Raw genomic sequence first — 72089 nt, 5'->3', positions numbered from 1 at the left:
AGTAAAAATTGTTAAAGTAAAAAATGAAAAAGGTAAACTTTTTTTGTAACAAGTAGTGAAGATATAAATAATTATCACAAACTATTATACATAATTATGTGCCAGTTAAAACAATTTAAAGAAAATGAGTAATTTAGGGGGGCGGAGCCAAGATGGCAGAGTAGAAGCACGACCTTCCCGCGGCTCCGGCTTCCACCCTCCCCAATCCATGTAAAAAGGGGACTCTAAACAAAGTTTGGAGCTGCAGAACCCACAAAATGACACAGAGACGCTAACCTCCCGCTGAGGACAGCACGGCAGGCCGGCAGGAATCAGCCAGCGCAGCGCTCTGGGAGCCGAGCCCAGCACCATGCGGAGGCTTTAGCCCCAAGGCGGGCCTGACCAGCCGCCAGCCAGAGGGACTCCAGATCAGCAGCAGCTGTGGCTATTTCCAGATTTATCAATACATAGATGCGAAGGACAAGGTGAGAGGCCAGTGCAGTCTGGACTTTGGGACCCAGGAAGTGGGAGTGTGTGGCTTTTACCCCCGGATCGAGAAACCGCTGAGACACCAGCACAGCCTGCCAGCACCACGTGGAGGCTTCAGCTCCTGGCCTGCAGAGTATAGGGGGACCAAGCGCCAGTCTGAGGGGTAATTGCTCTTGCTTTAACCTGCTTGGATCTGGATTGCAGTCTAGGGTGGAGGTCCTGGGGTGTGTGTACATCTTACCAGAGCATGTGGAGACCTCAGATAGGGGACCCATCTAATACCTCCGGCAGCTGAGAAAACCCCAGCATTTGGGATGAAAACTCCCCTGTCTGGTGGCAGAGTCCTACTGTGGCAAAAAGCCCAAAAGTCAAATCATTGAGTGGCAAAATGAGCAGGCAAAGGAAACAAAGCAGACAGAAGATTCCAACATTACAGTCCTATTTTGAGGATAAGAAGGAGCAAGGCATGGAACAGGAGGAAAACAGTGAAGTCAGAACTCCTGCACCAAAAGCTTCAAAGGAAAATACAAGCTGGTTACAGGCCATAGAGGACCTTAAGAAGCAGATAAGAGAAGTGGAGGAAAAATTGGGAAGAGAAATGAGAACAATGAAAGAAAATTATGAAATGAGAGTCAACAGCCTGACTGAAGAAAATAATACCTTAAAAACCAGACTGATTCAAATGGCAAAGGAGGCTCAAAAAGGCAATGAGGAGAAGAATGCCTTAAAAAGTCAAATTTGCCAGATGGAAAAAGAATCTCAAAAGCTCACTGAGGAGAATCATTGCTTCAGAATTAGATTGGAGCAAATGGAAGCTAATGACTTTATGAGAAATCAAGATGCTGTTAAACAGATCCAAACAAATGAAAGAATAGAAGGCAATGTGAAATATCTCATGGGAAAAACCACTGACCTGGAAAATAGATCCAGGAGAGATAATTTAAAAATTATTGGACTGCCTGAGAGCCATGACCAAAGTAAGAGCCTGGAAAGCATCCTCCAGGAAGTTCTCAAAGAAAACTGCCCTGATGTTTTAGAACCAGAGGGCAAAATAGAGGTTGAAAGAATCCACCGATCACCTCCTGAAAAAGATCCCAAAAAGAAAACTCCTAGGAATATTATAGCCAGTTTCCGGAATTCCCAGATTAAGGAGAGAATATTACAAGCAGCCAGGAAGAAACAATTTGAATATTGTGGAAACACAATCAGGATAACCCAGGATCTGGCAGCTTCTACACTGAGGGATCGAAGGGCCTGGAATGTGATATTCCGGAGGTCAAGGGAGCTGGGATTAAAACCAAGAATCACCTACCCAGCAAAACTGAGTATCATGTTTCAGGGGAAAATATGGTCATTCAGTGGAATACAGGACTTTCAAGCATCCTTGCTGAAAAAACCAGAGTTGAATAGAAAATTTGACATTCAGATACAAGAAGCAAGAGTAGCATGAAAAGGTAAACAGGGAAAAGAAATCATAAGGAACTTATCAAAGTTGAACTATTTTTTTTTTTAAGCAATCGGGGTTGAGTGGCTTGTTCGGGGTTGCATGGCCAGTTGTTGTTTCTGGGTGTGGTGCTGGGTGTCTGGGCCCGGATTTGATCCGGGTCGTCCCGGCACTGGAGCCGGTGCTCTTGCTCGCTGAGCCACCTGGCCAAAGTTGAACTATTAACATTCCTACATGGAAAAACAATAATTGTAACCTATGAAACTTTTCTCAATAGTTGAAGGGATTAGAAATATATATATATATATATATATATATGTCTTTATATGAGGGTATTCGGGCATATGAATACATATGTGAATGTGTGTATATACGTTTACAGGTATACATAGATAGAGGGCATGGGACCAATTTAACAGGAAGGGATGATACTTAAAAGGTGAAATTAAGAGGTGAGAGGAATATAATGAGAGGAGATGGGGAGAGACAGAGTGGGGCAAACTATCTCATACAGAAGAGGCAAGGGAAAATGTTTACAATGTAGGGGAAGAATAGGAAGGCAAAAGGGAATAGGTCAACCTTATTCCTATTGAATCTGGCTTGAGAAGGGAAGGAAATACACACTAAATAGGGGATCTCACCCTCCAGGAGGATAGGGGGGGAAGGGGATGTGAGGGGGGATGATGGAAGGGAGGGCAGGCGGGGGGGGAGGGAAGTTGGAAGCACCCACTTTTGAAAAGGGACAGGATCAAAGTAGAGAATAGAACAAGTGTGAGGTGGGATAGGAGGGAGGGAAATATAGTCAGTCTTTTACAATACATCTACTATGTTATTGTTTTGCATTAGCCACACATGTACAACCTATACTGAACTGTTTGTCCCCCCAGTGGGGGTGGGTGGCAGGGGGGGGAAGGGAGTGAATCTGGAATTGAAAGTTTAAATCAAATATTCAAATATATATATGTGAGTGTGTGTGTATATATATATATATATATACTATTATTAATACCATCTTACATGTAATTAAGAAAAAAGATATACAGGCACTGAGGCATAGAGATCCACTGGAAAAGTTGAAACGTGTATGGGAGAAAATATGGGAGAGAGCAGATTGGAGGTGGGGATATCCTGTGGGACTGCTGTTTTGGGGGATGGGTGGGGGGAAAACGGGGAGAAAATTTGTAACTCAAAATCTGGCGGAAATGAATGATATAAATCAGCAGTTAATAAAGCATTTAAATTTAAAAAAAAAGAAAATGAGTAATTTATCACAATATAAAACTTAAAAATGAAAATTATGTAATTTAGACAATCCAATCTTATAAGGAGAAATCCAGCAAGCCAATAAAGATTAGGGTCAGCTGAATATACAATTGTATTCTCTCAAATATTAATGCTAGAAAAATTGTTCTCAATAATAAAGATAAATTTGCTATGTCAAACAGGAAACCAAAGAAGTGATGCAAAATTTTTAAATTTAATTTTAGCAGAAACTACCACAACATCTCCAAAAAAATTATTCATCATGACCAAATTCAATTTATAATTTTAAAAAAATTATTTTTTGGGGGGGAGGGCAGGGCAATTGGGGTTAAGTGACTGGCCCAAGGTCACACGACTATTAAGTGTTAAGTGTCTGAGGTCACATTTGAATTCAGGTCCTCCTGACTGCAGGGCCGGTGCTCTATTCACTGTGTCACCTAGCTGCCCCTGGCTTTTTACATTTCTTTTAACTCCTGCCTATATATGAGTTTCCCATATGTATGCTTTTCTTTTTGAATTTTGAGTTCCAAATCCCTCCCCCAATGAGAAGGCAAGCAACATGATATCAATTATATATGTGAAATCATGCGAAACATTTCCATATTAGCCATAGCACACACACACAAAAATTTAAATAAAGTGAGAAAATTATATTTCAATTTGCACTCAACGTTCATTGTTCTCTCTCTGGAGGTAGATAGCATTTTTTCATCATGAGTCCTTTGGAATTGTCTTGGATCATTGTATTGATCAGAATAGCCAAGTCTTTCACAGTTGATCATCATTACAAAATTGCTGTTACTATTCACAATAACCTCCTGGTTCTTCTCACTTCACTTTTTATCAATTCACATAGCTCTTACCATGCTTTTCAGAAACAACCACCCCTTGTTATTTCTTACAGCACAATAGTACTCCATCACTAGGGGCAGCTAGGTGGCACAGTGTCTAGAGTGACTGACCTGAAAGTTTCATCTTTCTGAATTCAAATCTAGCCTCGGATACTTACTAGTTGTATGACCTTGGGCAGGTCACTTAACTCTGCCTCAGTTCCCCATCTGTAAAATGAGCTGGAGAAGGAAATGGCAAACTTCTTCAGTATCTTTGCCAAGAAAATCCCAAATGGAGTCACAAAGGGTTAGACATGACTGACACTATTGAACAACAACACTTTAACACAACCATATGCCACAACTTGTTCAGCCATTCCCCAATTGATGAGCATCCCCTTGATGTCCAGTTCTTTGCCACCACAAAAAACTGCTAGAAATATTATTGTATATATAGGTCCTTTTCCTTTTTCTTTGATCTCTTTGGGATACAGACTTAGTGGTGTTATTGTTGGTTCAAAAGGTTTTGACCTTATAAAAAACAGTTTTATAGCCCTTTGGGTATAGTCCCAAAATGTTCTACAGAATGGTTGAGCCAGTTCACTACTCTACCATCAGTCCATTGGTGTACCTGAGTTTTTTTAATTTGCATTTCTCTAATCAATAGTGATTATAAGAGCATTTCTTCATATGACCATAGATAGTTTTGATTTCTTCTTCTAAAAACTGCCTGTTTATATCCTTTGGCCATTTGTCAATTGGGGAATGGCTTTTATTTTTATAAATCTGATTCAGTTCTATACTGAGTATATATTTGAGAAGTGAAGCCTTTATCAGAGAAATTGGCTATAAAAATTTTTGATATTACTTCATTGTCTATGGTACCTTTTAGCATAATGTGGTTTCCCTGCTTATCTTTTTAAATTAGTTCTGTTTTTGTTTTGGCTTTGTCTGAGATTATGATCACTATCCCCCTGTCTTTTTTATTTCAACTGAAGCATATTATATTTTGCTCTAGCCCTTTATTTTAACTGTGTGTATGTGTGTCTTTCTGTTTCTGGTGTCTCTTATAAAACATTTTTTTAAATTCTGGTTTCACAATTATTGCTGTATATTTCTCCTTCTTCTTCTTCTTCTTCTTCTTCTTCTTCTTCTTCTTCTTCTTCTTCTTCTTCTTCTTCTTCTTCTTCTTCTTCTTCTCTCTCCTATTTCTCCTCAAAAATCTATTTTGTTTCTGATCACTGCCTCCCTTAATCCACAATCCATGCTCCTTTTTATCATCTCCCCTCTTTTTCTTATTCCCTTCCCCCATTTTCCTATTGAGTAAGTTACATTTCTATGCACAGCTGAGTGTGTCTATATAGTCTTCCCTCTTTGAACCAGTTCTAATGATAGTGAGTTTTAAGCATCGCCTTCCCCACACACCCCATTTCTCCTTCCATTGTAACTACTAGTTCAGTCAGCTGAGGGACTAATATCCTTATAAAGACATTAAAGAGTTTTTGCAAGGCCACAAATTAGTCATTTGACATTTCACCCATCCATGGGGCAATGTCTTATCAAATAGTCAAACTGTGATCTTTTTAGTGGTCTCTTTCTTCAATACTCATGTTTTATTCACCTTAAGCCTAATTCTGCTATTGCTGCTGCCACCATAGTTGCTCTGATAGTTGCTGTCATTCTTACTAGAATTAGCAGGCCTTTTAGGTCCTTTTCATATTCACAAAGCAAAGTGTTGAGGTGCTCCAGGTAAAAATCCAGCTAGTTGTGTCCACATTTTACATAAGGAACAGCAGCCCTTACCTCCTTCTTTCCCCTTCTCTGCCCATTCTGTCAAGGCATAAAAGACTCTCCTTACTCCCTACTGCTGTCTCATCTTGTCATCTAGAGAACTATCCAGAAACTGCCAAGTCTGTTTTCCAAGGACAAGTACAGCTACACAAAAATACAAAATGGCCCTCAGTCCTCTGTGGACTCCTCCTGGTTCTGCAGTAACTATGACGGTGGAAGAAGAGGCTGGTTCATATGCTATGAATCACACAAGTTTTAATCTGTCTATAAATTTCAACTTGGCCCTTGGTACTCTAAATGTGAAATCTTTGTCCATTGACCGTCAAGTGGACATACTATGGAGACAGCTCAGGACTCTGGTCCCAAGAACCCCAGGAATAGTGTCATCTCACGCCACCCATCACTTTTGTTTCCAGCTTGTTCCTTATAGCTATCATGGAGGGGATCAGACCTTCTAGAGAAGGGGCCCTTCATCTATAGCACTGTCACCATCAACCGCTGCCCAACCGCTGTTACTTACTGGGTAGAAAAGCCAAGAACCTCAGGAATAGCAGTGTTCCCTACTGCAGCCCAGCCCTTATACCCCTTGTACAGGGGAGTCACCTTATGAAGGTGAGACCTGGCAGTTGCTTCTCCAGGTGCTTTCCTCCCTGCCTACTCATTAGCCATAGGTCCTGAAGATCCAGAAAAGAAAATTCTCATCACCAAAGTCCTTGACACTGTCAGGAGGCTCAACATCAGAAATAAAAATGGTTTTATCAATGGAAATGATATTGTAAAATATGCATTATGATCTACTTTGCCACTGTACCCTAAAGACCACTGGTTTTTACTATCTAACTTGCAGTTAGATAGATAAGTGTGTATTATTTCCACCCATTAGAATGTGAACTCCTTGAAATCAGAGACTACCTGTTTTTTTCTATTTCTGTCTCCAGAGCTTAGCACAGTGCTTTGCATATTATTGTCGTTCAGTTGTTTCTGATTCTTCATGACCTCATATGGGGTTTTCTTGACAAAGGTACTGGAATGGTTTGCTATTTCCTTCTTCAGTAGATTAGGCAAACAGAGGTTAAGTAATGTGCTCAGGTCACACAGCTTGTGAGTGTCTGAGGATGGATTTGAACTCAGATCTTCCAGATTCCAGGCCCTGTGCTCTGTCCACTGAACTAGCTTTTTTATGTAGTAAATATTTAATAAATGCTTCATTCATTCCTGCTACTGTCAGAGCTGGATCATATAAACGACATGCTCAATATATATATGTATATATATATATATATATATATATATATATATATATATATATATATATATATATATAAAATTAGGAGAAAGAAGTTCCAGCAAAATGGAAGGGTTGCTCACAGGTATCCCTTAGACAGGCAAAGAAAGGATTATAGGATGCTTATTATTGATGATAGGAGTAACTGGAGGCTTTCTGATGTCTATCTGCGTAGAGCATAGGGAAGTCGCCTATTACGTAGGATGACAGATTTAAAGCTGGAAGGGACCTTCAGGGCCAACTTGTCCAATTCCTTTATTTTACAGATGGAGTTGGTGGAGTGGGTTTCATCATATGCTCCCAATGCAACAAGAAACATAATTTCATGGAACATTTGTTCATTTCTTTTTCATGATAAATATTTGCAAAAAGACCACATATGCAGCTTATGCTCCAACATGGATATCATAAAATAAAGAGGTAGAGAAAATTTATGAAGAACTGAATAAGACTCTTTGATACTTAATAACTTCAGTGAAAAGATTAGAATAAGTGAATATGGTAAGAAATAAATCAAAAAGCATGGATGCAAAAGCTTCATGTTTCCATATCGTGAACATTTTCTTCAAGATGGAGTTGCCAAGAAAGTTGTATAATATCATAGTATGTAGGGATATTTAATCAAAATAGCTAGCATTTCTATAACACTTCAAGGTTTTCAAAACACTTTAATTAGGTTATCTCACTTGATCCTTACAACTCTGTGAAATAGCTGCTACTCTTATCCCCACCTTACAAATTAGGAAACTGAGGCTGAGGGTAAATGACTTGAAAGCTAGGCTAAATGATTTACACAGGTTCACACATAATAAACATTAGAGGCAGGATTTAAACTCTTGTTTTGCTCAATTCAAGTCCAGCATTCTATTAACTGCACCATCTAGCTGTCTCTTAAAAGCAAAGAACTACTTCATGCCAGTCTGATGCAGCATGAGCTGTTTACTATGTGGTACAAGGTGGGGAATGTTGTTCTGCCTGTTAAGTAGACCTCTCTATTTTACTTCTAGGAATCCTTAGGTCAGAGCTGACAGTGTTCAAACTTCCATGAGGCTGCAACTGCCTGGATCTAGGAATTATATCAGAACACTAAAACAAGTGGCAAGAAAAGTGAGCTGGCAGCATGAATTTATCAGGATCCTGAGCCTGGCATCAGGATGACATCAGAGATATCAGTGGAAACTTCTGTGACTAGCAGTGGAATATTCAAACTCCAGGTTTCAACTGATGATCAATCAGGAAATGGCTGTTGCTATGAATTGGGGTGGAAGTGGAGGAGGAAAGAATCACCCCCCCCCACAACATGGTAGGATTGTTCCCTTTCCACGCTTTATGACTTTGATATTGGAAAAGTGTTTGATCGCCTCCCTGTACAAATGGAGTCAATACATCTATAACCTTGGTGAAAGTGAAGTCAACAACTTATGCCCTAATGGGAACAATTGCCACTGATGGAGAATGGAGATTTCAGACCTTTACTGGAGTGACTGTGGATTTTAGTATTATTATCTTTTAATTTCAATTCCATTCAGGAAATGTACTTTATTTTTTAATTATTAAATTATTTATTTTTAGTTTTCAACAATCACTTCCATAAGTTTAAAATTTTTCCCCCCTCCCTCCCCAAGATAGCTTGCAATCTGATATGGGCTCCAGACATACATTCCTATTAAACATATTTTCACATTAGTCATGTTGCATAAAAGAATTATAATGCATGGGAAAAACCACGAGAGAAAAAAAATGAAACAAAACAAAAATAGAAATAGTCTATTTTGTTCTGCATTCCGACTCCATAGTTCTTTCTCTGGATGTGACTGGCATTTTCCATCATGTGTTCTTTGGAATTGTTTTAGGTCCTTGCATTGTCAGAGAGGGGCTACGTCTATCAAAATCAGTCCTTGCACACTGTGGCTGTTACTGTGTACAATGTTCTCCTGGTTCTGCTCCCTTCACTTTCACTCAGCATCAGTTCATATAAGTCTTTCCAGGTTGCTCTGAAGTCTACCTGTTCATCATTTCTTATAGCAAAATAGTATTCCATTACATTCATATACCACAACTTGTTCAGCCATTCCCCAATTGATGGGCATCCCCTCAATTTCCACTTCTTGGTCGCCACAAAAAGAGCTGCTATAAATATTTTTGTACATGTGAGTCTTTTTTCCATTTTTGTTATCTCTTTGGAATACAACCCCTAGAAGTGGTGCTGCTGGATCAAAGGGTATGTACTCTAAGTTATAATGGGAATATGAAGTCCTTTAGTTCATTTGAAGTTGAGTGGGATGGATGTAAGTAATTATCTTAATAGGATGGGGACAGAGCCATTTTTTAAAAATAAAGTTATGAAATGTTATGATGATCTTTGTATTTTTTTTTTGTAAATTAGGTAAGCTAGAACCTAAGCCAAGGCACTAGGATACTGAGATCTGAAGGAAAATTCAGGCCAAGCTCTTCCTGCCACTACAGAGGGATAGTTGAAGTGGAAGCCCAAGGGTCTCAGGAGTCCATGCAGGTAGTCCATATCTGGGACATGTGTTAGAGGAGCCAAAAGGCACATGGGAACTGGAGCAGCTCAAGCTTAGAACACCACCTGGTACCTTATATAGGGATATAGTTATTCCTGCCTGCCTACCTGCTTTTCCATTAGTCCTCACATAAGGCTTTCACAGAGAGGAAAATACCTGGAGCATTATACATATTTCATAAATGACAGTTCTGAAACAAAACTCTTCCCAGTGTTAAAAGAAACTAAATCCAGAAAACTGTGCACCTTCAGACTGAAGTTCCCAAATCTAAACTTAGCAGATTGTGTAGGTCCCTACAGGTGTTTCTCCCACCCCTTTTGCACAGTAAATTAGGATTGTCTTTGAAAGATATAACTAAATGCTCTATAATAATCTTTGAACAGCAATCTAACTTATCTTTACTAAAGAAGTAACAGATGTTTACAAGACCAGGCAGACTGAAATAGAAAGAGCTATACTAAAACAAAGAACATTTCTATATCAATCCCTACCATGGGGATGTTGTAAGAGCTAACAATGGCATCTATATATTCTGTGGTTTGGAAAATCCATAGATGTGAATTTGAGCAGGCTTTAAACATTACCAGCTAAAATTTGTACATGTGATGGAGGTAGGAGGAGAGCAGCTTATTCATCCAAGAATCAAACACTGTTTGTTCTAAAGTTACAGCAATTAAAATTGTGCAACTGGGGAACCTTGAGATGATGTGCCATATTTTGTTCTCTAAATAACCAGAAGATCCCTTAAATATAACTACTGTAACTAATTATATTCTGTCTGTATCATTTCCTCATGCAACTACTTAACAGAAAGTAACCCAAAGAGTAATTTGACTTATAAGCTGTTTTATCTTTACTGCAACTCAGAGTTTTAAGAATGCCAAGGTTAACAAACAAAACCAATGCAACCAAGATTAGAAGGAAAATAGAAAGCTGGGAAACAATTTTTACAGAAAGTGTGGCTGATAAAGGTTTCATTTCTCAACTATATAGAGAATTCGTTCAAATTTATAAAAACACAAGTTATTCCCTAGTCGATAAGTGGTCAAAGGATGTGAACAGGCAGTTTTCAGATGAAGAAATAAAAGCTATCTACAATATCATGAAAAAATGTTCTAAATCACTATTTATTAGAGAGATGAGAATTAAAACACTCTCAAGTACTATCTCATTCTTATCAGACTGGCTATTATAATAGAAAAGGAAAATAATAAATGTTGGAGTGGAGGTGGAAAAATTGGGACACTAATACACTCACTGTTGGTACTGATCCAACCATTCTGGAGAACAATTTGGAACTATGCATAAAGGGCTATAAAACTGCATACTTTTGACCCAGCAACATCACTACTAGATCTGTATCCTAAAGAGGTCAAAAAAAGGTGGGGAAGACCTATTTGAACAAAAATATTTATATCAGCTCTTTTTGTAGTGGCAAAGAACTGGAAATTAAGGGGATGTCCTTCAATTGGTGAATGGCTGAACAAATTATATTATTATAATGAAATGTTACTGTGCTGTAAGAAATGATGAGCAGGCAGATTTCAGAAAAACCTAGAAAGACTTATATGAAATGATGCAAAGTGAAATGAACAGAACCAGGAGAACACTATACATAGTAATAGCAATACTGTATGATGAACAACTGTGAATGACTTAGCTCTTCTCAGTAATACAGTGATTCAAGACAATTCCAAAGGACTTGAATGAAAAATGCTATATATCTCCGAAGAAAGAACTGATGAAGTCTGGCCCATTCCTCTCTAAAGGAGACTTTGATTCTTTTCTAAAAGGGAGCAAGAGAAAGGTCCAAGAGATTGACTGTTCTGTTCTTTTCTAAGAAGCAACGCTAGACTCGAATTACATCTATCCGATTCCCTAAGTAATGCTGGTCTAAGGCTAAGTCACTTCCCTGGCCACAATCTCTTAAATGGGAAGAGTGTTCCCAAGCTTACACCCACAAAATGCTAGAATTCACAAATAGTAAATACTGAGTAAACACATTTATCAAAGCAGATAGCAAACAGAAACTGGAAATATTCTACAATCAAAAAGAGCTCTACATATGAAGGTGAGCTGAGATTTTATTCAACCAAGAAAAGTCTTGATAACTCCAAGGCAAAATTCACCACTATCTCTAGGAGGGCAAACTGCAAATCAGAGCTATATATTAACTTCATGACTGTCACTTTCCAAAGATTTTTCTCTTTCCCCTGGGTCTCTTCCCAGAAACTGGAACTACAAATATGCCTTGCTTGAAGAAGGAATCAAGAATGTCTCTCTTCTACAAAGCTCACCAACTCTGCCCCTCATGTGGGCATATAGAATTGAATCATCATCCTTCCCAGCAGTTAGGAGATACTTATGCAAAATATTCGAGGCTTGAACCTGAGTTAGATATAATACATAAATAAAAGTGGCTTTAAGAAATCTGATCCTAAATACAATGTGAGGCTTGTTTCTTCAACAATTTTGGTGCTATGTTCCTTATTAATTCTCAGCTGAGACTGGCAATGAGATTGCTCTCAAATCAATCCTAGTATACCACTTAATATGTAAGAGACCTTCTGAAACTTTATAGGAATGTCGGTGAAGAAACTGTCTACCTGCCATATGCTCACTCCAATTTACACAAAGTTGACCTTTTTGTTGGCAAATCTGCCAAATTTACATTGTTAGTGAATGAATATCCTTGAGCAAGATGAGATCTTATCTTATTGTAAAACCTGGAAATTATTGGAATGAATCCTTTCTTCCTTTAAAAAAAATAAACCAATCCTATGTGAATTGAATTTTGGAAGGAATAGTTTCAGGGTGTTTTTCTTCTGAGTGTGAATTGAGTTCTCCTTTTTAGTGTGTGTTGCCCAAATTGTCATGTCTATGTGAATCATAGGAGCTACCTTGCCCTTTTTACCATTCCATGTCCTTCCTATATAAAAATTGAGATAGAGCCAAAAGATCAAAAGTTTCACCAACCCCTAGGAAAGAGACACCTACATATTATATGTGTCTAGACTATGATTATAGACCTTACTTTCTTTTGGTATTCCAGAGATGACCCAATTAAACTATTTCCTAGGGACAGATCTTTTAATCTAGATAAAATTGTTATTGTTCAGTTGTTTTTCAATCATGCCTCATTCTTCATGTCTCCTTTTGGGGTTTTCTTGGCAAAGATACTGGAGTGGTTTGTCATTTTACAGATGAGGAACTAAGGCAAACATGGTTAAGTGACTTGCCCAGGGTCACACAGCTAGTTAGTGTTTAAGGCTAGGTTTGAACTCATGAAGATAAATCTTCCTGATTCCAAGCCCAGTTCTCTTATCAACTGTGCCAGATAAAATAGTGTATTCAAAATAGGACTACAAAAAAAAAAAAAGGGAAAGGGGTGGCTAGGTAGCACAGTGAATAGAGCACTGGCCCTGGAGTCAGGAGGACCTTAAAATCTGGCCTCAGACACTTAACACTTACTAGCTGTGTGACCTTGGGCAAGTCACTTAACCCCAATTGCCCTGCCTTCCCCCCTCCAAAAAGATTTTTTAGAAATACATGATGTAGGAGGTAGGCCTGACTTAGCATAGTTCAATACTAGAATGAAATGAGATACTTAATAAGTTATTCAATGGTTAACAATAGGTTTCCTTAGTTACAGCATAAGGATATTCAATAAGGGTACTGATGAAAAAAAAATTTCTGTAGTTGATCACTTTACTTCTTAGCCAATGAGCCAACAAGCATTAATTAAATGCTTGCCATGCACTAGTCATTGCACTAATTACTGGGCATAAAAAGAAGGTAAAAAACATGCCCTCAAAGAGTTTATATTCTAATAGGGGAGACAACATGCAAACAACTATGCACATAAAAGATATATACAGAGTAAATGGGAGGTAGTCTCAAAGAGAAGGCATCAGCCTGACCAGGAAAAGACCACTTGTAGGAAATGAGATTTGAGTTAAGCCTTAGAACAAGCCAGGAGACAGGGGTAAGGAGGGAGAACATACCAGGTTTGGGGGACAGCCCTCAACAAGGAACAGAGAAGGAAGATTGGCATGTGAGACAAGAAAGTCAGTATCAATGAGCATTGATGTTAATTGTTTTTTAAAAGTCTGATAGAATCCTCCTATAAATCAATCTGCATCTGGAGAGAGTTTTTCCTTTTGTAGTTTATTTATAGTTTATTTAATTGCCTTTTCTGAAGCTGGGCTATTTAATGTCTCTCTATGGCATTTTGCTAATTTGACTAGTTTATTCTTTTTAAATAATTCTCTATTTCTTTTGAATGTTCAGCTTTGTGGCATAGGCCTGTGTATAATGGATTCTTATCACTCTTTTAAAAAAAATTGTTCTGAGTTTGTTTTTACTTCATCTTTTCTTTTTTTATTTTGTTAGTTTGCTATGTGATTCTTTTTGTTTTGTTTGTTAAATTTTATTTTTTCCAATTGTCAGACATTTATTTGTTCTCCCTCCTCCTCCACCTTGTTAGAAAAATGAAAAAACTCTTATAATAAATATGAATAAACAAGCAAAACAAATGTTCATATTCTCCATCTAAAAATGTGTCTAATTCTGCGTATTTAGTCCATCTCCTCTCAGCATTTTTCATTACCAGTCCTCTGGAATCATAATTGATCACTGAATCATACTCCAAGTCTCTGTCCTGGACCCTCTTTTCTTCTTTCTCTGTTATTTCACTTGGTGATCTCAGCTCCCACTGATACAGTAATAATCTCTATGCTTATGATTCTCAGATCTACTATCCAGCCCTAACCTTTCTCCCAATCTCTATTTTTAGCAGTATAAATTGTTCTCCTGGTTCTGCTTATTTCACTCTGCATCTGTTCATACTAGTCCTTCCAGGTTTCTGTAACACTCTATATCTTCCATCATTTCACATAATAGTGTAGTTAAAAAACAATTGGTTTACTCCAAATTTTTCTGTGGCCCACCAATGTTTTCCAGCTGTTCCAGTTGCAAAGCTAAATATCAGAAAGCCAGCAAAAGGGAAGAAGCTAACTCAACCGTCGTGAGAACTTTAGAAATAATATAGGTTGGTTTTATTCAAATGTTGAAATGTTATTTTTAAAAAAATATCTACTATTTGTTGTGACATATATGTTTTCAGGATGGGTAGAATCCTATTTCTATAAACAGCAGACACAGTCTCAGGACTCTTATAAAAATTCATCTCTAAATTTGATATCCCTTTGATTATCAACTGTGATGGAGATGATACATACCCCAAGATAGATGCTAAAGGCACAATAGATTCAATGTTTTCACTGCCTCTATCACCTTAAGTCTATAAGAGCTGTAGGATGACAAAATGGAATTTATAAAATAGCTAAAATTTATGCTATTTTAAGTGGCCAGATGTTATGCCCATAACCTTCATTAGTGTGATTTCCCTTGCCTTCAGGAAACATTGGACTTTGTCTACCTTCAATTATCTGTAGCCAATTACCTGACCTACAACTGGTTTATAATATTTTCTTATGGCAAGAATGAAATGGATCAAAGTCTTCCATATGCAAGTTCATGCTGCCTTGGCTAAAGAATCAGAAGAATTGTTATTCTTTCCAATATGGTGAGTGGATCTAAGTAAAAACATATCAATAAAAATCCTCATTAAAATTTCATTGAAAGGACCCATGCCAAGTTCTTCTCACCACCAACACCAGTATAAAATTCGAAGGTCAATTAATTTAGCTGCATATAGTTCTCCAAAATAGGGTGGGAGCAGGGGGAGGAGGGGCAGGAATATTTGTACTTGGCTGTTGCTATATCTTTTAAAATAAACATAATTTATAAAAGCTAATTGATGTTAAGTGATCAGATGGAACTGGGGGCTGATCACTGGATGGTAGGGGCTAGAGACAGTGGCGATACAGAAGTTACACTAGTGAAGAGACACCTCAACCCTTCAGGGTAACCTGGAATCCCCAGGAAGAGCTATAGCCAACCTGGCTGTAGGAAAGACAGTCAGAACATACATACTGTCCATACTAAGGATGGTTCTAAGAGAAGAAATACAGCAATTGTAATGTTTCGTTATTGTTACTCATCTCAGTCATATGGGGTTTGTGACCCCATCTGGGGTTTCCTTGGCAAAGTTACTGGAATGATTTGCCAGTTCCTTCTTCAGCTCATTTTACCCATGAGGAAACTGAGAGAAACAGGGCGACGTGACTTGCACAGAATCACACACTTATTAGTGTCTGAGGTAAAATTTGCACTCAGGTCTTTATGATTCCAGGTCCAGTGCTATATCCATTTTGCTTTTAAGTATCCAATGCTACTTTAAGTCATAATGAAAACAATATAATATAATTTGTATAATAAAATTTATGCTATTTTAAGTGGCCAGATGTTATGCCCATAACCTTCATTATTGTGATGTCCCTTGCCTTCAGGAAAATAATATAAGTGTAATATAATATGGCAATTGTAATATATATAAGTCAACCTTTTAGATCTAATGGTAGCTTTAAGCTCCAAGAGGATAACCAGTGAGATTCAGTATCTTGACTTGGTTCCATTTTTGTGTCCATTAGTTCCACTAACACTTAATACTGATTGTTGAACCTCTTGCAATTTGCAGTTAATAACCATCGCGTGGTATCTGTGTTTAAGGTAGGATAGGAAGGAGGGCTGGGTCTAAGTAAGTGGGCCTGAGTGGTTTGTTCTCCCTTGAAAAGGAATAATAATAATAATAAGCTAATATTTATGTAGCATTCAAAGGTTTACTAAGCACTTTGTACATATTGTCATTTAATCTTTACAATAGACTACTATAGATGTTAATTGATCCAGATGGAAAAAGTGAACCTAAGAGAGGTAATAAGTCAGGGTCAAACAGATGTTAAGTGCCTAAGGTAGTGTTTGAACTCTGGTCTACCTGATTCAAAGTCCAGGCTCTATCTACTACATCACTAGGAAATAAAAAGTTAAACCACTGGGTAGCATATATAGGGGTTTCCTCACTTACTTATAATAGGCCAATCTATTTTGTTTGGCCCTAGATGCCATAATTTATTTGATTTTTGACTCAACTTTTTTTTATTTAGTATTTTATTTTCCCCCAGTTACATGTAAAAACAATTTTTAATGTTTGTTTTTAAAACTAGATGCCATAATTTCTAAAACCAATCCTTGCCACACCTCATCCCTGCCTCCAATTCTCCCTATATGGGTTCTCAGAGAGTTTATGAGACTTTTTGTCTCTGTCTGCTTTTTTGCAGAAGAGTTTCATTTTTCAGCAAGAACAGACGACAAAGATCAGAGATACGTGTTACATGGTCACAACATCACAGCATTAGAGAGCTGGAAGGTAAATATCAGAGATCATCTAGCCGCTAGATGATTAGGGTAGATTCTAGCCCAATTGCCACATTTTTCAGAGATGGGAACCAAGGGGGATAACAAAAGAAACATTTCTCCCAAATCTGGGGTGGGACATACCTCCTACAAAAGCCTCCCTCCAGAGGTTCTGTCATCCCAAGCTTTAAGGTATTTTGCTCTCTTTCCCATTCCTTGTGTGATATTCCCCCACTCCATAAACTAAGTTCCCTTCTCATCTACTGAACTAGTCAGTGGTAGACTTGAGAGCATCAATTGAGCCAGCGCTGCGCTTCCGACCAATTCGGAGAAGGGCATTCCTAATGGCCTCACAGACAGAGGGAGCAGCAGCAAGGTGGGCCTCAGCTTCAGGGACCGAACATCGAAAGAGGAGGATCAGTAGTGCTATGGGGATCACCTGTGGGGAAGATGAGCAAAAAGTCTGAGGTTTGAGAAGATACAGTTCAGGGGTTCACCAGGAGGATTCAAAAGAACAGAGGATAATGGTGGAATTGGGACCAGCAAGTTGGGAAGCAAGATAATACTGGTGGTAGCAACCAGATATGATAAATAATAAAAACCAACTTAATAGGAGTTTAATTAAAGGATCCATCGATCCATTTGATGAGTAGCTCCAAACAACTGGATGAGATTATAAGAATACCCTTCCATGGAAGTAAAAATGCACGAGTAGTCCCCATGCTGAGAATTCTTCTGATTAGTCCCTTGACAATGGGGCTGCCTCCAGAAAGCCTAGCAACTGAGAGTGGGAATTGGGTGGGTGAACTGTTTGCCTTTCCCTTATAGAAGAGCAAGCTATAAAATGGCTCTTTCCCCTTTTCTTTTCCTTTTGCATTCTCATTCCCTTGGATTGCCAACCAGACTGTACCTGGGGGAGTAAGTGGGGACACATGAGAGGTGATCTTTCTTTTTCCCTCCTGGAATGGAAAGTCCATTCTCGGGAACTATAGTCTCTAACCTGTCCTCCAAAAAGTAAACAGAAAGGCAGAAGGCAACCAGAGACTCTTAACAAATTTGTCTGGGCAAACACAGGCCAATTGCCATGTGCTTCTCCTGTGACATTTTCTACTGCTGAGAGAAGAAGAAAAAAATCCCCTTCTTCCCCTCTCCCTTGCTGCTCTTTGGTCTGGAAGTCCATGGGAAAGAACACAGAAGGAAAAGAAAAGGGGTGGGTGAGATTTTCTTTTCTTTTTTTGTGTGTGTGCTTTTTTTTTTTGGAGGGGGGAAGGCAGGGAAATTGGGGTTGTGACTTGCCCAGGGTCACAGGGCTAGTAAGTGTTAAGTGTCTGAGGCCGGATTTGAACTCAGGTCCTCCTGACTCCAGGGCCAGTGCTCTATTCACTGTACCACCTAGCCATCCCCAAGTCGGGGAGATATTTCACAACTCTCTCTTATAGATTTCAGAAAAAGACAAAAGTTTACACGTACATACACAGTCACCAGTCACCTTAAGGGCAACCCCAATTTTGGGGGAACCAATCAGTGGAGTTCCCTCTTATCAAGTGATTTCAGAGGTAGAGAACCTGTGGCCTCAGGGCCCCATGTGGTTCTCTAGGTCCTCAAGTGTGGCCCTTTGAATCCAAACTTAAAACCTAGACTCAGTCAAAAGACCAAACCCAAGGACCTAGAAGGCCACATATGGCCTCAAGATCACAGGTTTCCCACCCCTGGCAGGGCCATGTGTACTTCTAAAGGAGGTATCTATCTAACAAGAGTCAAGGCCTTGTAATCTTATCAAGGATTGGGGGATTGGATTGATTGGAGGATTCATCAAATTGACCAAGGACTCCATAATCCTTTTATACAGGAGATAAGGCAAATTAGGTACAAAGTCTACTAGAGAGAAATGGAAGAGTCTGATACCTGTTCCTTCTCATGTGCAATCTGAATGTGGCGGGATATAGGGGCTGCCAGGATCTCCTCGGACACTTCTTGAGGGAAATGGATGGTCTTAAGTAGGCTCTCAATGCATTGAGCTTTGGGCTGTCCTGAAAACCGCTGTAGGAGGAAGGGAGAAATATTAGAATTGGGAAGGAAGACCAAAGGAACCAAGAAGGGGAGTTTGGTAAGGAAAAGTGACTAAAGAAACAAGTTGAGGTTCCAGAATTCTCCATGATTTAAGCCCCTCTTTTAGAGTGAACTTAAGCATAACCCCATGCAAACAAAAGTAGCATTAAGCAATGGCTAGAAATAGTGAATTCAAACCAGCAAAACATTCACATGTGGTCTTTCCAATTGCAGAAATACCTAAGTGCCACGCTCTACCCCTGAGATCAAATAAGGTAATATGTGAAAAGTGCTAGGCCATCCTTAAAATTCTACATAAATGTTAGCGATTGCGATTATAATTAATAAGATTTTTTTTAATGTCTCTGTCCATTTACTTCTAATTCACCAACAGGTAGTCATTTGCTCACAAAGAGGTTACTGGTAGCTAGTCACCATGGTTGCTTTTGCTGGAATCTTCCCATCAATAAGTTTCTGAGTCTTGAGTCTTCTGAGCCCCTTTCATAATCAATACAGTGCATTTATATTCAGCATTACCATTTGGGTGCTTGTTACTCATGGGAGAGCACTAACCCATTCAGAAATGTTTCCTACTAACACAAATTCTAAAATCTCTCAAAGATGAAGTAAAAATATTTTGGTCATGGTCTAGGTCAGGAATAAGTAACCTTATAGCCCAAGTGCCCACGGGTAGGACCTGAGGCAACTTGTGATGAATTTCTACTACTCACCATCATATACACCACTTTTTTTCTTTTTCTTGCCTTTCAGCCCCTTCTCCCTATTTTTATCTTTCCTGTCCTTTTCCTCCTTTTCTCCTATCTGTCTTAGGTCTTCCAGGAACACATCAAGCAACTAGAGTAATTACTTAGCTCTACCAGGATATAAATTGTTGCTCTCTTGTCTAGATATTTCTTCCATCTTTACATTCCTGCCTTACTTGTGTCTAGGAAGATGATAATCATTATTTCCTCTATTTCTTGTCTGTGAGCATCCTTCAAGGGTCTGTCTCTATATTTTTCTTTCCTTATTCACTACCCACGAAATCCACTTAAGTTTTCAATTGTCACCTCTATATGGGTGACTCTAAAATTAAGTCTCCAGTCCTTTTCTTTCTGCATCATTACTTTATTTCTATTTGCCTACAGAACTTTCCACTGGGATGTCCTACCATTTCCTCAAACTTAACATGTACAAAACTGAATTCACCCTTGCCTCCACCATCTAAATTGATATCCCCTCCCAACTATACCACTTCCATTAGTTCTACATTTCTTCCAGGCCCCAGGTTAGAAACTGAGAGAAATAATTATTAATAATCAATAATCTGGGGAGATCCAGAGATCTCCCCTTCTTCTAAAGTCTTAATTTTAAAAAGTAAAAAGTACATGTCTCTTGAAGTCTCTGATAATGAGATTGAATTAACTCTCCTCAATCTCTGTCAAACTCCACCCAACCTTACAAGGAATTTAATCTAAGGTGGAGAAGCCCATTGTGTTCCAGGTTTGGGTAGGGATAAAGTCTTTGATTAGATTGCCAAGAGCTGGGAGTGGTCTAGGTACAGAGATAATATTTTCTGTCCAAGGGTGGCATGCTGTCACTCTCAGCCCCTCATTTTAATATAGTCCACCTCCCATTGTGTCACCCAATCTGAGTTGCTTGTCACTCTTCCAAAAGAACAGATAAGCCCGGAGCTCTCCTGCCATGATTGTCTTTAGTCTAAGAGAGACAGACAAATGACCATCCTTTTATTAATAACTTGCTGGCATTATTAATAAAATGATTAAATTGCCCAATTATCTCTTGAACTTTTTTAATTACCACAAAATTTTGAAGTCATATGATTCCTCTCCTTTATCAATCTATTAATGAGCATTTGTTTATTAAGTATCTACTGTGTGCCAAGTACTGTGTGAGGTGCTGAGGTTACAAAGATAACAGTGAAATAGTCCAGGCACTCCCTCGTAGAGTTTACACTCTATTATCCAAACCTGATCCATCACTAAGCTTTGTCATTCCTTTCAAAGAAATGCTTCTTGAATTCAGTCTTTTCCTGTCTATTCCCAATGCCACTATCTGAGGCCAGATCTTCATCACCTCACACTTCACCTTAGAAGCACCGAAGCTTCTTATTTCCTCCAATACCTCTTCTTTCCATCCTTCCTGAGCACTATTACCAGACTTCTCTGAAGGCACTGTTTCTGTCATTACTCTCTTACTCAACAAAGTACAGTGGCTTCCTATTTCTCACCAAATCAAATCCAAACTCCACTCATTTCCAAAACCTTCTCTAACATTTGTCCTTCACCACTCAACTTAGCAAACCTTATCCTCTCCTACCCCCTTATCTGCGCATAGGGAGAATGTTGTCTCTTTGTTGATATTTACACTTTTAATTTCACCCTTTTGTCTTTTAATTATAGCTAGCATTCCTAGGAGTATATAAAATAATCATGTTCTCCACTGCCCACACATACATGCCTTCTATTCCAGTTGCCTTTCCCTACACACATTGTAATCATTCCATCTTCTGTGCCTTTGTTCAGTGACCTTGACTTACGAATGCCTTCTTCTGATTCAAATTCAAATTATACCTCCTTTCTAACATGAGTTTGTCTTACCTTTCCCACGGTATCTTTAGTCTAGCCCAAGTTGATCCCTTTTTCTCTGAACTCCCACTGTACTTAGAGTCAATATTATACCAATAAACAACTTTGATTAATGTGTTTTAATTTTGTCTTAACATCTAGACTGTCAGATCTCTGAAGACAAGAAAATGTATCCTGTGCTTCCATTGTACCCCCACATGGTCTAGAATAAAGTCAGGAATTTGGTGAGTAGTTACAGAGTTGTAAGGGATTTTAGCAGTCATCCATTCTATCCTATGCCTGAAAAAAAAATTCTTCTACAAAACATCCCGCAAAGGGAAGCTAAATGGAACAGTGAATGCTGAACTTGGAATCTGGAGGACCTGAATTAAAATACAGTTTTAGATACTAACTATGTGACCCTGGGCAAGTTATTTAACTTCTATTTGGCTCAGTTTCCTCATTTGTAAAGTAGGGATAATAAAAGCACCTACCTCCCAGCATTGTTGTCAGAATAAAAAAGAGATATTTGTAAGGTGCTTTGCAAACCTTAAAGTGCTATATAAATCATAGTTATGATTAGCCAACACAGCACAGTAGCTGGCACATAGTAGGTGCTGAGAAGATTCAATTGACTCTTTATCATTTTTTATTGATTCTATATTTAATTAATTGATTTTGTCCTGTAACTGCCTAAATCATGGTTCTTTGTCTCTGAACTTAGTTAAGAAATTCAGTTGGATTATAAGGAGTTAAGTTTTGAAATCCAGTTCTCCTGCTAACTGCTATTCTATTCTTGCCTCAAAGAAATCTGCTATCCTAGAGGAATGCAGGTGGACACCACAGAGTCTGATCTGGTATCTTTATACCACCAAGCTGTCCTTCAAGGATGTCTGATTTGTTATCCAAAGAAGTCTGGGCCACTATCTTTGACCTTGTAGGTGGACTCAAACAATGAATGTTTCTTAACCACAGTAGGTAAGGAGGGGATTGAGGCTAGTCTCTCATTCCTAACTTCCAATCAATCATTTTGTCCCTCACGCCTCTGCTATGTAACCAATAGTGTTGTCCTTCAATCCCATGATATCACCTACCCTGTTCTGGTCTTTGTTCTAACCTTACAAAAATTAGTCATCTTAGGGTCCTTGCCTAACTGAGGCAAAGCCATTGGTCCATTCTATTGACAGCTAGTGCCCCTATTAATAAAATGTCATCTTGCTCAGAGAAAATGTGCCTCAGGCCACCTTTGTTGAATTTTACTAAGATGGTGCTTAATAAATACTTGTTACTATTCACCTCCAGAGAAAGAGCTAGGGAACTCTGGATGCAGACTGAAGCATTTTTTAAACTTCATTTTTCTTGCCTTTTTTCCCCAACATGGCTAATGTAGAAATGTTTCACATAATTTTATATGTATAATGGATATTGTCTTTTTTAGTTTCTCAATGGTTAGGGGAGAGGATGGAAGGAGGAAAGGACTTTAGAACTGAAAATTAAAATTGAAAAAAATTTAAATAAATGCTTGTCAGTCTGACTTGGTCATCTAGTCTTTACTTAGAGACATCCAATGAGGGGGAATCCACCATCTCCTAAGCATTTCATGTTGGATACTTCTAATTGCTAAGAAGTATTTCCTGACATCAAATTCGAATTTACCTCTTTGGAAATTCCATCCATTGCCCCTTGTTCTGCCCTTTGGGGCAAAAAAATTTTATCAGCAAACATTCTTTGAATGATTGATTTCTTTAACTTCCTCTTGAAAGATTGTTTCTCCTAATAAAGGTATACACATACTCTTGCACTTGTTAATAAGGTGAAGAAGGTGAAGGTCAGAAACAAGACAAGAATATGAAGTCAGGCCTACCCCTAAACATGTTTTATGTTGATGAAGAATACGTTCTGATGCCCACCCTCACAGTATATCTAGTCATTCCCTCACCTGCAGCATGGCCAAGCCCCGCCAAAAGAGCTTGGAGTTGCGCAATCGAAGGTCCAACATATGGTTATACAAGATCTTCCCACGAAGAACATGGGCCCCAGTGCTCACTGTGTTCAGCACCCACTTGGTACTCAATTCACGTTGGAACTTCTGAGCAAAGGAGACACAAAGGAGGAAGTTTATGTTAGCAGGAGCAGGTGAACCAAACCCTACAATCAAAAGAAGGTAGCAGCTTTCCTTGAGTCCTTTAGCAACAGAATTTAGCCAATTCAAGGTACCCTTATAAAAAATTAAATTTTTGTTCCCTCCACTTAACCTTTGTACTTTGACTTCTTGCTCAGCATCTGACTCCTGGTCTTTCTTAGGTAAGACAGAACCAATGCCACTGTCCCCTAGTGGGAAATACTAGTAATTCAATTCATTTCAATTCCCCAAACTGATTAAGCACTGAAGTTACAAAGGTGAAAAATTACATAGTACCAACCCTAAAGAAGCCTATGTTATAATGATACCACCAAATACTTATAAATAAAAATAGGTTGAAGCCTAGAGGGCTTAATTTATTTGCCCAATGCCATGAAGTAACTGACAGAGCTCAGCCCAGGTTTATTGACTCCAAATCTAGCATTCTTTCTATTGTATTACATTGTCCCTACAACCCCCACAAAACTGTATAGAGCTAAAGATCTAAGCACTAGTCATAAAAATCTAGAATAACCAGAGAACTCAAGTAGTCACTTAGATTTTGTTGTAATGGGATTTTATATGCATATGGGATAAATACAAAGACACTGAAATTTGGCATATCATCCTCAGTTTTCATGTTACATACAAGATTGAATGTTATAATCAAGTCCTTTTGATAGTAAATCTTGCCTTTTAAAAAAATCCTCATGATAGAGAATCATGGTATAGCAATACTCCAGTGAATTATTATTCTTTGGAATATTATTCTATAGCAATCAAATTTTTCAAAGTACTTGAACATATTTGATCAGCACTAATCAATCGACAATAGATATTTATAAAGGCACCTACTATGTGCCAGGCATTATGGCCAGAATTAGGGATACAAAAATAAAAATTCGAACAGCTCTTTGTCTTCAGTGAGCTAGTCCAGCCATGAGAGACAACATGTATATATGTTGTGTACAGCACTGAAAATAAAGTGGCTTGCCCAGTTATAAGGCCAGTAAGTGTCAGAAGAATAACTTAAACCCAGGTCTTCCTGGATCTGAGGCCCAGAATCTTGTTCTACTATGCCACATAAAATATAGTGAGACACAAGGTGATTTTGGAGGTGGAGAGAGTTATTAGCAGCTCATGAAGTAAGGTCAACTATTATTATCTTCTTTATACAGATACAGTAAAAGAGGGATGTTACATAATTTATCAAAGGAACACAGTGAACTAGAATTTGGTTCTGCTGACTCGTAGTCTTTTCCCTTTTAACATTTTTTCAAAAGAATACAAATATAGAGCTTGTAATCTAATCTTCACTAGTTGTATGAGTTGGAAATATATTGGTATAGAGAAGGAGTTTTGTCCTTTGAATTCATTGATAGTGAAACAAGAAGAGGAGGAAGCAATGCATTTGAAGCTGGGAGTAGCTACAGAATTGATACCACTATTATCTTAAAGAGATTTTTTTAAAAGAGGAAAAGTTACAAAAATTATATTAGCAGCTCTCTTTGTAGTGGCAAAGAACTGGAAACTAAGGGGATGTCCATCAATTGGTGAATGGCTGAACAAGTTATGGTATGTGAATATGATGGAATACTATAGTGCTGTAAGAAATGATGAATGAGGGGCAGCTAGGTGGTGCAGTGAATAGAAAATCAGCCCTGGAGTTAGGAGGACCTGAGTTCAAATTCAGCTTCAGACACTTAACACAAAAAATTAGCAAGTCACTTAACCTCAATTGCCCTACCTTCCCCCTCCAAAAAAAGCCCCCCAAAAAGTGATGAATGGATTGTTTCAAAAGAACCTGGGAAGAATTCGTATGAACTGATGGAGAATAAAAGTAAGAAGAACCAGAACAATTTATACAATAACAATTTGTAAAGACAGTCAACTTCAAAAGTCTTAGGAATTCTGATTACTATAATGACCAACCACAATTCCAGACAACTCATTTTGAAATAGGCTATCTACTTCCTGATAGGAGCAGCTAGGTGGCACAATGGATAAGAGTGCAGAACCTGAATTCAGGAAGACTCTTTCTTCATGAATTCAAATCTAGCCTCAGACACTTACTAGCTGTGTGACCTTGGGCAAGTAACTTAATGCTGTTTGTTTCACTTTCCTCATATGTGATGAGCTGGAGAAGGAAATGGCAAACTATTCCAATATCTTTCTCGAGAAAACCCGAAATGGGGTCATGAAGAATTGGACATGACTAAAAAATGACATAACACAAAAACATCAACAAAAAGAAACATACCTAGGTTCAAATCCTGGCTTTGCACTTACTGTCTATACACCTTTAAGCAAGTCACTTAACACATCTGGACCTCAATCTCCTCAACTATAAAATGATGATAATCTCAAGAATATTTTCAAGTTCTAAATCTTTGATTTAATGATGCTTGTTTTCCTACAAGATGTGGCTCAATCATTCCTAGTAGAGATGTGGTTCAAAAGATATAATCAGTTTTTGAAAAGTGTTCAAGGTTACTAATAAACAGAGAAATGCAAATTAGAACAATTCTGCAGTGTCATTTTGTTATTAAATTAGGAAAGATTAAAAAAATTACTTTTGGGGCAGCCAGGTAGCACAGCGAGTAAGGCTCCAGTGTTGGGATCACCTGGGGATTGAATCCGGGTTCAGACACTTAGCACCCACCCAGAAACACCTGGCCGTGTAACCTTGAGCAAGTTACTTAACCCCAATTGCTTAGGGGTGGCCAGGTGGCTCAGCAAGTAAGAGCACCAGCTCCAGTGTTGGGATGATCTGGGGATCAAATCCGGGCTCAGATACTTAGCACCACACCCAGAAATAACTGGCTGTGTAACCTTGAGCAAGTTACTTAACCCCGATTGCTTTTAAAAAAAAAAAATTACTTTTGGGATACAGAAAAACAGGAATGTTCACTGTTGGTGAAGACGTAATTTTGTCTAGCTACTTGGGATGGAATTATACATGTGGAATTACACAATAAAAATTTCAAAATTGTTCATAACCTTTCACCTGTTGATCCCACCACTAGGTTTATACGTCAAGGAAGCTATAATGAGAGGGAAAATCTTTACAAAAATATTTATAATAGTACTTTTTTTCAAGTTTTTCAATTGTTTTCAGTTATGTCTGACTCTTCATGACCCCATGTCAGATTCATTTGGGTTTTTTTTGCAAAGATCACTGAGTGGTTTGCCATTTCCTACCCCAACTCCTTTTACAGATGAGGAACTGAGGCAGAGTTAAATGACTTGCCCAGGGTCAAACAGCTAGTAAGTGTTTGAGGCTAGATTTGAATTCAGGGTCCTCCTGACTCCAGGGTCAGCACTCTATCCATTCTGCCACCTAGCTGTCCCTATAGTTATAGTATGTCCCTATATTAATAATAATACTATTTGTAAAAGTAAAAAGTTAGAAATAACTTGTGGTATATGAATGAAATTGAATATTACTGTTCTGTAAGGAATGACAAATATGAAGTATTCAAAAAAATATGAGACTTCCAAAGAGTGATGCAAACTGAAGAAATCAGTAGTAAAAGCATAGCACTGGTGCTACCTTTTAAAAGCTTCTTCTCTTTTACCAAATTGTAACTTACCAAAATGGGGGGTTGCATTTACTATTAGAGATATGCAGTGTTTTGTGGGGCTTTTTTTGGTTCTCAGGGCATAATGGTATTAAGATTTATCAGGGCGTGGCCACAGCAAGTAAGAGCACTGGCCCCACTGTCGGGATAACCTGGGGATCGAATCTGGGCTGATACTTAGCACCACACCCAGAAATAACTGGCCATGTAACCTTGAGCAAGTTACTTAACCCCAATTGCTTTAAAAAAAAAAAAGATTTATCACTATAATATAATAAAAAAAATCTTCTTGTCCCAAACTCCCCCACTTCAGGAGAACTAACTCCAAGATTACCTCACTGCTCTGATTAATCCTGTCTCTCCCAGATCACTCTCTTACAATTTTATCCTCTCGTATATTTGCAATACAACTAGCATCTGGAAGGTGTTTCCCCTTTGGGAATTTCCAGGAGCCTCTCTCTTCTTCTGCAGGAATGGAGCTGCTATCTCTTTGTACTTTTTTTTTTTAAGCAATATATATTTAAAGCAAAATAATGTAGGAATCAGAGACAGGTGCTATCTGGCAGCTCTGTCCCTCACTACCCAGTTCTAGGTCACTGATCCAAGATGGACTGAGAGTGAGATCTATGCCTAGAAAAGGAGTGGTCACATTTGGACCCTAGCTACGTACTGAGATAAGAACAAGTTCAGAAGGAAACAGTAGTTGTGTGACTCTGATCTCAGGAGCACAGCAGGGACTCAATTCTAGCTTCCAGATCAGGCTGAAGCCTGCAATAGAATAAGCAGAACCAGAATCCCAGACCCATGGGTTGGTTATTCTGAACCTACAAAGTTTCCCAGAAGCTAACAGTTGATAAGTCCAATAGCAGTCTATTGAAACTTTCAATCATAGACAAGCTGACAGAGATCTTGCTCAAATCAAAACTTGGTCCAGGAACTTGCAGAGTTCAAACAGAGCAATAAGCAAACTTTGCCCAGGTCACATCACTTTGTGAACACTGAAAGTTTATAGGTCTCCAGCCTGAGCTGTCTCTAAGATCCCAGAAGAACACTATGCTCAGTACCCCAAGAAAGCAGCAGAAGGACCCAAGAAGATGGAATCTATTTCCCTTGAAAAGTATGCAGGGCCCCAGCCTAACATAAAGTCCAAAGTCAAAAATCAGGTTAAAAAGTGAGCCAAAAAAAAAAAAAATCCCACCACAGAGAGTTATTACAGTGATAGGGAAGCTCAAGACAGAAACTCAGAAGAAAAGAATGATTCAAAAAGATCTACAAGCAAAGACTCAAAGGCTCAATGGTGGCTTGGACATAAGACTAATAAGAATTCCTGGAAAAGATAAAGTAAGAGTTGGGTTTGGTTTTTTTAAGACCTAAAAAAATTTTTTTTAAACCAAAAGAGAACAGTAGAGAGAAAAGTGGGAAAAGAAATGAGACCCACAGAAGAAAGATATGAAAAAAGAATCAACAGCTTGGAATAAGGGGTAAAAAACCTTACCCAAGAAAATAACTCCCTGAAAATTAGAATTGACCAAATAAAAGTTAATGATTCCATGAGAGATCAAGAAACATTGAAACAAAATCAAAAGTTTGAATAAATAGGAAAAAAAATGTGAGCTATCTTATAACAAAGACAATTGGCCTGGAAAAACAGATCAAGGAGAAAAAAAATTAAGAATTATTGTACTACCTGAAAGCCATGACCAAAAGCAAAATAAAAACAAAAATGAGCCTAGACATTTTAAGAAATTATAACAGAAAAAAATGCCCAGATCTCTTAGAATCAGAGGGAAAAATAAAAATTAAAAGAATCCGCTAGTCAACTCCTGAAAAACTCTCCAAATAAAATTCTCAAAAACATTATAACCAAAATCCAGAGCTCCAGGGTCAAAGAAAAAACACTGCAAGTAGCCATAAAGAAAGAATTGAGTACCAAGGAGCCAGTAGTAAGGATCCCATAAAATTTATCAGCCATCACCATAAAGAAGCAGAGAGTTTGGAATACAACATTCCAGAAGGCAAAAGATCTAGGCTGACAACCAAGGACAACTTACTCAGTAAAAATGAATATAACCCTATCTGAGGAAAATAGAATTTTAATGAAATAGAGGACTTTACAAGCACTACTTATGAAAAGACCAGAGTTGAGTAGAGAATTTGAAATACGAACAAAGGAGTCAGGAGAAGCATAAAAAGGTAAGTGTGAACAACTAAATGGTTAAATTGTTTACATTCTTATGTGATGAGATGATACATGCATCCCCTAAGAACTCAGTCATCAAGAGTAATTGAGGGAGCCCCTGACCAGTCATTGGCCAGAGCACACTTCAGGAGAGTAAATCACCAGCAGCTGTGGAGGCTTCCAGACTTCTCAACACCTAAATGCCAAAGACAAAGTAAAAGGTCGGTGTGGAACTTCGTTGGAACTGGGGGGAGGAAGGGGAACTAAGAGTGTGGTCTGGCTATGGACCCAGAGTGAGAAGCAGCAAAGGTGTGGCAGCTGTGCCTCAGGAGCTCCTGGCCTGCAGATTGCAGGGGGACCAAGCAACCATTCAGAGGGTAATCGCTCTTGCTTTAACCTGCTCGGATCTGGATCTCAGTCTTGGGTGGTGGTCCTGGAGTGTGTGACCAATGAGCTAGAGCTTATGGGGGCTGTAGAGATGGTCTTTCCAGCAGTTGCAAAAATCATGATGATTTGGGACAAAGCTCTCTCCATTCTGGAAGCAGAGTTCTACTGTGGCAAATCAGATGTTCAAGTAATTGGCTGACAATATGAGCAAGCACAGGAAGCACAAACAGATGACAGAATACTTTTTTGGGGACAAAAAGGATCAAGGCATGGAGTGGGAGGAAGACAGTGAACTCAGAACTCCTACATCAAAAGCCTCCAAGAAAAATATGAATTGGTTACAGGCCATGGAGGAGCTCAAGAAGGATTTTGAAAATCAAGTAAGAGAAATGGTAGAAAAATTGGGAAGAGAAATGAGAATGATGCAGGAAAATCATGAAAAGTGAGTCAATAGCCTGCTAAAGAAGAACCAAAAATATACTGAAGAAAATAACACCTTAAAAAATAGACTAACTCAAATGGCAAAAGAGGCCCAAAAAGCCAGTGAGGAGAAAAAAGCCTTAAAAAACCAAATTTGCCAGATGGAAAAGGAATTTCAAAAATTCACTGAAGAGAATAATTCCTTCAAAATTGGATTGGAGCAATTGGAAGCAAATGACTTTATGAGAAATCAAGATACTATAAAACAGATCCAAACAAATGAAAAAAATAGAAGGCAATGTGAAATATCTCATTGGAAAAACCACTGACCTGGAAAATAGATTCAGGAGAGATAATTTAAAAATCATTGGACTACCTGAAAGCTATGATCAAAAAAAGAACCTAGATACCATCTTTCAAGAAATTATCAAGCAAAATTTCCCCAATATTCTAGAACCAGAGGGCAAGATAGAAATTAAAAGAATTCACTGATCACCTCTTGAAAAACATCCCAACAGGACAGCTAGGTGGTGCAGTGAATAGAACACTGACCCTGGAGTCAGGAGGACCTGAGTTCAGATCCAGTCTCAGACACTTAACACAAAAACTAGCTATGTGACCTTGGGCAAGTCACTTAACCCCACTTGCCCTCCAAAAAGCAAAAAAAAAAAATCCCAAATAGAAAACTCCCAGGAATATTATAGCCAAATTCCAGGGTTCCCAGGTAGAGGAGAAAATACTGCAAGCAGTCGGGAAGAAACAATTTGAGTATTGTGGAAACACAATCAGGATAACACAAGGCCTAGCAGCTTCTAAATTGAGGGATCAAAAGGTTTAAATTATGATATCCCAGAGGTCAAAGGAGCTAGGACTAAAACCAAGAATCACCTACCCAGCAAAACTGAGTATAATGTTTCAGGGGAAAATATGGTCATTCAATGAAATAGAGGATTTTTAAGAATTCTTGATGAAAAAAACAGAATTGAACAGAAAATTTGACTTTCAAATACAAGAAGCAAGAGAAGCATGAGAAGGTAAACAGGAGAAAGAAATCATAAGGAACTTATTAAAGTTGAACTATTCACATTCTTATGTGGAAAAAATGATAATTGTAACTCCTAAGACTTTTCTCAGTATGAGGACAGTTGAAGGGAATATATATGTATACATACATATATGTATAAGGAGGGTGTATGTGTATATAAATATATGTGAGTGTGGGCATATGTGTATTTATGTATACATTGACAGAGGGCACAGGATGAGTTGAATATGAAGGGATGATATCTAAAAAATGAAATTAAGAGGTGAGAGAGGAATTTAATTGGGAGAAGGAGAAAGGGAGAGATAGATTAGGGTAAATTATCTCATATAAAAGAGGCAAGAGAAAACTGTTACATTGGAGGGGAAGAGCAGGAAGATAAAAGGCAATGGGACGTTTTACTCTCATTGAATTTGGCTTAAGGAGGGAATAACATACACACTCAATTGAGTATCCTACCCTTTAGGAAAATAGGGGGTTAGGGGATAAGAGGGGGGATGATAGAAAAGAGGGCAGATTTGGGGAGAGGGTAGTTAGAAGCAAACATTTTTGAAAGGGGATATGGTCAAAGGAGAAAATAGAATAAGTGAGGGGTGGGACAGGATGGAAGGAAATACAGTTAGTCTTTCACAATATAACAATTATGGAAATGATTTAGGTAACTACACATGTACAACCTATATTGAATTGCCTATCTTTCCAGTGGGGGCAAGTGAGAAGGGAAGAAGGGAAAAAATATGGTACTCAAAGTTTTAAAAACAAATGTTTAAAAAAATTATTTTTTACATTCAACTGGGAAATGATATACAGGAACTGGGGTATAGAAATCCATCTTGCCCTACTAGAAAGTTAGGAGGGTGATGCGGGAGGATATAAGAGAACAAATTGAGGGAAGGGGTATTCAGTAGGCTTGCTCTTTTGGGGTGGGGTAGGGGAAAGATGGAGAGAAAAAAAACTAATTAAAAATTTTGTGGAAATGAATGTTGAAAACTAAAAATAAATAAATTAATTAATTTTAAAAAGAGTCATTGAGGGAGTCTAATTAAATAGAGGGCCTAGGAGTGATTGTTACATTTTAATGATCTTAAAAAAAGAATGGAAAAGGAGGAGAGGGAGAATAGACAAGGGAATGGAGATGAGGTGGGGAGAGCAAAGATGGGGAAAATTATCTCATATAAATGGGGAGCACAAGTAGAATCTTTCTTAAGAGGAAAGAACCTCTCATTTGAACTGGTTAAAGGAGGGGAAAATACACATACATATACAGTTGGGTATAGAAATACATTTTACTCAAGTGGAAAACAGAAGGAAAGGGGGCTAAGGAAAGGGAGGGGTGGAATAAGAGGGAGGGCAGATTAAAGAGAAGAAAAAGTCTAAGAAAAAAGAATGTCTCAGCAATGATCATTACATCAGTTATAATCCTTCTTTATAACCCCACTGATTAATGTGAAGATATTTGTAGATTCTATATTTGATTGCATGCCGCCATGGGGGGTGGGGGAGGAGGAGAAAATTTGAAACTCAAGGGACTGTGGAACTGAATGTTGTAAACTAAAAGTAAATAAACAAATTTAATTAAAAAAAAAAAGAAAAAAGGATGGAGGAAAATTTACAATTCACAATCATAACTGTGAATGTTAGTGAGATGAACTCACACATTAAATGGAAGAGAATAGTAGAATAGATTAGGGGGCAGAGTGAAGACTGTGGAGTAGAAACAGGACTTCCTTTAGGATCTCACTTCCACCTCCTCCAATTCATGTCAAAGGTGACTCTGAATAAACTTTGGAGCTACAGAACCCACAAAATGATACAGAGAAGCTAACCTCCCGCTGAGGTCAGTCCGGCAGGCTGGCAGGAAGCAGCCAGCAGAGTGTTGGGAGCTGAGCCCAGCCCCATTTGCAAGCCAGAGGTTTTAGCCTCAAGGCAGTTGCCGCCAGCTGGAGGGACTTCAGATCACCAGCAGCTGTGGCAGTTTCCAGAATTATCAACCCATAGAAGCTAAGGACAAAGTGAGATGTCAGTGCAGTGTGTGGACTTTGTGAACCAGGAGTTCGGGAGTTTGTCCCATTGATTCACATAAGTGGGACAGGGCAGAGTTCAATTACCAGCTTTCTACAGATGTGGATTTCATTGCCACACCACGTAGATGCTGAAGAACTTAAAACATGACATGTCAAGAAGTGTGGATAAAACACCAGCCTGAGAGGCATGAAGACCTGCCACATGCACTCATTAACTAGCTGTGTGACATTGGGGAAGTCACTTAAACTTTCTAAACCTCAGTGCCTGCAGCTATAAAATGGAAATAATAACACCTACTTCACAAGGTTTTTCTGAAGATTGAAAGATGTAATACATATATTTAAAGCACTTTGCAAGACTTAAAGAATGACATAAAACTGAGCTAAATGATTGGTCTTGCTTAATTTTTTTTGTTGTTACAATAGAAGAGTCAATGTGAGTCGATGAGGGGTAAAGAAGGAATGACTGTGATACTTAAAAAAATAAAAAAATTTTTTAAAAATTATTAGCTTTCAACCTCTCTCCTTGAGTAATTTCTTCCTCTACATTTCTTTCACTGAGAACACCACAGTATGGTGTAATGGAAAGAATGTCTAGAGACCTGAACTCAGATCCAAACTCTGATACTTAGGATCATAGAGGTGAACTGAAAGATAGCCAATTCCTTCACTTTACAGTTAAGGAAAATGAGACAGAGAGGTTAGGTGTCTTGCCCAAGGGGTAACACAAATGGGATTTGAACCTGGGTTCACTGACCCTAAAACAGATGTTCTTTCCACTGTATTTTTCACTAAGAGGGATCATGGGCAAGTCATTTAACCTCTCTAGATCTTAGTTTCCTTAACTGTAAAGTGGGAATAAAAATATTTTACCAACTGCTTCACAGAGTCGTTTGAGGAAAATACTCATTTCAAACAATATATGAATATGAGTTGTGGTTTTACCTGGATGAAGTTCCCTTCATATTCAAAGAAAAGCAGGGGCCAGGTGATGCTGATAATAGATGGAAAGAGCTTCTTCAGTGGGGACTGAGGATAGAAATGGAAATGAGAAACATGACATATGAAACTCTAGCCATGTACTTCCCATCATCCCCCCTCCCCATCCTTGCTGTTTCTCACTGGTAAGTACTGCCCCACTGTGCTGTGCACCAGGGCTTGGATGTTAGGACTCTTCTTCTTCACTTGCTCCACCAATGTTTCCACTTCTGTGAGGTTGTCTGGAACGTATGAAAAAGGAATCAAAGCTGGAATTCTCTTTAGAAAAATCAAATGATTGAACTGTAGGTGAATTTGGGGACTAAGCCCCCCAAAGATCAAAGCTATACTTCATGGACGGGGAACTACCACCACTCTTTCCTCCCTTCAACCATGCATATCCCCTCTCACCATCCAGCGTGAAGATGAAGAGCACAGTGTCGATTTCAGTAAGGGATGGCAGGATAGAAGTGAGGAAATCTTCTTGGGAGAAAGAGAACTGTGGGCCCTGGGGTAGGAGGAAAAAAGAGAAGAAATCCAACCATCCTCCCTCCCAAAACCTTTAAGATTCCTTGCTCTCATTTCCCCTCTTCATACATTGAGTTAATATCCCCCTGTCCCTAACCACTTCCAGCCATCTCTGTGGCCTTGTCACCCTAGAATATACCTACTTGTCCTCCCATTGGTGAGTTCCTCCTGAGGCCTCCAATTTTGGGGGGGCTCAGGCCAGTTGACCTTCTTTCCTCTCCTATCTCTCCTCCAGACTTTCCAGACTTCAAAATCATGCCTCCCCTTGGATATCTTCACAGTCCCCACCCCTCTACCTCCAACTTTTCAGTTTCCTTTTGTGAGTTGTTTTCCATCATTAGAATGTAAGATTCTTTTTTTTGCTTTTTGGAGGGCAATTGGGGTTAAGTGACTTGCCCAAGGTCACACAGCTAGTTTTTGTGTTAAGTGTCTGAAGGCAGATTTAAACTCAGGTCCTCCTGACTCTAGGGCTGGTGCTCTATTCACTGTGCCACCTAGCTGCCCCAGAATGTAAGCTTCTTGAGGGCATGGACTCTCTCTCTCTCTATTTTTTTTTTGGTTGCATATATATCTCCAGTCCTTAGCACAGTGCTATCTCATTGTAAATGCTTAATACAGGCTTGTTACTTTGCCTTGCCTAATGAACCTTAACCCCCAACAAATTCTAATGCTTCCCCATGAACTCGCCTCTGCCCCCTGAATTCTCCCAGTGGCCATGACTCTTCTCCAGTCCATCACTATCTCCCCAAGTTTCATCCTTCCCATCAGTTTCCAACCTGGGCAACAGTTATTTCTTCTTTCTGATTAAACATGTCACTATGATCACCAATTAGGAAGCCTCGAACATCTTGGAAATCTAGTAAGTATAGGAGATAAAGAGGTATTTGTGTCAGATTTTAAAACTTAGCTTTTAGGAACATGAAAGCATTTGCACATAGGAAGGGAGCAAACTTCACCAGGATCTGAGGTCTTGGGACTGGAATAAGATTAGAAAGGAGGGGGTCCAAGCTGCAAAGAACATGGGATGATAAGGAGAGCTATCTAAGGATACTTGAATCTTGGACTATGGGTTAATACTGTTAGGGAATTGCATTGGATTAAGAGATATCACCTGTTGGATAGGGGTTTCAGGTTAGATTGGAATAAAAGAAATGCTGGGTAAGGAACCCCAGTGTGTTGGGGATAGAGAAGTGTTGAAATGAGGAAGCAGATAGGGTTGACAAGATAGATCAGAGAGGCTGGCTGGACTGGGTCCCCACCTGCACCAAAGGTGTGTATGCACTCAACTCCATCCATGATGGCAATTATACCTAGAGTCTGCCAACCAACCAGGTACACTCGGCCATTCTTCTGCAGACTGAGAACAGGATCAGAGATGAGTAGAGTCAGTTCAAAAGTTAGAGGATTTGAGAATAGATATTACTAGAGAAAAATTGAGAGAGAGAGCTAACCAAGCATAGAAGAAACAACCAAGGTTTCCCAACATGAACAGATTAACATCATCCAAGAAGAGAACAAGGAAGGACTTTTATAACATCCACCTTCCCTAGGTCACCCTATTCTAGATTTGCAAGCATTCCCCTTAAATCTTTATTGTCACCTTCCCAGACCTGGTTCACACCACTTTAAACCTGTCCCCTCATCACCTGGTGCTTGCTTGCTTCATCAGCGCTGCAATCTTGGGGCTTTGGCTGTAGGTGACTTTGTGTGCTCGTTCAAATGTTCTCAAGATCTCCAGGAGACAGCTAGGAGAAAGCGAAAGACACTCCCTTCAAGTTCCCTTCCAGAAAGTTCCCAGATTCTGCCTTGTCCCTATAACAACTCTCTTGGATAGATCCCTCTTTAAGAAGGGGATCTTCCCCCAAGGGAATCATTATTTCCAAATAGCCAGACCTTAATGGAGTAAAGTGGTCAGTCACCTGACACCATGAAGGACAAAAGAGGGCTTGACAGATTTAGTAGGTAACAAAAAGGGCATGACAGGGTCTTCTTGGGAAGGCTGTGGGGAAGATGGCAGAGACCTGTCAGGAATATAGCATTCGATGCTTAGATGGTGCTGATGCCACAATCAGCACCTCTAAGATACCCTTCAAAGTAGGGAGATAGAGTATAAAACTACTCTGAACTGTCTGGTCTTGGTCTTGAGTCATTCTAGGTCAGAAGTTTTCCCCAGAAATCAAACTGGTTCTGTATACTCCATGGGTTGCTGTTTGCCTTTAAATAAGCCCCATGGTTTGGTTTAGGATCTCTAGGAATCCTGGGGCCTTTGGAACAAAATCACATTCTGTTGTTACACTGAGAGAGCATTATTCAGTTCATTAGACTGTAAGCTCCATGAGTGCAGAGACTGTTTTGTCTTTGTATCCTTAATGGCCTAGTACAGTACTTGACATATAGTAGACACTGAATAAATGCTTATTGAATTGAACTAGATGTTCACCTGATAACCTAACTTCCTTTTTTGTTGAACTGCCCCAATTCTCCTAACTCTACCACTTTAATCCAAGGGATGATGGAACTGTCTTTGTTCCAGTTCCTCTCTATTTCTTTCCTCTCCCGTTTTTTCTTCATTGTCCATCCCTGCTCTGGAATGCAGTGTTCTACTCCTGGTCCTCTCTTTTTGGCCCTTTCCTCCCCTTACCCTTGGCTTCCTACCTCTGAGAGGCTGCAACACCCCTGTCCACAGTCTTGTGTGCTGCCAGAAGCAGAGTTTCCAGCAGGATCTTGGTGGCACTTCCACCCTTCATTCTGGAGGAACCACTGAGCCCTTCAGGCTGAGGTAAAAAGAACAAGAAAAGATTGGGAGAGGGTAAATATCAGAAATAAAATTGACCAGGTGATATTAATAAAGGTACTTTTTTTTCCCCTAGGGGAGAAGGATGTCAAGATGCTTTGAGGTGAAAGTACCAGAAAGCATGGGAGTGGGAGGTGAAGTGAGAAAGGAAATAGATCATCTTCAGTCTTTTCTGTTGGTAAGGGTGCACCTGGACTCTGGAGGTAGAGTATTATTCTGGAAGTGGATGGCTTTCACATTATCTTTCAGGGGTGACTAGGTGGTGCAGTGAATAGAGCACCAGTCCTGGAGTCAGGAGGACTTGAGTTCAAATCTAGCCTCAGACGCTTAACACTTAACTAGCCATGTGACCTTGGGCAAGTTACTTAACCCCAACTGTCCTGCCTTACCCCCTCCAAAAAGAAAAAAATTTTCAGGGATCCCCTCTCTTCTCCACCCCCCCCACCTTGGTTTTCTTTTTTTTTTTTCATCTGAAAATTGTTTCACATGAATCTGGTAGGTCATGCCATCACCTTCCTGATGTTATGGTCCTCTTTGATCAAAGGACAAACAACAATGATATCACATCAATAATTGTTCCATACATTTAGCAAACAGCAAATAGGACAGATCTATGTATGGAGAAATCTAGATTGAGATAGAAGTAAAGAGATGGAGGGTGACAAGGTACAAGTTAGAAAAGACCCAAGAAGCATATGAGAAGAAGAGATGTCAGGGCGCCTGGGATGCTTGAGAAGGACTTCCTGCAGTTTGGTGGAGGGGAGTAGAAAGAGCAGGGAGACCTACGAGTTTTCACTATTTTTAAAAACACCAACACATTTCTGTAAAGATCCAAACTTATAAGGCAGATTTATTTTTGCAGACTAAACTTTTAATTTCATTGGTGCAGGGAATTTCAGATGAGGCAGTTCCTTCTAACAATGCAAGGCTGAACTTGCTTTGCAATTTGGAGCTTTGGAGAGTTGCCTGGGGCACTGAGAGGGTGAATTGCTCAGGGTCACACTTGTAATATGGGTCAGAGATATGACCTGAACCCAGGTCTTCCTAACTGAGGTCATCTGTCTATCCACTGTCTGGCTTATTAACTGATTTTTTTGTATGGATCACAAACCTTTATTAAAAGTTTCATCAGATGTTTTCCTAATGTAACCCATGGCTTAACATTTGTATAATATTGTTTTCATTGGTAGATATTGATTATTATAGGAGTGAAAGGTAGCATACTTGGTCTTCAGGCAATAGGGTCAGGGAAGTCTATTACACTAATAACAATCATTAACAGAAAGATTTAAAGGGTGAGGACTTGGAGAAGTGAAACCTAAAATATTAGGTATTGGCTGCTAATTAAAAGGGCAACTTGGTGGTACAGTGGATAGAGTGTCATGCCTGAGAGTCAGGAAGACCTGAGTTCAAATCCTGCCTAAGACACTTACTGTATGACCCTGGAAAAGTCACTTAACCCTGCTTACCTCATTTTCCTCATCGGTAAAATGAGCTAGAGAAGGAAATGACAAACCACTCCAGTATCTTTGCCAAGAAAACCCCAAATGGGGTCACGAAGAATCAGACATGACTGAAAAGCAACAATCTAATTGAGAACTAATCAGAAATAAAACATCGAGAAGGCTAAAATGGAAGTGTCCGTAGAGCAGAATTTCTGTTTCAATAATTCAGTTGATGCTCAAGTTTTTCATAAAGTAAGGAATCACTGTCTTCCAGCTGCTGACATTTCAGAGCAGCTTAAAGAGTATACAGGTCTATGCATGAGCAGAAAGTTTAGCAGATAGTAATCCTAAGAGGGTAGGTAAGATGGCTGAGACAGGAGTGAGGGCACAAAGGGAGAAAGATGGGAACAACTTACCCCAATTGCAGGGTTGAGCACAAATGCTTTCTGTTTCTCTTGCAATTCCTGCATCCGTTGGGCAATTTCACGGAATGTGGAATTCCAGTCCTCAATGGGATCATTTCTGGGGCCCAGAAAGACAGAGATTTGAGGAGGTAGAAGTAAATGATTGGGATCAGAGATCAGATGCTTTGACTCCTGAACTGGTGGCAGCACCATGTTCCCAAGCCTCTCTAGCATTTAGTCCAGTGGGGAACCATCATAATAATAGAAAAGGCATAGGGGCCCTGAAGAGCTGGAGGCATTGAGTTGCCTTGGCCACATGTATATTCTGAGTGTGTGTTCACTCCTCCTACCAACACTATGTGTATTTGTGGGAGAGTGAACCCCCAGGTTTATGAAGGGAACATTTTGTTACTACTATTCATTCTGTGCCATTTCAGTAAATGCCTTTACTTTGAGCAAACTGTAACCACCAACTGACTATTGAAGGTAAACCCATTGGTAGAAACTGGAAAACTATAGTTATATGAATATGGATCCACAGAGTACTTTGAATCTAGAGCAGTTTTCACCCAGGGAATCCAACCTTCAAGAACAAGTTGAGAGGATGGAGCCCAAAAGGACACTACACTAAGACAGAGAACATTTTCAAATGCTCAGCTACTGAGGTTCAAGAGTACATTTATGTAGTGGAAAGGCAGTGCCTACAGTAGCTTGCTGTGTGATCTTAAAGGAAATTTTCATAAATCCAGCTCCTAATAGAGTGCCTTGAATTTAGTAAGCACCTAAAAATATTTGTTAAATTGAAACAAATTGAAGAAATTTAACTTTGGAGTCTCAGTTTCTTGATCTATAAAATAGAAACATTAATATTTGTATCATCTTCATCATAGAATCATCCTGAGGATCAAATGAGATAATGTATGTAAAGTGATTTGTAATGTGAGTTATTATAACTGTTGCTACTACTATCACTACTAATCTAATGATATCTCTGAGTTTCCAGTCTTAAAGATCAACCTGTTCCTTACTATCAATGCTGTGACTGTGCTAGCCCATATCCTCTGAATGGCCCTAGCAGAATCAGGATCAAAAGAATATTAGAAATACTACACTGTATCAGCCTCATCCAGATCAGTACAAGAAGCCCTCTATGTCACAGTGTATATTATAAAGAAGGAAATCTGTGACTACTGAAGTATACGTGTGATGGATAGACACATCTTCTTTCATTTAATTAACCTAGAAGAAAATGATAAGGTGTTAAAAGGTATGGAATATATGTGCCTAAGTAAATGTTTGTTAGTAAATAAATTAATGGATAAATAAATAAACAAATGAGTGAGTGAATGAATAAAGCAAGCTTTGGCTATGTAGCTACCATGTTTCCCCGATAATAAGACCTATCCCGAAAATAAGCCCTCCCCTTACTGTGTAAGATTCCTCTAAAATAAGCCCTCCCCCGAAAATAAGCCCTATTGAGATTGCTACTGTAGTGAAGGTGATCCCCTGCGCTACACGCTACATTACGGTACCCTCTGTATGCACCGCCCCCCCCTCGTGAAACGCACGCCGTGCTCCGAGCTGCATCCAATCAGAGCTGCAGCAGTGAGCACGTCATCCTGTTCTTCCCCAGTGATTTGCTTGCTGGCGCCATTGAGAGCAGTGCCACGGAGGAGAGCTGAGGCAGGACAACATAAGCCCTCCCCTGAAAATAAGCCCTCTGGTGTTTTTCTTTCCAAAAAAATTAATAAGACAGTGTCTTATTATCGGTGAAACACGGTATGAATTATCAAACTGAATTGAAAAGATCTCTTGTATCTATCTGACAGTAATATGAAGGTTCAGTTGGCACATAATTAATATTCCTTAATAGGTATTCATTGAAATTGTGAAAGAAAAATAATTACCTTTCATTACATTGTCTCCAAAAAAAAAAAGATTAACTATGTACCCAGAGCCCCCAACTTCCATTTAATCACTTATGAGTTCTATTATTCATTAATTTATTTCAACTTTTCTTGAAGTTATATTTTCCACATTCATGGATTTACTACCTACTATGTTAAACAGTATTCCCTATGAATAGCTCCCTGGGTATTTTGTTGCCAAGGCCTATCTATTTTAACTTTATAACATCTCTCATATGTCCTTTTCTCTGCTCCGACACTGCTGCCATCTTGGTGCAGGTACTCATCACCTCATCTCTGGACTATTGTAATAGCCTGCTGGTTTGGTCTCCCTGCCCCAAGTCTCTCCCCACTCCAATCCATCCTCCATTCTGCTGCCAAAGTGTTTCCTAAAACACATGTCTGAGTATCTTTTCCCCCTCTTTAATAAACACCAGTGGTTCCCTATCAACTTTAGGATCAAATATAAAATCCTCTGGTATTCACAACCCTTTATAACCTGTTCCACCACCTTTTCAGTCTTTTTATACCTTACATCCCATCCCACCCCACATACCCTGAGATCCAGTGACACTGGCCTCTTTGCTGTTCCTCAGATAAGACATTCTATCTTCCAACTCTGGGCAATTTCATTAGCTATACCCCATATCTGGAATGCTCTCCCTTCTCATCTCCTCCTGGCTTCCTTCAAATTCCAGCTAAAATCCCATCTTTTGTAGGAAGTCTTTCCTAATCCCCCTTAATTCTAATGCATTCCCTCTGTTGACTATTCCCTATTTTTTCCTGTATATTGCTTGTTTCTACATACATTTTCTCTCCCCCATTAGACTGTGATCACCTTGAGAGCAGGTTCTATCTTTTACCTTTCTTTGTATCTCCAGTGTTTAGCATAGTGCTGAAACATAGTAGACTTTAAGCAAATGTTTGTTGAAATGACTAACAGACTAACTTTCAAACTTCAGGGGATACAAGGCCCCTAGTTTCATAAGTAGGAAAGTAGGCTATGCCTACAGAGTAAATTTCTTTGCCCATAAACACCACTTGACATTTTTAATTCCCCTCAGTCACATTGTCTAAATTCAGTCAGTTTAAGATTAAATTATGTTCATAAATGTCTTCTTTTAAAATATGGGCACCCCTTGGAAGGTTAAAAGTATCACTCATTTACTCTTCAGTGTGAATTAGACTAGCCTGGAATATTTTAGAGTTGGAAGGGACAATCTGCTAGGCCTGCCCAATTCAGGAATCTCTTCTCCATTGTACCTGATGACTAAGCATCCAGTCTCAGAATACTTATAAAAATAGGGAGTTCACTACCCTAGGAGTCAACTCATACCATCTAACAGTTCAATGAGTTACTTTTCCCCTAAACAATCAAAGATCTTCCCTATCCACCAAGATAGATAACAGATTGGTAATTAGCCCATCTTCCTTCAGTTCATTCAAGGAAATGCCTCCCCAGTCAGCTTTCATCTTTCAAGGTGGAAGATTCCTGATATTTCTATTCAGAGGACTCACCTAGCCATGTTTACTGGATTAAACCCTACCAGAATAGGCAAGAAGATGTCTGGGTTATTCATACAAAAATCCATCTGACCAGCCACAAAAGGAGCCTGAGACAAGGCAATAGAATGAGGAAAAATTAATAAAGAGGAGAAAGTAAAATTTTTTTAGAACATTAAGCAGTAAGATATAAGAATATATACATATATATGTATATACACATACATATATGTATACAATATAATATAAAAATAGATTCTGGAAGACAAACTTCATTTTATACTTGTATATCCCATACAGTATCTAGCTTAGTACAGGCACCAAAGTAGGCACCAAATCAATACCTACAGAATAATGCTGTTGTTGCAATGATATATATGCCCTGTTCTCACATTCATAGAAATGGGACAGAATTAGTGGAACTGAGGTCCAAGTACATAAGTAGGTCAAGGACCTATGATTTCACAGGGGTGGGAACTTTCTCCACCACATGTAAATCATTAAACAGCTAAACAACATTCAAGACCTGAGTTCAAATGTTATCTCAGACAACTTATTTAACTTCTCTTAACCTTAGTTTCCTTATTTGTGAAATGTGGATAATAATAATAATAATAATATTAAATTAGATAACAGCTGCAAAGTACTCTGCAAATATATGGTCTTAGAGAATTACCAAAAGCTCAGAACCAAAGGTAGGATTTTAACTCAGGCCTTTCCTGACTCCTAGCTATATATCCTGTCCATTGTACCATACTGCTTCTAAAGTCTTGAGATTATGTTAAGGCTGTCTATTATCTTCTTCCAGACCTCAAATCTATCCTCTTCCTTATTCTTTCTCCACCCACATCCTCCTTACAAAACCTTTCCATTCCATCCCTGTATTTATACTCACAGAAAGTCCAACAGAAATGCCAATGACAATCACTCGTTTCTTTCCTGCAGAAACCTAGAAGAGACAGAGGGTCTCATGGGTTCTGGGGCACTTGGAAGAAATCCCTACCTTGGATAAGGAGGATCTTGGATGTTCATTGGGCACAAGCCCCTCCTAAGAGGAGGGATATAAGCTAGGAAAGGTGATGAGGCATCAACCAGATACAGTCAAGAGCTTCTGTCCATCTAAGGGGTCTGAGGCTGACTGTCTCTGACCTTCTTCAGTTCCTCAATCCCATGCAAGGCGCTGTCTTCAGTTCCCTCCCTAGAGGCCATCACAGACCTGAGAGGACAAACTCATGGTCAGTGATCCTCCCAGGACATTTAGGACTTATAGTGTAGGAAGGGTAGGTTGAAAACCCTACAGAGGCCATAGGGACCCTTACCTGTCACCCCCTGCAATGAGGTAGGTATAGAGAGGTTTTTGTCCCAAGCCTTTCATTAGTTGGTTAAAGGAAACCTGTCAAGGAAAAAGGATATAAGGAAGTAGTAATGGTGAAGAAAAGAAAATAGTCTTGAATTTTAATTCTCAAGATCAGAGACTGGGTAATTCTCTTTGTATATGACTTAACTCAGCCCCACAAGGAGTCCAGGGGTAGGGAACCCTGGGGCCTCGAGGCCACATGTGACTTTCTAGTTCTTTGGGTGCAGCCTTTTGACTGAGTCCAAGTTTTACAAAACAAATACTTTTATTAAGGGGATTTGTTCTGTGAAGTTTGGATTCAGTCAAAGGGCTGCACTTGAGGACCTAGAGAGCCACATGGGGCCTCAAGGCTGCAGGTTTCCCACCCCTGAGTTAGACACTTAAATGTATTTTCATAGGGTAAATTGGAAAAATAAGATAGCTAGAGTGCTAGCCAGTGTCTAAGATGTGGTCAAACACCATGGAATATAGAGATGGAGGAGAAAAATGGGGCAGGAACCATGATCAGGATAAATGTTTCTACTTGAGGGTTCACTAGGCTCTGGGTGGTGACAGTGGATGTGGAATCAGCAGTATCACTAAGATCAGAACACTCACCGACATAAGAAATGCCATCCGGCCCGAAGTTCCCCCTCCACTCAGAACAACAAGTCCCCCTTCAGGATCCTAAGAAGTAATACACCCATAACAGTTAGCAGGATCTGGTTTAAAAGAGGAAATGGGCATCCCTTCCTTTATTAGTAAAGAGAAGAACCCTATGCCTCTTCTCTCATCCCTATATATAAATGAGAAATACAAATGAGAAGCAGTTGGGTAGAGAGCATAAAGGGTTGACCTTGGAGGCAGGAAAACTTAAGATACACTACACATACTAGCTATGTGACGATGAACAAGCTGCTTCACTTCTCAATCCACCTCCCTCCCCAGCAAGTCTCTAAGACTATCAGTTACTAATGAGTTGCTAATCTATATCGATGGAGTAAGTTTCCACAGTAGGAGTTCTTTGGACCAATTAGTCCAACTCTTCATTTTGCAGTCAAGGTAACTGAAGCCTAGAGAGGTAAATGATGTTGCCCAAGTTCATATAGGTGATCATTGGCAGAGACGTGATTTGAACCAGAAAAGTCCTCTGAACAAACATCTTTACAGTACACAGCCTGTCTCTCTGTCATGAGGGTGGAATTTGGGGCAATGGCAAACAATGACCCTGGAATGGGATAGAATGTTTTTGGATACCACCAAGCAGAGGCGGGAATGATAATTCAGTCAGGAATAGACACATGGGGCCTCAGAACAAGTAGTAGGACATGCTCTCTGATTGTATTCAAAGGCATTGAGTGGCTGGATGCCCAGGGTTGCATAGAAGTCTGCTGAAAGCTGTCATGCCATGCAATGCCGGAGTGATGGGGTCAGGGAGCATGGAACAGTAGCAAAAGAGGAGAGAGGTTCTAAAAACCAACTAAGAGGGCTTACTCAGGATGAGGAAGATAGAATGATAATTTTGCAGCATCAGTAAGTTTGCTGGAATTTCAGAAACCAGTTTTAACTAGAATCGGGTACAGTTTAAACCTTAAATATACTTAAATTATGTTAAGAGGAGACAGGCACAGGAGAGTAAGATCATATACTCCTCCGGTTATTTCCTTACACCCATCACAGCACAAGCCCAGACCCAAAAAAAGGAATGAACTGGAGGGCCAGGGATTAAAACTGAAGTCCTGAAAGTAGAGCCATGCTTTCATGAGGCGGGGTTAAGAGAAACAGAATATAATGGCAAGTGGTAGAAAAATAGAGAGAAGAGGAAAAATATATTAAACTGGACCGGAAAAAATAAGAGAGGAGAACAGAGAAAGGGATAGAACAACAGAAGATTAGGGAACCTGGAGATATTAGATTATCTAGACAGGGGGATTAAAAACTATTCTTACCTTCAGCACTTCCTGAACTTTTCCAGCCACATGTACCATGGTGGTTAAGATCGATTCACTGTAGAGCCGCTGTAAAGGACCAAATTGAGGTAAGATCCAGAGAAGAGGGCCCAGGCTAAAGTTCCCTCATGTTGCTATCCCTGGATTTGAAGGACTGGGGACTGGGATCCAAAGGCAGAGACTGTTGTCAAGAATGGGGGGAAGGAGGTAGAGATTAGGTTTGGAGTATATTAATCTGGTATACATAGGATGAGGTTATTAAGGAGTTACCTGGTAGGCAGGCATTACTTGTCCTTCCTCCTGGAAGATCTCAGCATCACACTGCCCCAGGAGCTGTACAATTTGTTCAGCATTTGCCTTATCTAAATCCTTGGTCAGAGGATGTGACTTTTCTGTGACTGGCAAGGATGCTTCATACCCAGACAACTAAAAGGGAGACACAATCAATCAAAAATGAGAATTTATCACTATGTACCAGGTGTAGGAGCTCAGGATATGAATATAAAAGAGAGACAATCCCTGCCCTCATGGAACTTGTGTTCTACTGGGTAGGATACCATATTTTCTTGATAAGTAAATACAGTACATATACAAATAAAGTGAATTCAGGTGGAGAGCCTGCAATACATTGCAACCAATAACTGAGAGAAACAGCTAAGGCCTCTTATAGAAAGTGGCACCAAGCTGGGCTTTCAGGAATTAGAAAGCATACCCATGGTCCCATCTCATGCCCATTTAGCTGGGGAGTATTGGCAGGCACAAGGGTATACAGGAGGTGGACAGACACAGGCTCAAGTATTAGATCCCTTTTTGGTATCCTTATTCCATTAGGGAAAGAAGGGGGTGAAGAAGAACTAGAACAAATAAGGGAGTAAAAACAGAGTGCAAGGGATAGGACAGAGGATGAAGACCAACAGAAGCCAACCCAAGGAAGGGGGTTTGGGGAAGGATGTAAATATAGAGAAGGGCTTTCACCTCCCATTTGCCTGGTTCAGGGGTCTCGATCACATGTTGAAACCGTTTTGTCCCAGGCATGGTCTCAAGCTCCAGCCACACTGTCTTGACTGATCTTCTGGCTTCCAAAAACCTTTTGTCTCTGACTATGTTGATCCTATGTCCAGCTGGCAAAGGCTTATCAGAGCTCCATTGATGATTAACCAGCTTCCCCTGGCCTTGTATACCTCCCTGTGGGCAACTTTTCCCTTATCCAAACCCCAGAATTCTTCTAAACCTGAGAAATGACATGGAAGAGAGACCCCCTTGACTCTTTTCTAACATTTCCCCTCCCCCCTCTCCTCTTCTCCCTATACTTTAATCTGTTTGTTAGCCATTTGCCATACTAGGGTCAATGTCTTAACTGTACTGGTTTTGTGGTCACTATGTCCTTTCCTGGAGGTGAGGGCAGGGCTATAGATTCAAAGGGAGAGAACCACCCTGGGAAAAGTCAGTCCTGGATTGGGGGACATCTAAAGCCAGTATTCTCTTAGAAATCAGAGATCAGAGATCAGGGTCCTCTGGGATGTTCAAGATCAGAGGTTGAATGAACCCCTGGGTCATAGCTATATCACATGTTCAGATTACATGATTCTCTTCAACCCAGCTCCCCGCCCTCCCCTCCAAAGCATACACTTTCACAAAGGAGAAAAATAAAGGTTAAAGAGAGAACTTCAAATGTGTACAAAGTACTACAATAGACATGGGAAAATATAAACTAAATATACTGTACTAAGAAATGGAAGTCCAAGTCTCTGTCCCAGCTACAGTCTATTAGGGATCATGAACATCCATTCTAAATGATTTAAGGAAATGTACAGAGTAATATATAAATAAGTATCTAGCAAGGGTTATACTGGGACATTTACCATGGACCTGGGCATTGCTTCTGCCCCCTTCCAGTGAGACATGCCCTGACCCTTTAATAAGGGATATGCAATCCTGGATGTCCTCTTGATCCCCATGGCTGGAGATGTTATGATAAAGATGGTTGCAAAATGAGCTAGGAAGAGCTGTCCTATGAGCAGGATCTAAGGGCTATAGAAGTATAAGGGCTATACAACTTTCTCTCTTTTTAGTATTTTGCTTGAGACTCAAAGACCCTGCCCACTGGACTTCCACAAAAAGGAGAGAGAAATTATCTGACTACCTCACAGAAGGCAATTCCTACAACTATAACACTTCTCAGAGGAGAAGAAACACCATGAGAACTCTGTAGCTGAAAGGACTAAAATCAGATTTGAGGTGAATATTATATATTGTTTCATACCACCGCAAAATTGTCTTTGCTTCCCTGAAGAGGATAATTGGCATTATGTGTTATTGTTTTATGTGTTAAAGTAATGGAGAGCTGCTGCTGAGTCTTTTATGTTTCAGGTATTCCTTTTGTGGTGGATAAAATGAATAGCTCTATTACCATGTTTCCCCGATAATAAGACCTATCCCGAAAATAAGCCCTCCCCTTACTGTGCAAGATTCCTCTAAAATAAGCCCTCCCCCGAAAATAAGCCCTATTGAGATTGCTACTGTAGTGAAGGTGATCCCCTGCACTACACGCTACATTAGAGTACCCTCTGTATGCACCGTCCCCCCCCCGTGAAATGCACGCCACGCTCCGAGCTGCATCCAATCAGAGCTGCAGCAGTGAGAGCGTCATCCTGTTCTTCCCCAGTGATTTGCTTATTGAATAAAGGTACATTTTTTTGTCCACATTTACCTGTTTATTAAAATTGCTGTCAATGTTCATTAAAATAAGCCCTCCCCTGAAAATAAGCCCTCTGGTGTTTTTCTGTCCAAAAAAATTAATAAGACAGTGTCTTATTATCGGGGAAACATGGTATATGTGATAAATATTTTAAATACTGGGTACCTTTTCTAAAAGGGTCATGAACCATACCCAAGTCTTGCTGCAGAGATTTTTTCTGAAACATTTGGGTGGGGCCATAATGAGCCAGAGTAAATTTTTAAAGTGCAAATGGAATATAGCACATAAACTCAGGGAACATAATTAGAGAATAATATAATAAGTTAATAGAGAAAACTTCCTGGAGATGACCATTGAAGTGAGGCGTTAGGGAGAGAAAGGATATCTGTTGACTCTGTGTATATCTGTGGGTGCATCATATTGAAAGGTGGAGAATCATTAAGTACTTGATTGGAAAAGATTCTTCAACAGAGAGAGATGATCTTCGTCCTGGCACGTGGGGTCAGGATTTTACACTGGATAAAGACCTGGAAAGGTTAGAGAAGGTGATTAATTTGATTCAATTCAATTCAACAAACACCTGTTAAGTGCTTGTTTTGGGCAAAACATTGTGCTAGGCACTAGAGTTACAAAGACAAAAACCAAAAAATGCCCTTGTCTTCAAGGAGTGAACATTCTCTTGGATGATACAATAAATGTTGAGGGTTCTCATTGATGTGGATCCTTCAGTGATAACATCACAACCCATCCATTCCCTCTCATCCTAGATGATTCTTGTTCTTGTCCCTCAGAAGTTTTCTGTGAAGAGTCCATCTAAAGTGCTGAGTGCCTTCCTCTAGATTTCTTGACATAGTGTGAATAAAAATGGGGTAAATCACTTCTTCCATCAGTTATCCCTTGCTCTTAACAATTATTGGCCCACTTTTGTTTCTGATCACACATCTCCCTAATGATATTTTTTTTTAAAGCAATCGGGGTTAAGTAACTTGCTCAAGGTTACATGGCCAGTTATTTCTGGGTGTGGTGCTGAGTATCTGAGCCCAGATTTGATCCCCAGGTCATCCCGACACTGGAGCCGGTGCTCCTACTCACTGTGCTACCTGGCCGCCCCCCTCATGATATTTTTTATACTACTTCTCTTGTGCAGTTCTTGCTTAGTAATGGGTTGCAACCTGTTCAATGTCACCATGTACCTCTTCATGTTCTTCTATGAATGACCCTCAACTTTAAACATTCAAAGATTGTGGCATTCCATGGCACAGTCACATTATATCACTGGAAGACTATTGGTGCGTGTGTTGGGAGGGGGGTGGTTAATGACCCTTTGTTTCAGAGAGATGGTTAGGGCTATTAAAAGTATCGGTTTCCCAAATTTTTTTTGATTGGTAAAATTCTTTATTAATTTGTTTGTTTACTTTTAGTTTACAATATTCAGTTCCACAATCCCTTGAGTTTCAAATTTTCTCCCCCTCCCTCTACTACTCCCTACCCCATGGTAATCAAGTATAGGATCTGCAAAACTTTCATATTAGACATCAGTCAGGTTATAAAGAAGGATTATATCAGATAGAATGAACAATGGGAAAGAGGAAACAAAACCAAACAAGCAAAAGAAAGAGAGCAGGTAGTTTGCTTCAATCTGCAAACTCTGTTCTTTCTAGTTCTTTCTATGAATGTAGACATCTCTTTCCATTATGAATCTTTTCACAAATTTTTTAAATATTGAAGTTTTATTCTTTAATTTTTGAGTACAAATAAAAATTTAATAGTTTATGTGTCATTTTTAGGATGCAAAGTTCTAAAAATTACATGTGTGATGTGGATGATTTCTCCTAAGTTTGAAATGTGACCATCGGATTGGGATGGGAAGTGGATACTGTGTCACAGTTCTGTATTTGAAGTTTATATGCCTTGATTTTAAAAGACAAAAATTTGACTTTACAATTTGAAGTGTACCTTGAGAATCTAAAACAATCTAAGTGATTTATGATTTGTGCATGGTGTAAATTCATTAAATATTACAATTCTATTGCTTATTTGGAACAATACATACATAGCCTTGAAGCAAAATAAATCATTTTTGCATTTGGATACAGTGAGTTAGAACAGAAAGGCAAAATCAATTCATTATTCAGTATGTCATTTCTATAAAATGTCATTTAAAAAAAATATGGAACACTGCCATTCCCCAAAGAGAAACAATGGAATTGTCTATTGGTTTGCCAAACAGAAGAGGAAGAAAGTATTTATTATTAATTATAGTGGATATTAAAATATATCAACTTCCTTAAGCTCACTCTCAAATCCTATAAATTGGCAGTTAAAATTCCTTAATTTTACAGAGACAGATTCATTGAAAATTGGAAAACTTTTACAATTTTCATTCCTGTTCAATGACAGCAAGATAATCATAATAGTGAACCTACAGTTTACACAGTGGAAGAACACTGGGTGTTACTTTTTAAACCTTTATTCAATCAATTTTTGGTGCTGACCTATCATGTATCACTGTTGGTCAGTTTCACAGTAGAAAAAGGATTTTTGCCCTTTTGGAAAGCAGACTTTGTGTTCCATTTGCATCTAACTTAAAAGATGCGATTTCCAATTTGGGTTCTGGTGGTTTAATGTCAAACTTTTCCAAAAAGCATCTACTCTTTTGTCTGTAGGAGATCCTCTAGACAAACATGCCAGTTAATCTGGGAGCAGGATGACAATTCTACTTTTTTTTTAACTGATAAATGCACTTTACTGATGCTTCTAATGAGTACAGGGTTTGAAACTGGCATATTTAAAGTTCCTTCTTCATTTTCCTCTAGTGACTTCATATACGATGATAGAGACCAACCCCTCACTTTAGTTTGGTTATGTTCTCCATAAAACCAGTCATCATTTTCCACAGGCATGAACAAAGTGATGACATCTCCCAGTGCAATGTTAAGTAACGTTTGGTGCCTTTCAGCAGTATGTGGAAAGATTGTTTTTGTTTTCTGCCTTTCAATCATGTTTGATCCCATTGCCACAGAAGTAGATAATTATGAGGTGGGATCCTCTGAAACCTTTTTGAAATTTTGGGATGGTTGCTTGGTTGTTAAACATATCAACTAGAGAGGGCTGGCATATGGTCTAGATGAAGGGATTGAGCAAAACTTAGGTAAATACTTATGGAGAGTGTCATAAGCTTTCCCAACCATGCTGCTTTTTTTCTTTTTCTTTTCTTTTTTTTTTTTTTTGCTTTTTTCTATACTTTGTGAAAGTTGAGGCTTCCTTCTTCTGCCTGGACATTCATCGAGGTAGAAGGCAATTTTAGATCAGAAAGGCATCTCCCAGGCATTAGAAAATCAGATGATATTAAAACCATAAATAACAATGAAAGGAGTCAAACAGTAAAACATTATCTGAACCTTTTTCTAATAGCAAAGAACTGGAAACAAATTATATGCCCATTGATTGGTGAATGGCTAAACAAATTGTGTCACATGAATGCAGTGGAATATTACCTTTCTATGAGGAACAATAAATATGATGAATATAGGGCAGTATTGAAGACTTTCGTGAACTAATTCAAAGTGAAGTAAGCAAAATCAGAAAAACAATATACAATAATAATTATAATAATGTAAAAAGAAAATTTAACAATAAAACAATCAGAATGGAATATTCAGAAATTAGAATTTCTCAGCTTGACCTCAGATAAGGGAAATAAGAAGGTACCTCCTCTCTTCCACCTTAACATGGATGCTTTACAGAGGTAGGGTCTATGGGTATGAAACATATATTAAATAATGTCAGAATTTTTCAATACGTTGGTAAGTTTTGCTAAACCAGATTTTCTCCCTATTTTTATTAATTGTCATGAATGATGGATCTCTAGGATAGAGAATGGGGACAGACACTGTGAAAGGTAGAGGAAATGAAACTAACACTTGTTTCATTTGACTTTCCCACAGAAACTATAGAGACTGTTACTATATCATTAAGTATCAAGTGAAATGTTATGGGAACAATACTTTACATGACAGATGAAAAATGTCTTGATGTGAGGTACTTCTTCCTATGGAGTGATGGGGAGTGTGAGGTTTTATTTTTGGTCTAAGAGAATTTTATAAAGAGTCAGTGAGGAGCTGGCAAATACAGTATATTCTGGAAAGACTATTTCCTGTGATGACTAAAGAGAGAACAAAGAAAAAGGATTTACTTAGCTTATTCCCTGAGAGACTGGATTTAACTCTTATCTTGAGGGAAAAAAAATATGAAGAAAATTATTAAAAGGCTATAATCAGTATTTGGAATGAACTAAATTATTAAATTATGTTTCTGAAAGTGCAGTCATCTACTGTTATGTGGAGGATTTAAGGTGATATTTTGATATTTTGCCCAGTCAAAATATTGTCAACAGTTGTCTATGTCTTTGCTTTTATTATCGATTTAATTTGTTAAAAAATTGCATATGAGTGACTGCTACTGGGGAAAGAGATTTCCCTATTGTCTTTATTAAATAACATTTAGACTTTGAGTCAAGACGGGTGTCTAAACAAAGGCAAACTACCCAGCTCCTACTAATGTACTCCAGTAAAACCTGTAATTTACACCAGAACAAATACCAAATGAGAAATACAATGGGAAACTATAGCAAGTGACTTCTTCTACCCCAGAACTGTACAAAAATTCAGCCAGAAGCTGGAGGCAAATAGGAGCGTGATTGGATGTGGCAGGAAAGTCGGCTCCCATGAAGGAGATTTTCCCAGTCTTACCAGAGGTAAACTGCAAGGCTTTGTGTAAGGAGGCTGTAAGAGTTGGGGGGGGGGGCGGGGTGCCTCAGGGTTGTTGGAAAGCACCAGGATGGGAACCTTGGAAGCCCTAAGGAGCAAACAGGCCATGGCAACAACCAGAGTATAGGACAGCAACAATTAGACCAGGACAACTTAGGCCCAATGGCTCTGAGATCCCCAATAATCTGTCCTTAGATGCCAGAGAAGTTCCTGAAGATCCACCACTCTGAACCTCAAAGGTCCTTGGAGTCCAAATACTGGAAAGTGAAGGTCAGCACAAGAACTCAGGGGACCCAGAGAGAAATCAAGGACAGCCAATGATCCACCAAAAACTAGAATGAAGGGTAGAACACCTGGCTCAGGCACAAACCCCAAGTTTAAGAACTAAAGCTGAAGAAATGAGTAAATTGAAGAAAACATCAATCAGTACAAAAGTTATTGCAAAGCTAAAGATCCCCCAAAAAGGAGAGATTAATTTCATAATAACTGTAAGCAGAGACTCAAAGGAAAAAATAAATTTTCTACCAGAACTGTATCAGTATCTAAAAGACATGATGCAAAAGATAATAAATGAAATACAAGTGTTGAAGGAAAGAATTGGAAGAAAAAATAAATAGCTTAGAAGAAAAAGTGATAAACCTTACCCAAGAAAAGGATTCCTTTCCAACTAGGATAAACCAAGTATAAATCAATGACTCAAGAGATCAGCCAAGATGTTTAAATAAGAGAAAGCAATATATCCCAATTCCCCTCACAACTACTACAACAAAGATCTAATAAGACCATCAGACCAAGTAGTGAGTGGGAAATCTAAAGAGAAAACACAATGAGGCCTAATTTTAGTTCAAATCATAAATTTGATCTATTGGCAAGTGACCAGGGCAAGAGCTATGGAATAGGGATGGGCCAGGATTGTGGACACATTCCCAGTGCCAGACCAGGAGATGAAATCAAGGATTCAGCCCCTAAGACTTCGAATAGTCAGCAATGCTGTGATCTCCCAGAATGACCCAGGACTAAGTCCTGAGGCATGAAGAGTCAGCAACATGGGTCACCCAGAGCAGATGCCACATACCCACTGATCTAGGCCGGCCACACAGGATCTCCCCATTTAGTCCCTAGGGTACAGAACAAGGCTAAGTCAGTAGCTAGCAGATTTAGTCCTGGACCCCAGCCAGCAGGAGGTCTCCCAGAGGGGCCTTTTGAGGACTTCCCAGAACTCTGAACAGGGCTGGGCCAGCAGTCCCTATAGGCCAGAAAAAAATCAAGAACTCCATCCCAGACCCAGAACAGGGCTAAGTCAAAAATACAGTTGCTCTGAACCTGCTGAGCTTTTTAACTAGCTGGCAAAGGCTGGGGCCAATTACTTTTTTTTTTTTTTTTTGCTTTTTGGAGGGAGGAAGGCAGGCAACTGGGGTTGTGACTTGCCCAAGGTCACACGGCTAGTAAGTGTGAAGTGTCTGAGGCCAGATTCGAACTCAGGTCCTCCTGACTCCAGGGCTGGTGCTCTATTCACTGTGCCATCTAGCCACCCCTCAATTACTCTTTTTTTTTTTTGGCTTTTTGGAGGGCAATTGGGGTTAAGTGACTTGCCAAGGTCATACTAGCCGTAGTATGACTCTTTATTAGGGAATGAACCAGGTGCACTTCTGCAGCTTTGTTGCCTCTGTACCAACTCCCATCTGGAACATGCAAAACCCTGGAGGAGAGCAATGGAAAGATGATCTTGATCTGACTGCATAGGGCTTGCTGAAAGTCTGTAGTTTCCTGGCTCAGTCTGCTTCCATAATACTTGAAGAACACAGCACTCAATATCCAAAGACCATAATGACAGAATCCCAAATACAATGAATCAGGATCATACAAGGCTACAAGAGGCCCATTAGAAGTGTACAGATTCTGGTCCTAATATAAAGTCCAAATCTGGGAAATAAAGCTAGAAGAATGAGAAAACAAACAAAAAAAAAAGATAAAGAATTTTTACAATGACTGGGATATCTAAGAAACAAATCTCAAAGAGGAAAATACTTCCCAAATACCTAAAAGCAAATCTCCCCCCCTCCCCCGCCAAAAAAATATCACAGCTGGGTCATAAAATCAAGGAGAATTCTTAGAAGAAATGAAGCAAATGTTTAAAATAAGAGAAAAATGATAATATAAATGAAGTAAGAGTGATAGAGGAAAGAACTAGAAAATAAATGAGAACTTCAAAAGAAAGACCTGGAAAGAGAATGAACAGTTCAGCACAAAAGGTATAAAATCATACCCAAGTAACAGAATCTTTGGAAATTAGAATGGACCAAACAAAAGTTAATAACTCTATGAGATAATGAGAAAAATTAAGACAAAATCAAAAGATTGAAAAAAAAGAAAGAAGAAACTGTAAGGTATACTACATCAAAAACATTTGACATGTAAAACAAATAAATCAAGGAGAGATCATTTGAGAATCATTGGGCTAGACTTATGTGCTGAGTCAGTACCCCTTCTCACACCAACCCTGGTGCTCTGCTTCACAACTAGACTCAGAGGCTTGTGCTACAAGTTCCACACTACACTTCCCTTGCTGCTGCTGCTGCATTCTAAGCCAGCACATTCTCTGCTCCTGCCCTCACTAGAGCATTCTTGCCCTTCCCCACCCCATTCTCTATACAGAGGATGCAGAAGTATATAAAATGGAAGCCTGCTCTTCTGAGGCAGTATCACAAGTACTGCAATGTTGGCAGTGCTCAGTCAGAGAACTAATGAATGGAACCAGGGCAGGGCACCAGTGTGTTGTGGGCTTCCACCAATCCTGAAGCTGGAACCATTTCTGTCCCTCAGAAATCACTTGGGTCAGGGATTGAAGGCAGTGAAAAATGAATTTCTCAGAATTCATTCTTCCCCAAGGAAGAGGCTGAGATGGCTATGATATCCAGCCTTTGAGGCATCCACCATCACAGGGGAGGAAATTAGAAAGTGAGTAATAGGAAAATATAAGGAAAAAAGAGACTCAAATTGCCAAAGATCTCAGGAGGAAGAAATAGCGAAATCTTGAGCATGAGCACATTAAAGCCAACAGAAAAGATATTCAAGTAGAAGGGAAGATGTCCTTCAGAACACCTAAAAATCTAAACAGTCCAAACATCTCTAAAAAATATTGCAAGACCAAGTAAAAATCAACAGCCAATGAGGCAGAGTACCCTTTGGATTCCCAGAATGGCATTTAATCACAGCAGTATGTTCTTAAATGATTCAAGAAAAAATTAGAATCATAAAAGCAGAATTAATGTCTTACATAGCAGAAATAATTTGCAGAATAGAAAAACTTGAATCCACAGTGGTGAATCCCTTCAAAGACACAAAAGAGAAAACAAGTAGTTGGAAATACAAATACCCAGAAGTAAAGGATACTATAGGAGAAGAAAATTAAAAAGTCAAAGGATCTTACAAGCAAAACATAGGAATTTGAAGTCAAAATGCATAGCAACAACTTGACCAGAACAACATGACAAGTCAAAACAATCGGAACACTAAAGTGTAAGAAAAAAATACAAGAAAACCACCAGAACTTCTGAACACAGAAAACAAAGGTGCCAATTGAAAGAACCCACAGATTGCCTCTAGGAAAACAAACAAATGAACAAACAAATTCTATGCTGCGGAACACCAAAACGCATTGTAGTTAAATTTAACGATTCCAATTACAAAAAAAAAAAAACAAAAACGGACAACTTGAAAGCCATGACCAAATACATCCTGGATGTCATATTTCAAGAAATCATGAAAGAAATTTGCCTTGACATGTTAGAACAATAGGACAAAGTGAAAATAGAAAGGATCACCTAGAAGAAACCCCAAAATGAAAACTCCCAAGGACATCATAGGCAAATCCAAAGCTTCCAGGTGAATCCAGGTGAAAGGAAAAATATTGCAAACAGTCAAAACAAACAAATAGTTTGAATACCAAGGAATCACAATCAGGATCACAGAAGATTTAGCAGCTTCTACTATAAAGGAACAGAAAGTTTCAAATATAATATTTGCAAAGGCAAAAGTTAAAGGCTCACAAAGGGAAAAGGAGAAAACAAGTATTCATATCATGCCCACTATGTGTCAGGCACTGTGCTAAGCACTTTTTATAAATATTATCTCATTTGATCTTCACAACAACCCTGCAAAGTTATTGTTTGGTACATCAGTCACACGTAACTCTTCATGATCCCATTTGGGGTTTTCTTGGAAGAGATACTGGAGTAATTTGCCATTTCCTTCCCTGATTCATTTTACAGATGAGGAAACTGAGGCAAATAGGGTTAAGTGACTTACCCAGAGTCACACATTTAGTAAGCATCTTAGGCAGGGTTTGAGCTCAAGTCTTCCTGACTTCAGGCCTAGCACTCTATCCATTGTACCACTTAAATGCCTTTAACCAAGAATAATTTACAATTTACAATCAAGAATAATTCAACTAGCAAATAGTAAAATCATACAGGGGAAAATGGATTTTTAAAGAAATAAGGGGTTTTCCAAGCATTCCTGATTGAAAAAAAAAAACAGAGCAGAATAGAAATTTTGAAATAGGAACAAAGAGAACCATAAAATGGTAAATACAAATGAATAATTCAAATGAATTGTATAAGGATGAAGTGTTTACATTGTAATGGGGGGGGATGATAAAAGTGTCCCCCTCAGAACAATAATGTCATCAAGGGTCATAGAGGAAGTCAAACTAGAAAGAGGGCCTGAGAGTGATTTTGTCATGTGTTGACCTTAGAAGAAGAAAAGAAATGTGGGTGGAGGTAATAAGAGAAAAAAAGAAATACATTAAACTCTACAGGGAAACAAGAGGGAATAGAAAGAAGGGAAAGGGAGGAATGAAAGGATGTATAGATTTAGGGAGATATTTGTTGTTATTGTTTAGTTACGTCCAACTCTTCATGACCCCATGGACTATATGACACCAATATTGTCCATGGGATTTTCTTGGCAAGTATTACTGGAGTGATTTGCCATTTTCTTCTCCAGTGGATTAAGGCAAATAGAGACTAAGTGATCTGCCTAGGGCCACACAGTGAGTGTCTGAATCTCAATTTGAACTAAGGCCTTCCTGACTCCAGGCCTAGCACTTTATCCACTGAACTACCTGCCTCCAGGAAGGTGTAAGTTATAAGTAAAACCAATCCTCAACACAGAGAAGAAATCATAGTAAAAGAAATAAGAATTGTGATTGGGCTCAGGATGAAGGGTAAAAAAGAAGCTGAAGCTGACACCATTAAGCTTAGAGGATTAGTGTTAAGAATAGGCCTATTCTACGACTCCTGGTTTCTTTGTAAAGAAGAACAAAGGAAAAAAAACCTGTCAGAACGATAGAAAAAAAAGTGCATGACCAAACCAGAGAGAGAAAAGATCATAGAACGTAAAATGGACCAGTTTGATAACCTAAAGATGTAAATGTTTTTGCATAGACAAAATTAATGCAACTAAAATTAGATAGGATACAGGTAACTGGGGGGAAAAGTCTTAGCTTTAAATTTTAGTAATAAAGGTCTCATTTTCAAGATATATCAAGAACGGATTCAAACCTATAAGTGTAAGAGCCATTGCCTAATTGATAAAAGTTCAAAGGATGTGAAAAGCAGTTTTCTTCAAAAGAAATTCAAGCAGTAAATGACTATGTGAAAAAATGCTCTAAATCACTAATAATTAGAGAAATGCAAATTAAAGCAACTCTGATATTCTACCTCACACCATCAGATTCGCAAAGTGACAAAAAAGGAATATAACAAATACTGGAGGAGCACATTAATTTATTATTGATAGAGATGTGAATTGGTCTAACCATTCTGAAAAGTTACTAAGCCATCCATGACCTTTGACCTAACCATATTACATTATTAGACTTCCAATGATAATAAAAAAGTAAAAGGACACATTATACAAAAATATTTATAACGGCTACTTTTGGGCTATCAAGGAACTGGAAACGATAATTTGGGAACAGGTCAAATTGTGATATACGGATATAATGGAATGCTATTATACTCTAGGAAAAGAAAAGTGATAGTTTCAATGCAACCTGGGAAGATTCATATGAATTGATGAAGAGTGAAACAAGTACAACTGACAGAATAACAACATTGTAAAAACAAACAATTTTGAAAGTATTAACAACATATATATTTGTAATGGTTTTGTTTTTCTTGCATTCTGAATGGATGGAGAAGAGGGTAAAGGAGAGAACTCAGAACTAAAAATTAAATTAAAAGGTAGTTTGTTTGTTTTTTTTTAGAGAAAAGCTTAGGTGGCTAGGTGGTGCAATGAACAGAGGACTGGCCCTGGAATCAGGAGGACCTGAGTTCAAAGAAGGCCTCAGACACTTAACATAAAAACTAGCCATGTGACATTGGGCAAGTCACTTAACCCCAATTGTCCTGCCCTCCCCCTCCAAAAAGTAAAAAAAAATAAAGAAAGGCTTAAAAACTCTAATAAATGCAGAGATCAATTATGATTCCAGAGAACTGATGATGAAGTTTTCTGACTATCTCCTGATGGAGAAAAAGTGAACTCAAAATATTGAATTAAACATATATTTTTGGCTGCAGCCAATTTGCTAGGTTATTCATACATGTTACAAGGGTTTTTCTTTTCTTTTCTTTTTGTTAATGATGAGAGTGGGGTGAAAAGAGAGAGTTTTTTGTTGTTAATAATTATAGAAAGAGAAATCAATGATTTCATGGGACAACAAGAAATATTAGAACAAAGTAAAAAGATTAAAAAAATAGAATAAAATATAAGATACCCAATCTCCAGAACAACAGACCTGGAAAACAAATCAAGGAAAGCTAATGTAAGATTGATTGGACTCCCTGGAAAATATTTTTTAAAAGCCTAGACACTATATTTTAAGAATTCTTAAAGGAAAACTGTATAATCTATCAAGAATCAGAGGGCAAAGTGAAGACAGAAAGAATCTACCTATCAGCTCCTGATAGGAACCTCAAAAAAAAAAGTTCCAGAATGTCATAGCCAAGTCCATAGTTCCCACATCAAAGAAAAAAATTATATAGCAAGCTTCTAGGAAGAAGTAGTTCAGGTACTAATAAACTATAATCAAGAACACATAAGATCTGGCAACTTTTTTTTTTTGAGGGCAATTGGGGTTAAGTGACTTGCCCAAGGTCACACAGCTAGTTTTTGTGTTAAGTGTCTGAGGCCTTATTTGAACTCAGGTCCTCTTGACTCTAGGGCTGGTGCTCTATTCACTGCACCACCTAGCCACCCCTATCTGGCAACTTCTACTATAAATGAGAGGAGAGCTTAGAAAATGGTATTCCAAAAGGGTACAGATTAGGCTTGAAGCATCCAAGAATAATTTACCCTTTGAAGCTGAGTATAATCCTTTGGGGTGAAAAATTTGACTTTTCATGGAATAGAAGTCTTATAAGTGTTTTTAATGAAAAGACCAGAGCTGAATAGGAACTTTGAAAAATAAACACAAGTCCAGAAAAATTTTAAAAGGTATTGGAGTAACTGAATTGGAAAAAGGTACAAGTAAATTACTAATGGGAGGAAAAGTTTTCTTTTGGAATCTTAAAGTCTTCAAAAGGTATTGAGGGAGTTAAATAAGAATACAAAAGTGCTGAGGGAAGTGAGGGGGATTGATTCTGTTCTGAGAGCTGGAAGAGGTGAAAGAAAAAGGTAAAAGGAGAAATATACTAGTGTCAAAAAAAGAGGAAGTTGGAACTTACTATTTCTCATAATTGAGGTACTTGAAAATAATATATAAATATAGATAAAGGGATTGGAGCAATACATATCAGATGAATTTCAATCTTCTAAAACAAAGGAGGAATTACAGGTATACTCACAGTTTGATATAGAAATGTATCAGACTCAACAGGGAAACAAGGGGGAGTGCAGGGAGAAGATTAAAAGGAAGGATAATGCCAGAAAGAGAAAAGTCATAAGCAAAAGAAATTTCCTGATTCTGAAGAGTGATTAAGAGAAGGAAAAGGAAATTAAAGGAAATGAAGAAACTCTTAAGATGGTGTCTTAGATGACCTCTTAAATAGTTGGCTGAACAAAGTGAGTTCAGAGCTATCCCTGCCCTGTGGGGTGATATCACATCATCTGAGCTAAAATGTAACACCCTGCCTGCCAGTGTGTGAGTTGGAATGGTAGCTACAGAACATCTATGTTCTATGAATGTACAATGAATGTAAATGAACATTATTATGTCTTAAGAAATTATAGGGGTGGCTAGGTGGCACAGTGAATAGAGCACTGGCCCTGGAGTCAGGAGGACTGGAGTTCAAATCCAGCCTCAGACACTTAACACTTACTAGCCGCATGATCTTGGGCAAGTCACTTAACCCCAACTGCCCTGCCTTCCCCCCTTCAAAAAGCAAAAGAGAAAAAAAAAGAAAGAAAGAAATTATGAAAGGGACAATTTCTGAGAATTTTGGGTGGTATGAATGGTTGCAGAATAAAGTGAATAGAACCAAAAAAGCAATTTACACAAGGACAGCAACATCATAAAGAAAAAAACTGAAAGACTTAAGAACTCTGAACAATGCATTGACATACTAGGTCTCCAGAGAACCTACAATGAAGCATGTTCCCTACCTCCTAATAGAGAAAGGAAGAAGGGAAACAAGCAATTTTTGTGTGTCACATTTTGTGCTAGTATTTTACAAATATTATCTCATTTCATCCTCACAAAAACCCTAGGGGTTGGGTGCTATTATTATCCCCATTTTATAGTTGAGAAAACTGAGGCAGACAGAGGGTAAGTAACTTTTCCAAGATCATTAATAAGTATCCAAGGCCAGATTTGTACTCAAGTCAACCTATCTACTGGACTAGATTGTGAGCTTCTGAAGGACAGGGATTATCTTTTCCCTTTCTTTGTATCCTCAGTGCATAGCATGATGCCAGGCACATGCTAGATACTTAATAAATGTTTATTAAATGACCTACTACATCACCTAGTTGCCTACGGAGAGGTAATGAGCATGAGATGCATAATACATTTTTAGACATGCAAATCAAAACAACCCTGAGCTTTTACCTTTCACCCTTGGCAAAGAAAATTGGATGACAAGAAAAAAGAGATGACAAGAGATGAGAGTAGTCAATGTTGGAAGGGTTGTGGGAAGATAGACTCTGCCATTGTACATAGTGAATCAGCACATCCATTTTGGAAAGCAATTGTGAAGTATGCAAATAAAGTCACTAAAATGCCATACTCTTTGACCCAGAGATCCCATTACTACCCCAAGGAGACCTTTAAGAAGAAAGTTCTCATATACATAATATTTATAGCAGCACTTTTTGCAATAATTATACTATCTTAGTAAATGCCCTTTTTCTAAAAGTGAAAGTGTAGTTGACTAATTGATATCAATAGATATTTTGGGAAGAAGCATACCAGTGAGGGCTTGTGAACTGTTGAATTGAAGTAAGTCTCCCTAACCCCTCAGAGCTACCCCTGCCCTGTGGGGAGATGTCACATCATTTGAGCTAAAATGTAACACCCTGCCTGCCAGCGTGTGAGTTGGAAGGATAGCTACAGAACATCTATGTTCTATTCTTGTCATAAATAAGTATGGTTGAGTTAAACAATTCAATATGTTGACCACATATGAAAATATATGCTCTCATTCTCCATCTCTAATCTATTATTACCTTCCTTCCAAGAGGTAGGATACTTCATCATCAATTTTCTGAAATCGTGATTGATCAATCAGAGTTCTACAATTCTTCAAAATAGTTTTCCTTCATATTATTGTGGTTTAGTAAATTGCTTTCTTGCATTTGCAAGAATTCTATGTACATTTCATTATATATCATTTTATATACATCCTCTCTATCTTTCCTCTTGTGTCCACTGGCCCCTGATTTCATAATTTTCTCACCAATCATATTCCTCATGTGGTGATATCACCATTCTGTGAATTCCAGGCAACCTTTTGGAAGATGCTCTCACCCCTAAATATTGTGGGAAATAAAGCCCTACAAACACACTCCTTATATAAATACAGGATAACTTGAGAAAGGAGAATCATTAATAGCTAAGGGAAGGAAGGGAGGGAGGATGTTAAGGCTTCTTATTGGAGGTAACACTCTGAGCTGTAACTTTAAAGTTTCTAAGAGTCAGAGGTGGAGGGAATAATTCTGAGAATAGAGGGTAGCCTCAAAGATGATGGAATGCCAAGGACAGGAAACAGCAAGTAGGTTAGGTTGGCAGGAGAGTATTGAGTATAAAAGGGAATAATGTATAAGTTTAATAAATCCAATAAATTATACTGTGAAGAACTTTAAATGGCATTTTGAGGAGTTTGCAATACCCTGAAACCATCCTATTACTTTTGGTTGGTCTCCTTATTTCTAGCCTCTTCCCTCTACAATCTGTACTCCTCGTGTATTTAAAATTATTATGCCTAAACCACAGGTCTGACCATGTCACTCCTGCTCAAAAATATTCAAGGGCTCCATATTTTCTTTAGCACAAAACATAAAAATCCTCATAGGAGTTAAGGTCCTCTGCAATCTAGCTTCTACTTACCTTTCCAATCATTTCACATCTTTTGTTGTTGTTCAGTCATGTCTGACACTCTGCAAACCCATTTGGGGTCTTCTTGGCAAAGATACTAGAGTGTTTTGCCATTTCCTTCTCCAGCTCATTTTACCATGAAGAAACTGAGGCAAACAGGGTGAAGTGACTGCCCAGGGTCACACAGCTAGGAAGTGCCTGAGGTTAAAACTTGAATTTAGGAAGACACGTAAGTCTTCCAGATGCCACCCCTGTGATCTATCCATTGCGCCACCTAGCTTTATTCCTTTATTCTCCGTCCCAGTCAAACTGATCTGTTCCTTTTCCTTGCCCATACCATTCCATTCCTCACCTCCATACCTTTGCTCAGGTGGTCTTCCATATGTGGAATGCACTCTTTCCTCAGCCCTACCTTATAAAATTTCTGATTTCCTTCAAAGCACTATTCAGATTCCTCTTGAAATTGTTTTGTATTACTTTATAGACACTTAAAAGTATATACCTAAGAACGTACAATAGATATGTCTTTGCATGTTGTGTTTCTCCAATAAAATGTAGGCTCTTTGAGGGCAAGTACTGTTTGTATTTTTTTGTCTTTAAGTCTACCCTACCTAGCACATTGTCCTGAATATAGTAGTTTAAGAAATGTTTGTTGAATTTAATTCTTGCAGAATTCTGTTGTTTCCTTAAGTTTCACACCTACAGATAAACTATCCCATTTTTGGTTTGTTTTTGTTTTTCTCCCACTTGAAATCGTGGGTGTTGAGACTTAAGAGTTAGCAGGAGAATGGGTTTGGGGAGGGCCTGGGGGGTTGGATTGGAGATTCAATGCTGGAAAAGATCCTTTAGCACTTGTCATCTCCAATTCATGCTTTACTGGACCACTGGGTAGTCTGTTCTTGTTCTATACCTGTGAGAAAGAAGTGGGAAAAAGAGAGAGGCAGGAGGAAGAAAGCCTACAGGAAAGGGAGAGTCGAGGGCGGGGCGGAGGAGAGAATGAAGGGAGGCGAGAGCCCTGGGCGGGGGCGGGGGCGGGGCTGGTCCACACGTCCCAGCTGCGGCGGCAGAGCCAGCGCGCTGCAGAACCCCAGTCCGCGGTCTCAGTCTGGAGGGTCACATCCTGCTGCAGACAGCGGCGGAGCGTGGCATCTCGGCATCGCGCTCCGCACCAGGGAGCAGAGCCAGCATCAGAACCTGCAGGGAAGGAAGGAAGGAAGGGAAAGAACGAGAGAGCAGAGCCCTCTGAGAACCAACCGGACTAAATCCCAGCTTTCTGAGACAAGGGCTCTGCATCACGCCCTTAGCTCCACAGACGGGGCCCTGCACCGCCTTCCTTGCCGGGCCTGGGCTGGCATGGGGTAGGGACAGCGCAACGGAGCAGAGAGATGGGCCGCTCCCTAGGTACAGAGCGGCCCCTTAGGCTCAGAGCGGCCTGACCGTCGGAGACTCTGGGGCCCAGCAGGTGGGTGTGGGCAGGGGAGAGGCGTGTTCAGAGGTGTAGTTAGTGGAGCCGCTTTGTGGGCGTGGGCGGAGCTTACCCGGGGGTTCTCGGGGGTTGTGGTGGACCTAGCCTTGGGAAGCCTTTAGAGGGGAGGTTGGGTCATATGTTGGACTTTGGCTGCAGATCCTATTTTCCAGCATTCTTTGATACCCAGGACTCCTGACACCTGCAGGAGCCCCTAAACTGGCTGGGCTGAGCAGATGATGACCCAGTGCCCCAGAATGGACTCTGTGGGGGCAATGGCTTCACTGATTCCACTCACCCCATATCTAAGCCCTACAGTCCTATTGCTGGTCAGCTGTGACCTGGGGTTTGTCCGAGCAGGTAAGTTGAGTGAGGCTGGGAGAGGTCAACTAGAACCTACTTTATGGGTTTAGTCATATTAACTTGTCACTTCCTTGGCACAGACCGGCCTCCTTCCCCTGTGAATGTGACTATCACTCAGCTCAAAGCCAATTCAGCCACAGTGTCCTGGGATGTTCCAGAGGGCAACATTGTCATTGGCTACGCCATCTCCCAGCAAGTATGAATCAGCCCTCTGGTCCCTCCTTTCTTCAGATTCCCCTGCATCCCCCTCAAGCTCTCCCCAAGTTGGGGAAACACTGGAGTAGGTATCTCCCATAACAAGACTCCTTCAACGAGCACTCCAACACTTTCCCCCCATTTATATATCATTCCCCCAGATAGGCTGTATATGATCCCTGAGGGGAATATTATAACCAGAATCATGATGTGTCCTGTGTTCAGGGTCCTATGGTCTACCACTCTTTTCTGCCACTACAGAGACAGAATGGACCTGGACAGCGGGTAATCCGAGAGGTGAACACCACAACTCGAGCCTGTGCCCTTTGGGGCTTGGCTGAAGACAGTGACTACACCATACAGGTCAGGAGCATTGGTCTTCGGGGGGAGAGCCCCCCAGGGCCTCGGGTCCACTTTCGAACTCTCAAGGGCTCAGACCGACTGCCCTCAAACAGTTCAAGCCCAGGTAAGAGCCTGACTTGATTCTATAATGCTCTGTACTCAAGATCCTTTAACCCTTACTTACCTAATCACTCAATTTACCCAAGGCAAGTAACTATCCTAGATAAATAGAAAGAAGGGTGATTGAATTAATTATGCTACCACAATATCTCTGAGGGAAGGCATGCTGGGAGGGAGGAAAAAAAGAAAGGGCTGGTAATTTGGAAAAGTGCTTTTTACAAAGCTACCTTAACCTGACCTCCAACCCACAAAGCTTCCATCCTGAGTAAAAAACCTGGCTTTTTGCCTTACCTCAACTATCTGATGCTTTGATTCCCTGACTTCTCAATCTCTCTGTCCACAAATCAGCCATCCTTGGGGAGAGGATGACCTACAATTTGAGCTCAATGTCTATGAAGAAATAGAAATGTCTCATTCTATTTCCCAGCTGTGCCTTCCTTAAGTGCCTTTTAAAATAAAGCTTCCTAGTTGTCCCCCTGGTGATTCTTTCAGTCCTGTGTGTCCTCCTCAGGTGACATCACAGTAAAGGGTCTAGATGGAGAGCGAACCCTGCAGACAGGGGAAGTGGTCATCATCGTGGTGGTGTTGCTCATGTGGGCAGGTGAGCAAGAGGTTTGGAAGAAAAAGGGTCTGGAAGAAAAAGGGTCAGGGTCCATTGAGGACTACTTAGGGTGAGCCAGGGATTAAAGAGATAGGGGTAGAGAAGATGGGAGGTGGTGAATAGCACTGGGAGAAGGGGTATAATAATAATTACTTGAATTTCTAGAGCACATTGAGATTTTCAAAACACTTCTCTCACAGCAAACCCATAAGGTAGGTAGTGAGAATAATATTGTCACCTTTTTACAGATGAAGAAACTGAAACTCTTAGAGGTGAAGTCACTTTCCAAGGTCACAAACAAGGGAAAAAGAATGAGGGTTGGTGCATTTAGGGAGGGTGGAGGGGAATCTGGAAATAACCTGAAGCATTATTTCAGAGAGGGGAGGCTGATGAGTCTATTAAAAAAAATCAAGGGGGGAGGATTTTGTAAGGAGGCAAAAATGAAAAGATCAGACCACCCAGGATTTTGTAGAAAATGTGTGTGTGTGTGTGTGTACATGCACACACCGTTTTGAGGGTGGATAGAAAGATCCAAAATTGGGATTATGGATAAGAGTAAAGTACCGTTATGTTATTACAGCTGTGATCGGACTATTCTGCCGTCAGTATGACATCATCAAGGATAACGACTCCAACAATCCCAAGGAGAAGGGAAAGGGGCCAGAGCAGAGCCCTCAAGGTCGGCCAGTGGGGGCCAGACAGGTGACGTGGGAATTAGGAACTGAAGAAGGTTGGAAGGATGGGTGCTGTAGCAGAGGTCTCCACAGGTAGCCAGCAAGACCCAGATAAGTTAAGGGGAAACCAGAGGTAACAGAGAGAGAAGGAATGGCTTGGAAGAGTGGAAGGGAAGTAGGTACATGGATTAGGAAAGACAGAAAAGGAATTATATCCCTAAGATTCTTGAATTATTTCAGAGCCTCAAGCATACTTTTCCATTACAGAAAAAGTCACCATCCATTAATACCATTGACGTCTGAAAGAAATGGAGCCAAGAGAGAGATGGATTGGATTGAGAATGGTGATCAAAGGCTCAGATGGTCATCTGCCCAAGATAGAAGGATCCTACCCCTTTCTTACAGCTGAACCAGAGGGGATAACTAGCATTCCTACACACTCAAACCTGCCTCCTATTCCCCTTTCTCACTGTAAGCAGGGTCTTTAGGGCTTGGTAGGGAAAACTTCGATAGACCTAGAGAGTGAGTGAAAAGTGGGAGAAGTCCCCAGTGTTCCAGGTCCTGAGAGGAGTGACTTGTCTAAATTTATCCCACGAAGCCCAAGAAAGCAAATGACCTACTTCACCTGCATCAGGATTGTCAACATCTTTAGCTGCCTCTAAACCCAGCCTTTGTCCCCAGGACTCAAATGGGGGTCTTTCTGTGGGCTCTGGGCAGGGGGGGAGGGACTGTTGGGGCCCATGGACCAGATACCACGCTGCACTAATCTAATGTCTTCCATGAAGCCTGAGTGAGCTTCATTGCCTCATTGGGCAGCCTGCAAAAGCTGCTGGTGATCACACCCTTGGGCGTTTTTACAATAAAAGGTTCTTCGAACAAAGTAATTTTCCTATGTCACTATTGGAATTTACCCACCTTTTTCTATGACATCCTAACACAAGACTGTTCCCATCATACTGGCCCCCAGCCTTCCTGTATCAAATGTTCTATTTCTTTACCCACAGCTGGAAAGGGTGGAGAGAATATAGTAGGAATGGATGTAGGGAGTCCCTAGGTCCAATTGTTTTCAATTCAAGCATTTTATTGAGCACTTTGTATCTTATTATAGGCTTGGTACTTTGCTGGGTGCTGGTGATACAAAGACAATGCCAAAACTCTGGGGAGAAATAATGTGCCCACAGAAGTATATACAAAATACATACAGGATAAAAATAAAATTTCTGGGGGTTGAGGCAGGGCACTGGTAAAGTTGGCAAGTAAAGGGGTGGGGGAGAGGCGTCAGGATAGGTCTTAGGAAAAAGACGGTGTTGCAACTTGAACTAAGCCTAGAAGGAAGCTGGTGATTCTAGCAGATAAAGATGAGTTTAGGCATAGGGACTCAGTGATGGGATGCCTAAATATAGAGGGAATAGCAAGTAGGTTGGGACCTGCAAAGGTATGCAGCAGCCAGGCTGTGAAAAATGGGATTTTTATTTTATTTTATCGTGGAGACAGCAGGGAGCTGTTGTTCTTTTCCTCTTTGTGGGTGGGAGTGATGTGGTCAGACTTGTGCTTTAGAATTGCAGTTTGAGGGAGACCACTTAGCATTCTATTGCAATAGTTTCAGAGAGAGAGGGATGAGAACCTGAATGAATGTTGTGGCCGTGAAAGTGGAGAGAATGGCATCACAAGATATGATGAAAGTTGAATCAACAAAAACTTGCCTGTTAATTGGAAACAGGGAAGAGTAGAATATGACTGAGGTTGGGAACCCGGATGACTGTAAGGGTTTGCCTACCACAGAAATGGAATTTAGAAAGAGAGGAGGGTTTAGGGAGAAAAAGAATGAGTTCTGTTTTTAATATGTCAAATTGAGATGACCATGGGACATTCAACTGGAAAGATCTAATAGGTAACATATGAATGGGTCTGATTATGGTCAAAACAGGGTAGTTATAACGTATCAATTAACAATGAACATTATTAAAAAAATTAGTCTCTACTATGTAGCAGCACTGTGCCATTGGAGACCAGCTGATAAAACCGAAACTATTCCTGTCCTCAATAGGTAGGACAGAGAAGGGTGTTTCATAATATCACCAATATACCTTTTATATCTTCCCTTCCCAGTCTAAATCAGAACTGTCCACTTTTGCCTTGTCATCCCTGCCACACAGGGACAGGTCTGAGCAAAGCAAGGTTGGTCAGTTCTCCCTATTGATAGCATCAATGCTCCTTGATTATCTCTTTAGTGGAAGTGGACCTATCACACAATGTTTACCCCTTTCTAACCATTTACCTGCTTATGTCTAGCAGGACTCAGGCAAGGATACTACTTTCTCCATGGGATCTGTACAAATTTTGTGCTAAAATGTTCAAGACTCATCAATAAAGAAAAGCTTAAATGGAGTCATATTCAGACTCTCTAGAACAAGGTCCTGGAAGGTGAACTTAGGAGAGGGGTTATTTTTGCCCAGTGAAACAATGTGACCTTGATCTAGGTTATTTTTTATCTGGGCCTAATTTTCTGTGACAATAATGACTGTGCCCTGTACCCTCCTTGTTTCTTCCTCTGAAGATGAGAGAAATCCTGGATGGCTGCTCTACTAGCAAACTAATCCAGAGGCTGAAAGCTTCTAAGAAATAGATCTCTTCCCAGAAACTTTCTGCCCCTTCCAGCTTCATTCTCTTCCTTCTGGAAGCCTCAAAGCCTTCTGATTCTCACAGAGGTAACTTGTGATCACCAGTCCCCATTTCTGTTGCTAACTCAGAGTAAGAAACAAGAATTCCAGAATACAGAGATAGCAAGGGTATGGTGGAAAAAGGCACTGGAGTCTTTAGTGAACAGATCTAGAACTGGAAGTGACCTCAGAGACCATTTAGTCCAATCTCTTCATTTTACAACAAGGAAAATGAACCCCAAAGAGATTAAGTGACTTGCTGACAATCACTCAGGCAGAGACAGATTATAAACCAGGGTCCTCTGACTCTGGGTCCAGTGTTCTTTGTACTATACCTATCACACTATCTCCTCCCCTCCATAGGGCCACAACATGCCAAAACTAAGCACACTCAAAAAGGATAGTGCGTTAAGCAGAACTAGGAAGGGAAAACAGACACAGGGATTATAATCCTCTAAGGTAAAGTGAGATAAACTAAGATTTAATTAATCTAGCAACTTGGAAAGAAAACTAGATGAAATATAGAAAGGAAGAGTGGAGGGAAAGACTTCTAAAAAAGCAGTTTGGTTTTGCTACCTGAAAGTTACTTTATCTTCTTGGGTCTCAGTTTCCTTTTTTGTTAAATGTGGGAGTTTGGATGAATTGATTTCTAAGGGCCTTTTCCATCTTTTTTCCTGTAACCAGGAGGCAAGCATCTATCTGCTTTTCTCAGACCCAGTCTAGGCTCCTATGCCTATAAATTCTATAGTCTCAGGAATCACCTCAGATTTCAAATTAGGAAATTGAAGTTTAGAGAGGTTGTGACCAAAGTTGGATTCCGAGCTGGAGAGCCCAGTTTCAAATCCCAGCTCAGCCACTTAAATACCTTGACTCTGAACCAGTGATACAGACTCTCAGAGGTTAGTTTCCTCAACTGTAGGATGAGGGGCCTTTTCTAGATCACCACTGAGCCTGTGCTTCTAGTTTTAAATCTGATTCTCTGACTTTCCTAAGGTAGAAAGGAGCAGAGCTGGGCATAGTGTAGGAGAAAGAGCACTGCTGAACTTATAGTCGTCACAGGGCTTGACTCTGAATCTGAGTCTGGCATTTACCACTACTGTGACCATGCAAGTCACCCTAGTTTCCTCAGGTGACAAATGACGAGGACCTGACCAAGGTCACAGAGGTAACAAGTGGCAGAGCTGGCATTTAGACCCCGCTCCTCTAAACTCAAATCCCTGTTCTCTCTTACTGCAGCCTGGTCCCTAAACAGCTCCTACTCTAAGGGCCATTGCCCTCTTCCCCCTCTCACTCCCACCTGTGCCCTCCAACTGGCCCTGACCCCGTTAGAGTCAGAGGTGAATTTGGGGTGTACACGGATACGGCTATCTTTGGTCTGCGCTCAGGATCAGGAATTGATCTAAACTGGGAAGCTGGGCATGGTCCAGGGGATGAGAACATACTCTTTACCCAAGAGCTTCCCAGAGCCGGTTTCTCTCCTCCCCCTCCTTCTTTCTTTCTCCTCTC

At 39.6% G+C, this 72089-nt stretch overlaps 2 protein-coding genes across 5 annotated transcripts; one reads left to right on the top strand and one right to left on the bottom strand.

Moving 5' to 3' along the window:
* Nucleotides 1–17191: 17191 nt before the first annotated feature.
* On the bottom strand, nucleotides 17192–47194 carry GCKR (glucokinase regulator). Its single transcript, XM_069072289.1, has 19 exons — nucleotides 47135–47194; nucleotides 46430–46585; nucleotides 46160–46228; nucleotides 44829–44897; nucleotides 44194–44267; nucleotides 44024–44090; nucleotides 43770–43823; nucleotides 42890–42984; nucleotides 39477–39582; nucleotides 37477–37595; nucleotides 36468–36566; nucleotides 36081–36178; nucleotides 35598–35677; nucleotides 34705–34801; nucleotides 34438–34535; nucleotides 34261–34344; nucleotides 23500–23649; nucleotides 18829–18963; nucleotides 17192–17362 (listed from the first exon to the last, which is right to left on the bottom strand). Exons 1-19 carry the CDS (start codon nucleotides 47192–47194, stop codon nucleotides 17192–17194), a joined length of 1881 nt encoding a protein of 626 aa, XP_068928390.1.
* A 17998-nt stretch (nucleotides 47195–65192) lies between these two features.
* Nucleotides 65193–68807, top strand: FNDC4 (fibronectin type III domain containing 4). Of its 4 annotated transcripts, none has more exons than XM_069072094.1 (8): nucleotides 65193–65625; nucleotides 65837–65988; nucleotides 66072–66187; nucleotides 66448–66652; nucleotides 67160–67249; nucleotides 67498–67566; nucleotides 67830–67951; nucleotides 68191–68807. In XM_069072094.1, exons 2-8 carry the CDS (start codon nucleotides 65865–65867, stop codon nucleotides 68224–68226), a joined length of 762 nt encoding a protein of 253 aa, XP_068928195.1. In that variant the 5' UTR covers nucleotides 65193–65625; nucleotides 65837–65864; the 3' UTR covers nucleotides 68227–68807. The 4 variants fall into 4 exon arrangements, with proteins under 4 accessions (XP_068928195.1, XP_068928196.1, XP_068928194.1 ...); XM_069072095.1 differs by having other exon boundaries at nucleotides 65819–65988; nucleotides 67498–67521; XM_069072093.1 differs by having other exon boundaries at nucleotides 65819–65988.
* The last annotated feature ends 3282 nt before the right edge of the window (nucleotides 68808–72089 follow it).

The sequence above is a fragment of the Petaurus breviceps genome, unplaced genomic scaffold (assembly GCF_028583685.1).
Source record: "Petaurus breviceps papuanus isolate PSGF00001 unplaced genomic scaffold, PetGlider_PUasm1.0 90845, whole genome shotgun sequence".
NCBI classification, from domain to species: domain Eukaryota; kingdom Metazoa; phylum Chordata; class Mammalia; order Diprotodontia; family Petauridae; genus Petaurus; species Petaurus breviceps.
Note: the sequence above shows the minus strand (reverse complement) of the source record. Positions and strands in the feature narration are given on the sequence as shown.

Excerpts from the sequence above, each read along its gene's own strand:
- FNDC4 (XM_069072094.1), top strand. The coding sequence starts at position 65,865 with ATGATGACCCAGTGCCCCAGAATGGACTCTGTGGGGGCAATGGCTTCA. Across the intron at positions 66,188-66,447 it reads GCTACGCCATCTCCCAGCAA|AGACAGAATGGACCTGGACA; the intron begins GTATGAATCAGC and ends CTGCCACTACAG. Across the intron at positions 67,250-67,497 it reads GGTGTTGCTCATGTGGGCAG|ATGAAGAAACTGAAACTCTT; the intron begins GTGAGCAAGAGG and ends ACCTTTTTACAG.
- GCKR (XM_069072289.1), bottom strand. The coding sequence starts at position 47,194 with ATGCCTGGGACAAAACGGTTTCAACATGTGATCGAGACCCCTGAACCA. Across the intron at positions 46,229-46,429 it reads AAGTAATGCCTGCCTACCAG|CGGCTCTACAGTGAATCGAT; the intron begins GTAACTCCTTAA and ends GGTCCTTTACAG. Across the intron at positions 35,678-36,080 it reads CATACACACCTTTGGTGCAG|ATTTCCAAGATGTTCGAGGC; the intron begins GTGGGGACCCAG and ends TATACTTACTAG.